The sequence below is a fragment of the Sardina pilchardus genome, chromosome 15 (genome assembly GCF_963854185.1).
Source record: "Sardina pilchardus chromosome 15, fSarPil1.1, whole genome shotgun sequence".
Classification (NCBI taxonomy): Eukaryota; Metazoa; Chordata; class Actinopteri; order Clupeiformes; family Clupeidae; genus Sardina; species Sardina pilchardus.
In genome coordinates, this window is record NC_085008.1 from 16604443 (window position 1) to 16676531 (window position 72089).

The window sequence follows — 72089 nt, forward strand, 5'->3', positions numbered from 1 at the left end:
CAGGAAAGGACACCCTCTGATTACAGTAATGTTACAACACAACAAGGATGTAATCACCCACCCCTTATGACTGGAAGGGCATTTTGTTTTTCTTCCAAGGTAGGAGAGCTTTCCACCTGAAACAACAAACAACATGAAGGACAAATGTTTTGTCACTAGGGACATACAAATTCTCAGGGGAAAATAACTAAGCTGTATCTTTGGGTCTCAGTAATCCCACCCCCACACCCTCTCTCTCTCTCTCTCTCTCTCTCACACACACACACACACACACACACACACACACACACACACACACACACACACACACACACACACACACACACACACACACACACACACACACACACACACACACACACACACACACACATTCGCATAAACACATTCTCTAACTCACACACACACACACACACACACACACACACTCACACACACACACACACAGAGCAGGCAGAGCTCACTAGCCATTGGCTGAAGGTTGGTGACGCTTGCTGCCTGCCTTATATAAGCTCGGAGAGCTCTGTTCAAAAGCACATCACTGCTCTGTTTGCCAGCCACACTAAACTGAAAGGACTATAACCACTGTCACAATGTGCAAAGGACTAGCTATGCTGCCGGCCACATACCTTGAAAGGTACATAATTCTTCATTGTACCATTTACCTGGATTAAGATGGACAGAGTAAAGTAGGTCTATCAAGTGTTAATAATGATTTGAATTGAAATGTACGGATAAATGAACACATTAACACTAGTAAATAGATTTTTAAGGGATTTTGGGTCTACTAACTATTCTTTACTAATTTGTTTACTAACTGTGTTTACTTTTGTTTATCACAGAATGAAAGAACTTAAGGCTCGCATTGGGAGCTTTCTCAAGAGCCACGACTGGAGTCTCCCCTGCTTGTCCTTTAAAGGAGGAAAACCCAGGTAAATATGGATGCTGTGAAGCTGTTGACTGTACCATTTTTATCGTGAACATTCTCTGGAGAAAAATAAAGTAGCAAGTGATAGTCATCATAACCAGTTCATTCTCTATCATCTACAGACCTACCTTGGAGGAATGTTTGCAGTGGAAAGAATCTTTTGAAAAGCTTCTGTCGAGCAAACGTAAGTAACCTCATTAAATTTGTAAGAAAGAAACATGTACAGATCTTCTCAAGAATACAGCCTCAGTAGCATGCATGTGCGGCATAGATAAAAACAAAATACATCACTTCAGTACAGATGTTCTTTAAAGTAAAGATGAGAGTCACTTTAATTTTCAGTCTGTGTGAACAGTGCACCTTACCATCAGAGGTGCATGCAATCTCTGAGCAGATCTGAAGAGGAAGTTCAAATATGTGCGACTGTCTGCCTTTAACCAAACCTCTTTTCCTATCTTGTCTCCAGATGGATTGTATGCCTTCAGGGCCTTCTTGACTTCAGAGTTCAGTGAGGAGAACATTGCCTTTTACCTCGCCTGTGAAGACTTCAAAAAGACCAAATTAGTAGCCAAGCTTCCATCCAAGGCAGAGAGAATATACAATGAGTTCATTGGGACTGAAGCACCCAGAGAGGTAAATTTGCTACTTTTGATCTATAAATTATACACTTCCGTTTCAGAAGTGTGGTAAATGTGTGTGTGTTTGTGTGTGTGTGTGTGTGTGTGTGTGTGTGTGTGTGTGTGTGTGTGTGTGTGTGTGTGTGTGTGTGTGTGTGTGTGTGTGTGTGTGTGTCATGACAAGTAAAAGATTGTATTAAAGACTTCCTCCTCTCTCTCTTCCTTTCTGGCTAGGTTAATATTGACCATGAGACCCAGGAGATAACCAAAGCCAACTTGCTTCACCCCAAAACATCCTGCTTTGACCTGGCGCAGTACCGGATCTATATCCTAATGGAGAAAGATTGCTATCCACGGTTCCTGCGGTCATCTGTATACCGAGACCTCATCAACCAGCTCACACTCAACAAGCAGTGTCCAATGTGCCAGAAAAAGGCTTGAACCACGCAGGTGACCACAACCACCATTTCTAATCATAAGAGAGAGAGAGAGAGAGAGGTCGGCAGAGTCCAACAGAGAAGAAGTGTGGAACACAAAGATGGTAGAGGACCACTGTAGGACGTAAGGATGGTGGTTCTACACGAACGGTTGGAGGTTCGAGGACAGTTCCCGACCAAAGACGGGACAGGTGGAGACAGACTGCCCCTGCATGCCTGGGGAAGAGGGGCCGAGACAGGAAGTAGCGGTTACGGAGGAGAGTCGAAGACCGCCGCCTCCTATATGTGCAGACAGAGTGAATGTTCAGAAACAGGAAAAGCACTTATGCAACCCGGAGAAGCTGCTGCTAAGGGGAGCTGACTAAAAATGGACTCAGAGAGATGGAGGCTTGATGCACTCCATGTACACCAGAGTTCAAATATACATAACTTTGAGGGGGTTTTTTTACTAGAATTGTATTTATTTATTTATTTATTTGTTGATGTGTTAAAAAGTCACCAAAAAAGCTCATTGAACGTGAATTTAAAATGTCTTTGAAGATAGGGAAAGATGTGCAATACTTTTTTCCATCTCTCTTTCCAATGGAAAACGGAATAAAATATTTAAATTGAAACTACTCTGTCTGTATTGTACTGCTTCCTTTTATCTTGACCAAACAAGCAAATCCAAATTGCATCACATTTCATAGCCTACAACTGACTTTGTAGCTAAACATATCAGTACAATACATAGTACACTGACACCATCTGCAAAAGAAAACTCACATTTTGTTCTTTTCCTGCATAAAAGACATGCATAGCTGAACACATTGAAACATTGTGTTTAAATAGAAAGACTCAAATATCTCGTGCCAAAATGTTATCATAGATATGTGTCCCCTGAGGTTTACTTAAGCATTATGTAAAAATATATAATACAACACTGCATGACTCAATGGATTGGCTACATGATAAGAATTCAAAGGCTTTTTTATGCATTTGCTACTTTAGACAAAAGCTCTGTCGAGCACCGAGCACAGGAAAAGCTTTGGCAGATGGGGTAGGTTTACAAAGTAACCACGGCAACTGTTTGGAGTTGTTCTCCAAAGCTCACAGCACACAGTGAGCATTTTCTCTTTTATAAATGTACCAGCCATGATAAATATGCCACAGCATTTGCTGATAAATTGAGTTGTACAACATCGATTACATATATCAAGGCACATCCAACATATATGTTGAGAATGACTATGAAACAGTGGTGAAATCTGATTCAATTTTCATAAGCATTGCATTAAAATAACAATACCAAAGTGTGTCTTGCCTATGCATGTGTCAATTGTACATGATCAATACTGGGGTTTACCTAAAAGGTGGTGGAAGACAGTAGAACTAGAACAGACCACATCTAAGACGTGTCCTATAGGATGCTCATATTGCATTCTACTGTATCTACAAGTTCAGAGTAAGACAGCCGCATTAGACAATAACTGATTGAAATATTAAGATTGCCTTTTGTACTGTACTTTCCGTTGCTCAGAATTTGCGTGACTTTGTTCATCCATCAGTCTGATCCGTCTTGTGATTATCTGGCAGGTTTTATAACCACCGTCTCGATCATCAGCACCTTTGTACGGCTTGTGTGGAGATCTGACACTAATAATGAAAGCATATGGCATGCAGGCAGTAAATGTAGGGCAGTAGTGTAAAGGCAAACATCCTACACTTTTCAGATGTTTCCTTTTCAAGATTAGGACGTCATTCTCACAAAGTCAACAAAGGAAGGGTATCTTGTCATGCCAGGTATGGGCGGCTGTAAATACTGTATTTCCCTGAGCAGTGTCTGTTGACAAAGATGTAAAGCTGTGTGCAATGTCTGCAAGTCCAGGAAGTGCCTCACATACTACATGTACAGCCCAATTCTGTTTTATACATCACAAATGCTGTTGAAAAATTATTTCAACAACAATGTATGGTAAAATATAATATTTCATGAGACGTACAATGTATCTGATCATTGATCACTGTGGTCTGATCATTCTTTTCACTTAGATATCTCTGTGCATAATGACATCATGTACATACAGTAACAATGAACTGTACATGTTCCTAAAAAAGCTTTCTCCTATTCACTCAACACATTTCAACAGCATTTTCCACCACTCTACATGCCTATTCTTAACTGAGAAAGGATACGTCTGCGTATCTATAATGTGTAAACTGGCCTTGCTATGACTTATGCTCATCATCAAAGAGGTTTAGGCAGTAGCATGACACAGCGAGCCATCATCACCAGAGAGGAGCTTCCGTAGACAACACACGGGTATACACTGCCACCTATTGGTGAATTATTTTTAACATCATCACGCAGGCCCTTTATGCATCACTTAAAGCTGTGAAACTGAAAAATCATGTCTGTTCAAAATCAGACTGATACACAATATTTAACTTGACAATTTCATCTGTGCTGGTGCAGATTGCAGATTGTCACCAGCATCACCCAGACCACTGTATAACACATCATGAAACTAACCAGGGGAAAGCCCCTAGGCCTACTTGCAGTTTCTTAGACAAAAATGAACAAGACTTCTTAACACTAGTAAAGATGAAAGAAACTAAACTACATTATTGACACTTTTTAACCAAATGACACCCAACGAGGGAAACCATCAAGGTAGAGTAAGATAAGGACAAGTTAGTGCAGTGAATGCTACTTCCATTCAGTATACTTTAGAATGTACAATATATCTAGTTGTTGTTAGTGCTATAAGAGGAGATACTCTCTGAAGAGCTGGGTCTTCAGGAGTCTAAGGTAGAGAGGTAGAGGGTTGTGAGAGATACAATATATGCTAACTTTACTGAATTGATATCATTGACTTAAGTGCATTAAGTCACCTTACACATAAATACTTTACTACACTACTCAAACACAATATGTCTTCACTGAATTTGTCTGCCTTTTCATGAGCATGATCAAAAGGCTGTGAGACTTTCTGTTTGTCAGTGCACTGGCCCACCGGCCCAAAGGTGTAAGGGTGGTTTTTCCACTCACAGACGCTAGGTGGAAGTGAAACGGCCACCATTTAACCCGAAAAAAAGACATAACCATTCTAATGACTCTGAAGCTGTTCAGTTAAGGTAAATTAAGCTTAAAAACAACAACTAGTTCTCCTTTAAAGGCACATTTAAGAGTTGTTTAACATTTCCGAAATCATTTCGATGGCGCAGAAGCTCATAACACGACAAACGGCACTTCTGCCATTGATTGAGTGGTCCTCTATAGGCGATTAGGACACTGCCCCCAGTCCCGTCCAAAATCTACTCGTCGGTGCATTCCCTAATTTATCTGAGTCATACTTTGTAGTGAAAGGAGCATATTTAGTTTGTTTATTGTTGCGTTTCTCAACCGTAGGAGCATCCCGAGAGCAAATCTTTTTTAGAGCTGCTTGTTGCTCAAGTTAATAGCCCCAAAACCACTGTTCTGGGCCAGACAGTACAGGGGTGACTGTGTTCTAATGCCTGTTCATTGTGCTTGGCTAATAAACATGAAAACTAATTTTAGTGAGACATTACAATATGAATCAGTGGGATACTGAGGTAGTCACAACAGGTTGTGCAGAATTAGGCTGCCTACAAGTGGTGTAAAACCATTGGACACCAACATTATCTCACAATGGGAAACAACACACCATCTATAGCAGTCCTGACCCTTCTCAAAGATCCTTAAGGCGGAGCAAGATACATCGTCATAGTTCATGTCTATGGGCGCAAAACAGGGGATCACTTCCTCTGCACAAAGGGGTGTGTCATGCGTGTTATGTCCATAGACTTCAATGGAACAGCTCTGCATAAAGGGGGATTTTACCCCCCCCCCCCTCCCTCTTGCGATTCGGGTTCCAGGAAGTGGCTTCTCATGAAGCATTTTGCTCCGCCCTTAATGATCTTTGCCCTAATCTGCTAGGTGACCTACTCGCCTTGACCTGCTACTTGTTACAATAGGCTCGTTCAAGATTGCTGCGCAGCACAAAAACTGCGCAGCACAAGATGCACGTGGTTAAAAATCTGTCCACGTTGGTCTAGATGGGTGTGTTTTCAACTCAGCAGTCGGTATCACATGGCCTCAACTTATCGCGGGAGCAAGGCGTGGCCAGGCGGCTGCTCAGCAGTGGCGCAGCGGCCCTCTAGCTACTGCGGAGCGCAGCGGAGCCTAGACCCTGCCTTCATGACGTCAGGACTTTGCCCCAATTGGCTTTTACATCCCTGACGTACGTGCAGGTGTTTAGATGCCTCTTCATATCCACATGGGTCCGTGCGGGTCCGTGCCTCGTGTTTCGTCACCTAATAGGCGCGTTCAAGTTCAACCCCAACTGACCTCTTGCAGCAGCGATATCTGCCGGTGACAGCAGGGGCGGGGATACAAACGCTGCTATGAAGTTGTATTGTACACTCTGCGGTCTGTATGAAGAGGCATCTAAACGCCAGCACATACGACGGATGTTAAAGCGAATTAGGGCAAAGTCCAGACGTCATGAAGGCACGGGCCGTGTCCAAAAGTCAAGGGCGCACGCTGCATAGTACCACTCTTTCCAGTAGCGTCTCAGTTAGCTTGCTCCTCAGTATGCGTCCCTACATTTGGACAGCACAAACTAGTTGGCGTCACCTGATTTGGGGAGAGGGGTGTGTTTTGATGTGGGCTTGACTTTCGGACAGTATTCTGACGTAACTTCCGGAAAATGCACGCTGCCCAGAGTGTGCACTTATGATTCAGACACAGCCAAAGTCTAGGCTCCGCAGTACCTGGAGAGATACTGGCTGTGTCTGAAATATAAGTACACACGCTGGGCAGCGTGCATTTTCCGGAAGTTACGTCAGAATAGACTGTCCGAAAGTCAGGCGCTCTCACTAGATGGGTAGTTTGGCGTGATATCCAAGCGTGCATCGATGCATCTTTTTTGGCCTCAGATATCCCATAATCCATTGCGCAGCGCAGGTCAAGCTCCACATGTCATGCAAATCGTCAAGCAACACACCCCCCTCCCCGAGTCAGGTGACGCCAACTGGTTTGTGCTGTCCAAATGTAGGGACGCATACTGAGGAGCAAGCTAACCGAGACGCTACTGGAAAGAACGATACTATCCAGCGTGCGCCCTTCACTTTTGGACATGGACACTGCGCTGCTGCGCAGCAGCCGCCTTGCTCCCGCGATAAGTTAAGGCCATGTGATAGCGACTGCAGAGTCGTAAACACACCCATCTAGACCATCGCGGACAGATTTTTAGCCACGTGTAGTACCTTGTGCTGTGCAGCGCTGCTCAATGCTGCGCCATCACGAACTCGCCTAATGCTCTGCCATCATGAACTCGCCTAATGATGACAACCCATGTCACGTTTTTTCAGGAAGGAGGACCCAGACGCACGTTAACCCTAGGCTTGAGTCAATTCAGACTTTACTCAAACAGGAAAGCATTCTTCATGTGGAAATACTCATCTTGGATTTCATCAGGTTCCTATCCACAGTTGTATTAATCAAGCACCATGCAGTCTGCATTAATAATCTAGGTGCTTGATTTTATACACCAGTGGCGAGGAACCTGATGAAACCCATGAATGCACTTACTATTGCAGAAACAGAAATCGCAATACAACAAAGACGCCAAGACAGAACCCAAATACACAGAACAATTAAGTTGAAAACAAGTGACAGAGCAGATAATCAGTGAAAACAGATGGGCAAACAATTAACAAACGGACAGAGACAAAAGGGATCAGGTGAGAACAGAAAGTGGATGGAATAGACCTCTGAAGTTCGCCTACAAAAAGGATCCAAAGCTGCCATCTTTGCCCATATAAGGAGATTCGGGAGTTAATTGAAGCTAACTGCCTATGGCAAGTTGCATTATAAGTTAGCTTTGGGGTAGCAAAAATCAAAGTGTGCCGTCTTCACCTGCCGAAGATCACGGTATCCACTAGACGGCAGTGGACAAAACTGTGTAGTGAAAAACGTCTGCATTTCAAATGTCATCATCCCCGCGAGAGTTTAACAGGTGCGATTATTGAAAATCCCCATGTTATTTTCCCATAGAACAAATCTCAAGATACCGGATCTCCTTATTTGGGCAAAGATGGTGGCTTTTTTGTAGGCGAACTTCAGAGGTCTATAAGCGGAGACAGGAAGCCAAGGCCAAATAAGGAGAAGGGTGGAGACATGACAGATAACAGAGCACATGGTCATCTAAACAAAACACAACAAAAACCAACAGCAATGCACAAAATGGCCAGCAGAGTGGGTACAAGTCCTGACTGAATTCATGACAACAGAATGTTCCACTGTTCGGATAAGCTATAAGGTGCTATTTGGAAAGCTGGTAAGTTCATATATTTGTAGCCTCATATTTCCCAATGCATAATTCTTCAGTAAAAATATTCTGCCGCATACGCACTGTCAGGATGAGCCCAATCGACAATGGTTGTAGCTCACTAATGAGTAGTGCATAGTAGTAGTAATACTGCATTAACTTTTTAACAGGGCTAGGCTATGTCCTTAGCACTTCTGATTACTTAATTAATTAAACTTCCCCATGCAACAACTTGCACAGATATCTTGCGAAACGATATGACAATTCCATTGTGGTGATGCGGATCACGAGAAAACTACTTTGAATTGACACAAAAATGTACTGTCTAGTTCACTCATGACAGGACAAATATCCAACACGTTTCCAAAACCAGCAGAATCTTATTGAATTTACAGAATCCAATGGCATATTGTGTTCATCTGTAGGCTACAGTTATGCATGCTCGATTAATCTCGTTTTGAAATCATCTCCAGTTTTGCAAGATAGTTCGTTTTCTCTCCATATCAATGATTCAAATGTGGCTAAATGTTGGCTAAAGCACAAACCAACTGTCTGTGCCAGCAGTGCCTCGATCCAAAACTGCGCGCAGGTACATTCTCAATCGAATCCCTTACAGGTCCTGCAGTGAATAAAACTTTTTGCAAATAATCAAATATGTTTCAGTGCAGGCCTATGTTTTCGTAAAAGGCTAAGCCATAGATGATCCCACCATGATTCTGATTTTACCTGATTATTAAACTTATGAATTAAATAGTAATTCATCTAACTAGGCCTAACAATGAAAGCAACAGTAGTAGATAGTAGATATTTTACAGAAATGCATGTAGTGCCTGACTAGAAAATATATTTACTTTTATTTATTTTTTCTCTGTGAGGGGTGGTGGGAGGATATATGTTCTCGCCACTTTTCCAAATCAAACCAACGCACTTGGGAGCTGATGACTCCTGTCTGAGATCCATTTATTTAGTATTTTATTCATTTCGTATTTCATTTTAGTTAAATTAACACAAGGCAGAATAGCATGGTATTTTGCCTCACTGCTCCGCCATATGCACACAACAGCTGCAAACTAGATGCGTGATGTTCCTTGCCTAACAGAAGATGTAAAATAGTGGTATTCTGGATTTTAATTAGAAATGTTTTATATAAAACTGTATCATTTACGTCATATACTTACATGGACAATTGCTTACCAATAAGAGCAGCAAGATGACTAGACCCTTGCTCTTATCTCAGAATGTTGAAATACGTTAGTACTTAAAATGGAGATCACAGAGGAGGGTCAAGATAGTCGCCCATACCTTGTTTGGAAGTTGTCAAGTAGTTTTGTTATGTGAGCAGGCAGACAGGCACACAGAGAGAGAGAGAGAGAGAGAGAGAGAGAGAGAGTTAGAGAGAGAGAGAGAGAGAGAGAGAGGTAGACCTTATCAGTTTGCTAAATTTGGTTGAATTCTAACAGCCAGATGTGATACCGAATCTGCCCTTCAAAGGCCAAAAGACCTTAACTCGCCAGAGTGTGGAACCGAGAAAAATTGGTTGTCTAGACAAATGTAGTTCAGGTAAGACTCTGGACATCTGGAAGTTAGATTTTTTAATGAATAAATGTTCATAAAGTTTTGAGCTCAAACTTTGACCTTTGACCCTCAGAGACTCATGCCAGGGCAAAGGCAGTAATCATAGTTGCTGTACACCATATAGTATGCAAGATCATTGTAGCAACTCAAAGGCAGAGTACCTTAACTCAACTCAAAGGACCATGACTGGTGTCCTTGGTTTCTGTTTTGGGTTGTTAAGACAAAACATTAATTAAAAAATGACTCAACATATTTGTCCACATGATCAAGAAGGTCTTGAATATTTCAAAGATGACAATAACTAATAAAGTTATTGCCTTTGGGAGTCGATCAAGCTCTTATTGGTGAGCGGAGCTAAAATATCTGCCTCAATAAAGAGAGCTGGAACTCCCCTCATTACCCAAATCAACAGCTAGGAAGTGTTGATTAAACCTAAACAGTGGCACAGTTAAATCAGAGCAGATGATGTCCACTAGATGATGCTATAGGTTTTCTAAGAAATTTCTGAACTCAAAAGTGTCTTCTGGTCAACATAGTCATATGTTTTGACATTAGGTGTCTCTAGTTAAAAAAATATCAAGTGACCCGAGCAGTAATATGAAAACATTAACCAAATATTCTTTGGGGGTTTTGTCTGACACCACAGTGCTTTAAGTGCAAAAATGAACCAGGTTGATTATGTTTAGGTATGAGTGAAATTCCTAAATAAATGGAATTTAAAGGAATTCAGTCATGAACATTATACACCAAACAGCATAAGGCTAAAAGCTTTGTAATTAAAGTTTTTGTCCATCTTGTTGAAGTTCAATGGGTGGTCATGTGGATTATCCCTCTGAGTACAAACAGCTTCAGATTCACAGATTGCGCTCTGAGCTGCCTCAGATGACCTCAGAGCTGGGGAGACGTGGAGGGCTCAGACGCAGTACAAACTGTTTGAGAAAAAATTAGACGTTCCCCCCGATGTCACCGAAAGGCTGAACATGAGGCAGAACATTTCAGGCTGACCCAAGAACCCGAGGAACAGCCGCTATCTCTAGTCCCTGTCACCTTGTATGTGATGCTGCCAAGAAGATACATCCCATTTTGCTCTTCTACTGCCAAAAGTTTGACTTAATATTTTGACCATATGCACCATGCTATGTTGTCATAACAAGTATGTGCAGGTCCCGCCAGGGTCCCATGTGTTCAAACAATTGACGCCGGCTGGGATGACACTGCGTCCATAGAAACCGGAATGATCTCCAATGGAGGCTTCTGCTTCTTACACTCGCAGCGTGGGAAAAGTTTGCCGGCCTGTCCCCTTGTGGAAAGGGAAAACTGTGCTATCCAGTGACCCTGGCCCATGGGGCTTTCAACTTCCTCCTGTGGATTGCAAGCTTTCACAGTGAAGCCTCCCCAAACGCCAGTCTCATTCTTCAAATGTCTTATGTCATCTTCAGCAAAGATTTAAGCTGTGAGCTATATAAATGATTTCGATATAGGTTGATGGAGCGAATTGAAAGAATTCCTGGCGTTTTTCAATATTGAACTTTTTTTCTTCATAAATGCTATACATCTGTCCATCATTTTCACTCTATACCATTCATGAAGTCACATCATCATTGTATGTTTAATTAGAATGCAAAAAGTGAGAATAATTTACCATGAAGAATAATTTACCATGAGAGAAATCAGGTTCCCCCAGTGTAATGAAAGAATTGATTTGAGTTTTGTTTGCATAATCCATCAAACTGAAATACACTTTCATGTGTAAAGTTTCATGAGCATACATGGCTCAGATAGCAATTTAAATATACGTAACTCATTAAGCAACCAGCTGCACTGATTATCAAAACATTCTTGTGTTAACACAAGTAATGTTCTGAGTTGGTTTTGTAGAGCACTCCCGTGTGGTTTAACACTGGTCTTTCAATCGATATCAATGAATCACAAAACAATCAAATAGATCAGAATGAAGAGTATTCATTTTGCTGTCAAAATGAGATTATCATTAACTTAGTCTTTCCTCAAAAGACTTTGAAGTTACCGGATATACCATCATGGGGTGCTTATAAGGCTTGATCCAGTAGAATTCTAATACAAAGGAATGTTTGACATCTTCTGTTATGTGACTTCTTAATAGAGGCCATATGCCTCTTTAAAACTCATAGACCTCACATCTTTCCTTTAAAAGGCTTCAGAATACCTGAAAAGCTATTTTCAGTTTCAGCGACACAAAGGGATGGATACAATCTTTCTCCTTTGTGCACATGTGCATGCCTGCGTGTGTGCGCGCACGCGCGCGTGTGTGTGTGTGTGTGTGTGTGTGTGTCCATAATATATGCATGAGAGAGAGACCTGTATTCAAGGGACCTGTTTTTAATTTATGTTCTCTGCTCCCCTGCTTCTGGAGGAGTTCCTTGGATTTCTCCATGAATCAAAGACTTTCATCAAGGTTATACCTTTCAGTTTGCCAGCTTTTTTCTCCAAAAAATAGTTTCCATCTCACACACAAGTCTATATTAATATATTTTTTTATGAACTTAACATCAGTATTTTGTGATCAGCTAATAAATTCTAAATCTACTATGACAGTATTGCCACTTTAAATGGCAATGCCTATTCAGATCCACGTCATGCTAATGTTGCATCATGCTGCCAAAACCACACTTTTGAGACGCCAAGCAGTGTAGTTTCAAAAAGAAAATCTCAGCGTGACAGATATTTTTGTTTCCCACCATGGGGACCACTGCACAGGCAACGTTTTTCAGCTAGCTCTGTGAGATCTGCCAAATGATCACCTCATTCATGCACAATTTTCCATAATGGCTCAATTTCAGATTTCAGTATCACATTTAGCTTGGCGCTCTGCTATCGTAACTCCTTAAAACCTGAAGTCATGAAGTTAAATCAGGCGCATTATCATATAATCCAAAACGGTTTTGATATAATAAAATGATATAAAAAATATAATTATAGTGTCTAAACAAACAAATACTTAATCAACAACATCTCTTTTTTACCGAGAGGCTTTTGTGGCACTGTCTCAATCTGATATAGTTCTTGTTTTCGCCAGATTTATTATTGCGTAAGTCCTCGGAGTCCATTAAAACCTTGACATGCGGTCTATGCTCCATAACTCACCACATGTTGGTCAGGTCTAAGTTTAGACAAAGTTGTCTCCCAGGGAGTAAAATACACTTTATAGGGTGGAGATACCGTGGAGGTTCATTTTTGAGTAAATGCTAAATGTGTTGGAAGATGGGAGTAATTGGAAAAGGGCATGGGACAAGTGAATAATCATAAACACTGGTGTCAGTCTATGAAATTAGAAGTCTGTTAGAGGTGTAGAATAGTCCCAAGGAGGTTGTAGGTTACAGTGGTTTAGTGGTGTTGTTGGACTTGATGTAAAGCAAAGTCTCTAACATTCCACTTAGTTGTTGTGGAGCATTTTAACCCTAGGGCCTTTAGCTTTTCTAAAACCATTATCATACTGTATTTTATTAAGTTAATACTTGGAAACATAAGCTTCTTTACTTTTTCTGTTCGGGGTGTTTTTGAATGAACACATCTTTTGTACAGAATACACTGGATGAGAGTAAAGGCATGCCATTGCTCATCACAATTGGTGATGAACTGTTTACATACTGTTACGGAAAACGCCTCTCAGCTCCAACCAACTTGAATAGCACCTTTGGAATGTGCCTGCTCTTACTGACCTCACTAACACTCATTACATCTGATTGTTGTGCTTATGCTGGCCAGTTTCTTCATCATCTCCATGATCCTTCACCTGAGCCAAAGAGGTGCTGGTTATCCTAACTGTCTCTCCCCGTGGCTAAGATAGCTTGGAGGAGGAAAACGTCTCCCATCTTCTTCACTCCACGGGGCAGCAAGCTAGGTTTCCATCCAATGTTTTAATGCACATTTTAGCTATTTGAAAAAGAAATTCTGACTGGAAACACTTAAAATGCACATTTTGCTAGAGGGGTGGATTATTTCTGGATTCACATGAGGTATAGGCTAATGCGCAAAAGCCCGTTTTCAGCCACTTGGGCCAAAAAAATCGGGAACAAACTAAGTCAGAATTTTGAGGTACTGGGCCCTGTCTTGCACCCTGCGCATCACGGTGCCAGGAGTCCAGGACTGTCTCTGATTTTGAGCTTGTCTTGCGTTGTGATTGTACAGAGCCTTGGATACTGCAGAATGGCGGAAATATCACCAAAGAAAGTCAAGACATCATCTCATCTGATCACCCCCTTGACCCTGGTTTCAAATCAGGCAAGATTGATAGTTGTGTGTGAGTGTGTGTGTGTGTGTGAGAGAGAGAGAGAGAGAGAGAGAGAGAGAGAGAGAGAGAGAGAGAGAGAGAGAGAGAGAGAGCGCATGTGAGTGGGTATGTGTGCTTGACTACTTGTAAGCTATTTCTATATCTGGTGGTGTTACAGGATCCTGCAGGCCTGACAATTCCATCCAAATTGGCTTGCATGCTACTATCTAAGCTGAACGAAAACAGTATTGCTGGGCAGTATAGCCAGCCCAAACAGCCAACTCCTCTTGCTCATATCGTATGTTTCAGTGTTGTGACATCGATATTGGAAAAATACGTTCAGTTTGTTTAATTGCGCAAGCTAAAATCAGTAAACCGGTAAAGCAAATTCTTTATTGCAGTGGAAAAGGTTAAGATGACCCCTTTAACTGCTGATGTAGCCCATCAGTTATGGCTTATGTGGACCCGGAATCAACTGTTGATATTATGAAAGGAATGGTGACTGTGATGTCTGCTTTGTGTCACATATTTAAGCTACCTTGAAGATGAATGTTATAGTACAAATAGGAAAGCAATGAGGACAGTACAAAAACACTAGATACGCTGAGCTATTGTGAACGACGACAACGGCGATACATTTTGGAATTGTCTAAATAGACTTAATTTGGAATAGACTAGACATTTTGGAATAGGAATGTTTACACATCTGTTATAAACCAATTTACAAAACGGATCACTGAGCTTGTATTAGCCCGTGAATAAGGGAAGAACTCCTCCAAGATGAATCATGCACACCTCTTGTCCGCTCGTCCATTTTATCGACACTTCCTTACAAGATCCCACTTATTTTCTAATGGGGAAAACTCCAAATAGCAATGTTATGTAAGGTGAATCTGAACGCTAGATCTACCCTCCCCCTTTCCTCTCTTTTTGTTATGTAGCAAACACAAATCATGTATACCATAACACAACACATGCAACATAGTGGAGATCATTGCACCTTCATGTCTTTACCAAAAATAGTGTTGCCAGCTAGCCAAAACAAATGGGCAATATTACACTTAGTAAATGGATCTCAGCATGGAAAGTGTTTCAAGTGACGTCCAGTTCATTTGCCTCTTTAAGGATGAAACAATCAGGAGGAAGCTCTTTATTTATATTGCTGAGCTCTTTTCTGAGCTTCATCGGAGGTTATATAATGAGACTGTCTTCTAATTCAAAGCAAATAATTATACCACACATTCTTTCCTTATTAAAAAAGAGAGGCACTCCGGAAAAGCCTCTGCAAATAAACGGCTTTATATAAGCAATTAGTAGAGTTGTGGGAAAATATCTGTTTAATTTCCTCTTGACTCTTGTGAAATCTTACAGCGCAAGAATAGATACTGGCTGGGACATTTTGCACTGTGATTATATATCAAGAGCACTTGAACTTTTGGACTCCATTCAGGTTTCTTTTTGGGTTAAGATGGATTTTCCAGTGGCTTTAATGAAGCCTGCACGACATGACATTGTCTTAAGAGGAATCCACAGCTCCTTTTAAAGTGACCTGAATAAACATGTTTCCCCCCCAGTACATTTTAAACTCGGTCTGCAGTGTCCTGCTGGTGGGCCAGTTCCCCCCCTCCTCCACAATTCCTCAACATTCTAAATCATTCTTATGCATTAGTTGTTATGTAGCAAAATCCTGTTATACATCAATTGAACATGGACAAAATCAAAAATGCCCTCCTCCCCCTCCTCCGCCTTTGATGCTAGCTACAGCATTAAGTAGATATAACGTATTGGGTCTTGCAATATTCACAGGAATCCATAAAAATGTAATAATCGTGTTATTTTATTCAATATTGGTTGTGCAGATGTATAGTCCATATTATACACACCAATTGAATTGAAATAGAAATGGTAAAGATTTACATTTTTGAGTAATTATTACATTTTTAGTGTAGTCATTCCATATCAGAACCCCTGAAGTACAATTGAAATACAAGCATGACACTTCAGAGTGTAACCTTTCATTTGAGATTATGCTTCTACACAAAGGGGTTCATAATATGTAGTATAAGCATTTGGTTGTCAGTCAGTATGCATTTTGGATCACCAAAAGTCCTGTGAAGAGTTTCCATTGGGCATTTTACAAAACGCATGACAAAACGCATGACTCGGCAAAGTACTACTGTAGTACTCTACTCATATTTTCATATAGATCGACTTTCGCACACAGCTTCACAAGACCTAGTGCTAGGACGAAGTTGTGTTTCTAATTTCTATCAAGTGACTTAGAGGGCTGAAATTTGATCAGTTCAGAGATGCTAGTTATCCGGCAGAAAGAAAAAAAAAACGATATCCTATAGCCTCTGTAACTCTGTGTCAGTACATCACACAGTTCTTTGAATTGTTTTCCAAGAAACTATAGTGTCTCAGCTTTCCCAAAGAGGTCAAGCATTTGATTATAGGCCAAACTAGTAGGGAACAGTGGTCTCTGAAGCAGGTATAATTGAGATCCAGTGGGTTAACATGTAGATTGATGGGGGCTGGATCCTGAAGCATGTCATTTGGGGCCATTTTTCAGTCAGCATTCTTTCTCCAGAACTGCGAAAGTGCAAGCAGACATGTGTCATGGCAGAGATTATCACTTGCCACAATGGAGCAGGTTTATCGTAGCTCCACCAATGTTGACATTTACCATGGAAGGAAGTAGGGTCTCAAAAGGTTGACTCCAAAACTAAACAAAGAGTTGGAGTCACAACAAAAACCTGCGTATAGGACAACATTGGTGTTCCTTGGTGTGTTAGGAGGACCATAAAAAAAATGCCAGCATGAGATTAAATTGACTTTCCTGTTTAATATCTGGATCTGGCAAGGGCCACATGGCCTTAGGATAAAACCTGATTGTGGGAAAAGCCATTACTCACTGAACATTTATGTTACCATGATAACATCATTACAATGATTACACTGCACAAACCTTTACACTGGGGAACATGGGCATCACATAAGGAGACGTGCATGCTAACCTTCACTACATATGTTTAGCATACTGTAGGTCTCATGTTTAAATCTGTGTATTTAAGAAGTTAAGCATAATGCTTCAGACATGATAGACATCTATCAAAGTTGTGATACGATGGGATGCTTCCTACTTCCTGAAGAAGATGAGTGGCCATTTATGCAAAATTGCGAATAACATGCATTTTTACAAAACACTGCATGAAAAATAGTATTTATACAGGGCAAAGCTCAGGCGTCATTCACCTAGATTGGTGGTTCAATCCCAGCTCCTCCTGACCCTGTCGAAGTGTCCTTGAGCAAGACACTTAACCCCAGTGCTCCCAATAAGCAGAGCCTCTGCCATTGATGTGTTTGAATATGAGGTATGGCATTGGAAAAGTACATTGAGAGCTGAGAGGACTGGAGAAGTGCTCTTTAAATGCAGCCGCTTTACCATTTCAAAATAGTGTGTATTGCAGTGTGGCAGCCAATTTGATGTTTATGTTTTCCATTATCATATCATCTATACCACCATGTTACCATCCGGCTATACAAAACAGTCACTCGATTATTATATCCTTTATCACTCAAATTTGATCGATGCACAGAAAGTATCATACAATTTCAATTTCACTCAAATTGTGTTCAAGTCATTGTTCAAAAACTGGGCTCAGTGCATTTCTAAAAGAAATAAAAACCAGACACAACACAATGCCACCCAAGAACACTGCCACGACAGCCCCTGTCTCTGTCTGCTCCTGCCTTTGCTGTACTGTTGAGTCAACTTGCTGAATACAGAATAAACTTGGAGCTTATTGTTGAGAGAACGCCTATCAGCATAAGCACACATCCTCTGGCGATACAGCCATTATATTGCAGTACAAATGACAGATTTTGAAGGGAAAACTATTTGTGGTGTAGATAATGCATTTAGGTAGAAGACATGATTATTGTAGAGGTTTGCTATTGCTTGTGGCCATACTGTTAACCCCTCTCTGATGGGCCAGATGGCCAATGTCAGTTAATGTATAATTTCCCTTGAGGGTGATTCATTTTGTTAGCTGTATCAGTAGCGTATCCCAAAACAGATAGGGCAGTGTTCCTCATTCAGATCCTATTGTGCTTCTGCAGCAAAGAGTTATTTGCACTGAAATGACTGAGGCCAGTCAAAATGAAAATGCAGCCGTCTTTGCCACATCTCTGGGGATAAAATAATGTTATCATGAGTTAATGTCATGAACAATAAATGAATACCAGTCTGGCACTGATACTGCGGTCCAGTTTGCTGTAAACAGTGATTCATTGTACATTGTATGGGCCATGCTGGTCAGGGAGCAGTTTAATATCTAGATTTGACTTCATTTTAAAGGACCATTATAAACAATGAACAAACAATCTCTGTCACTGTCACTGACAATAAGGACCAAGGGATAGAAGTGGATTTGGGGTTGACATTGGGTGCAGGCTCTTGTGTGGCTGACAGATGAAGTTAGTTTTAGTTGAGAAACATTTTAAAGTAAATATTTTTAAAGTGACTAAACACTTTTATCCAAAGCGACACAGATTCCCAACAGCGAGTTTGAGACTTGGATCCGGGCTGACTGATTGTCCTTCAGTGACCCTACCACTGGTTCTTTTTACAAAGTGCGTTGAAATAACTGTCGTTTCTCACACAATAGATTATTCAAATACATGGTGGCCCATGTATGGTGCTTTGGTGGAAAGTGGATTGTTCAGTACAAGAAATACAGAATTGTGGGTGAGGAGTTGGAGCAACATCAAATGCTCCTAAATTAGCAATTCACATTTGAGTATAAGCTCTTGTGGTTTGAAGGATGTATTTTGCTGCCAAAGCCATAATTGCACAATTGTTTACATGTTCTTTCGCAGGGCTGATGTTTTAATTTCAATTTTCCAGGGCTTTTATAGTTTTTGAGTTGTCTTTTCACTCTTCTTTGTTTGTTTACAACCATGAATGAGAACTGCACAAGGTTAGGATAAGGACATCTAAAAAGTAACAATGTGCTCATCTGATGTTGGGTTATTTCGGATGGTGACACCTGCACGTTGTCACCCATGTGTTGGTCTTCTTGTTGTTGTACTTGTGACCAGTTTCAGTCCCTTTCCCCTCGTTAACCCTTTAGTTACTCCTCCCCTCTCATTGACCCTGCTAACCGCCCTCCTCCTCTCCTGACCTTCTCAAAGTATCCTTAAGCAGAACAATAAACCGGAAACAGCTCCAGGTGTGTACTGTAGGTTGGCGCCTCGCTTGGCAGCCATCGCCATTGATGTATGAGAGTGTGTGTGTGAATGGGTGAATGTGAGGCATGACTGTAAAGCACTTTTTGAGAGGTTGGAGAGGCGGAGAAGGACAATTCAATTTACCATTTGTACAATTCAGTGATGCAAATGCTTGGTAGTAATGCTTTTACTGTGTAAAACCAGTTCATTTATATATTGTCCAGTAATAATATGATCCATAGGAATTCACTTGTTGGTACTGTATTTTTGGATACCCACTTGAATTTGAATGGTTTGCAGTTTCACTATGTTGCTGATCAGATCATAAACAGCCACAGCAACAAAGAGGAATGATCAAAGAATTTGCTGGGACTTGGTACTTTTTGGTACCCTAATCAAGGGTTTGCATTTTGTTTGGAAATGTTGCTGATCAGATCATAAAAAGCTAAAGCAACAAAGAGGATTGACTGAATGATTTGGCTGTATTTGTCAATGCCCACATCAAGGGCTTGCAAGTTGTCTCATTATGTTTGCTGATCAAATTCTAATTAGAATTGAGTCTGGCTACATCAGGCTAAACGTCCACAGCAGTGAAGAGAAATGACGAAAAATGAAAATGAGTCGTCAGTTGTTGTTAGAGAACCCATCATGAGAGTGGAGAAGGGGTGGATCTAGGACCCCAAATTCCACTGTTGGGCCCTTTGGAGGTTTCGTGGGCATAATTCAATGAAACACTGATGAAGGATAACAGAGGTTGTCTCTCCCCTCCCTCGATCACTCTGCGTTGTGTTTTGGAATGACGGACGCCACAACCGACGGCAATTTATGTTGCTTTATTGCTGAGATATTGGGTAAACAAGAAAATAATCAGGCATGGAGCGAGCCAGGCGCATTACAGCTCCTCTGCCTCAGGACAGTTGCAATAGAGCGCACGACCAACAATTAAAGTTGCACGGTTTACAATGTACAGTTTCCATACAAATATTCAAACAATTATACAATAGGCTATATGGCATACCTGAGATGCTCGATGACTCCAGTGAAATGCCCTCGAAGGCTGTTCTGATGTTTACGTTCACACAGTTTGCTTCAACGTTGATTTTTGTATTTGATGGTAAAAAACACATTTGGTTGTCGATTGGCCACCATGGCAAATCCCCTACCTATAGCATTAGGAAGTTAACAATTATATATAGGCATATAAGTACCTTCTGAAAGCATACAGTATATGTCTAGCAGCACCCCGGCCTGGTTAGGAAAAGCCCACAATGACCTCACACTTTGACCAGCTCTACGGGAAGTGGCCAGCCAGTAGATAACACATGGCTTTAGACAAAGGTTTGGTGGGCAGATTGTACCATCAGCGTACTTTGTCCTAACATCAGTGTACATCTAGTACTCGCGCTCCTCTAAGCGAGAAAGCAAGAGCTTTCATCATCATCATGAGTTGATTGTCATCACCTTGTGTTTTTAAAAGCGGCCTCTCTCCCCTCTCTCTGCCTCGTGAAATGGTTATCACCCTGACGATCACACCTCTGATTGCACGGTGCGGTAACACAAAGACTCTCAGATGAAAACAGCCTGTTATCACCCTGTATTTTTGGACATAGAAGCACAGCCCCTCGTATTGCACCTTCCACCTCCATACAGGAGGGCCTGTCGGTCCACATGGATGGATTTGATCAGCTGCAGCCTCCCTTTGCAAGCTAAAAGTTTGATCATTTAAGAATCAGACTTAATCTCTTAATATTAAGAAACGTTTTTATTTTCTCTTGTAGTCAACATTTGTGAAATTATATCTTCCTATGGATTTTGGTGGCATGCACAGATACGTGTGTGTGTGTGTGTGTGTGTGTGTATGTGCGTGCGTGCGTGCGTGCGTGCGTGTGTGTGTGCAGTTCTCACACAGTTTGTTGACGTGTGTGTACTGTATGTGTGTGTGCACAGAAAACATGGTGATAGAGAAGCAAGAAAGTGTGTGTGCGCTATATATTACTGTAAAATATCACGGCACTAGTGATGAAATGTTTTTTTCTAAATTAAATGCTTAAACAGATCAACACTGACACAATGAGAATTTCAGCAAAAAAATGAAAGCATTTTATTGAGGCCCGAAATGATTAAGTGATTAGTTCCCAATGATATTTTAATGACAATTGGATGGTGATTTAGTGGTTCCAATCATTTTACTGATTGGCCACTTTTCTTATTGATCTTCCCAGACTAGTAATTTACAAGGCATTGGATTTTGTTGTGATTATCTCTAAAATGAATCTCCAATATTTCTGTCATAAGTTTAAAGAGTTGGATGTTTTAAAGAGTTGTTTATCGTAGTGAATTTCAGATGAAGTCCAAACATAGCTCTCAAGTTCTTTTCCCTTCACGTCACAAGACATAATTTAAATGTTTTCCAACCTGCTTTTATATACATAGTAATGGATGACTGTGCAGATGGCAACTTAACTCTTAACTCTTAAACTTTAAATTCCCTGTGCTTTATCACCACTGTTCAGTCTGCTATATTCAGTGCACTCTGTTGTGTGGCAGAACAGCCTTTGATTGGTCCAGAGTTTCTGGACCATGGCCAAAGGACAGTCTCTATATAAACATGGAGAACCAGAGCTGCGCAAGGAATTCAAAAAGACCGGGGGGAACGGAACTTATCTTGGAAAATGTGTAAAGGATTAGCTGCCCTGCCCCAGACATGTCTGGTGAGGTGAGATCTCCGTCCGAAATTTTTTAAACCTCCTCTGTTTTTCCTGCTTGCTTGACGTCTTTTGTATTTACCTTCAACATCAGACATCCCTGATCCAAAATGTTGAGAATCGAGTTTGCGGTAGAAAACAGAGAGAGGAGATTATGAAATAGGTAGTGGGACAAACATTTTTGGATTATGATAGCTGAACAGAACAGAAGATCAGAGTGACTAGTTGGTTGTTACTAAAGCTGTTATCTCCTCTTTTAAGTTACAGTACAGTACACAAAACTTTGCAGAGAACCTTGTTGGGTGGAATATCAACATGATCAATTCTAGTGAAACTGTAAAACACAGAAAGTGCTGTAAGGATGGCTCCTTATTTTTGATCTTACTGAACATACACACTGATTTGACTCATAACTTGTCTTTTTCACCCCATATTTTTTCTATCAGCTTGCATTGATTTTCATTACCCTCTAAAAGTATGTTATGCAGATCCAGTGGTAACCATAGCCAACTTCACCTCAATATCTCCTATTTATAATGTCATGGCACTTCAAATCATTTCCATCCATACAATTTCACAGAAAAATTGTTTGAGTGCATTCTATTTGGTCCTGATAAAAAAAAATATATATTCTAGAAAGAGGCATCATTCCTCAATAGTAATTTGAACCAGCACAAAGTGGCGTGGTATTCTGTTGCATGCATGATTTTGTGCCGATACATCTGGAGAATGACGCACTTCAAAGTTGATCATGCTTTGACATTCGCTAATGTGAATCAGCTGTACTCTCGAAACAGTCACAAAATACGCTGGCCTCACCAAAACAAATAAGTACTGAGCTTTAACACATGAGGGCTTATGTGCCACCCATGTGACACTGCAAAGTAAATATGGGCCAGAACAATACAGTAATGCCTCATTAAACTCTAGAAGTACAAATGTGTGATCTGTTGTCTGATGAAAACACTTGATCATAAAAAGATCATAAGGATCTGAGAACTGCTTTACGTACATCTGAACATAGCCTACGGGAAGATAGTGTGTGGAGGCAAAAGGTGAATTACAATCAATCGTTTCATATGAATGTGCCTATTTGGATTGTATTGAATTTATATTGATCCCATTGGACATGAACATGATGCTTCTTTTTCAGCTGTATTTCCCATCCCATTTTGGGCAAAAATCAACATTTGTCATATTTCATAGAATTAAACTGTTATACAGTTTTGTTATGCATATCTTGTCAACTGCTAAGCAGGTCTTTTGTATTCGGTATTGATAAAGCACATAGCTCTAAGGTTTGTTTTGTTATCTCATTAGTAAGAACCTTTAGATGTTCAATGATGATTTTGACACAACATGTTGAACATTTGATTTCTCCTTCACAATTTAGGGCTAAGGAGATCAAGAGTAAATTAGGAATCCTCCTCCAAAAGCCAGAAAATGCCATTGACCTGATTATCCCCTATCCTGAGAAACCAGAAAAGAAGCCAGAGAAGCTTCAGAGGTAAGTTCAAGTGCTCAAGTATTTTGAACCATATAAGAGGTTTTGAATTTAAAGTTCTACTGTTGCTTATCCGTTAGTCAGTCTGCTATTAATTTGACTAATAGCGGTCACCCACTTTGTGTATCAATAAAATCCCATGTATCATCTGGCTTACATCCCATGATAATATATGTTCAGAAATTGTTATTATCAAAGATAGGGACACAAGCTAATCTAATGCAGTATAACCTAATCATACGTTATAGTTATTTGATTTATGAAGCTATTTGATTGGTATGCTGGTTCATGCGCTAACTTGATCCATCCCCTACTCTGAAAATCTATGTAACTTTGAAGACATGCAATAACAAAGACCATATGGTAGCAATCGTGGCATGGTAACAGAGCAGAGTGTTATGGCTTCAGACAGAGGCGCTGTAAGGCAGTGGAGTGGTCAGGGCTAGGATGATTCCAAGGGCCCTTCATTGACAGAGTCCCCCTCAGAACTTGAAAAGCATTATTAATTTAATTATTATTATTATTATTATTATTATTATTATTGTCATCATCATCATTATTAGGAGCATTAGGAACATTTCTTGCTGCGCCCTTGGCAACAGACAATGGCCGGGTTTCCCAGATTCGTTAAGAAGCTCTTAAGTGCTAAGAACTTCTCAGGAGCGTTCTTAGAATGTTCTTAGAACGCTCCTAAGAAGTTCTTAGCACTTAAGAGCTTCTTAACAAATCTGGGAAACCCAGCCAATGTGAGATCAGGCTTTAAAGACTTCCCATCTATTTAAATGTTTGAAAAGCATGTGTCCAACAACATGTGTGTGAGAGAGAGACAGACAGACAGACAGACAGAAAGAGAGAGGGTGAGAGAGCAAGAGAGAGAGAGAGAGAGAGAGAGAGAGAGAGAGAGAGAGAGAGAGAGAGAGAGAGAGAGATCTTTGTGTGGAGGGAGGCATGTAATGGAAAAGTGTGAGGGGAGTGTTTATACTGTAAATTGCATCCCAATTGACCGAAAAAGCCTCGCTTACTGGCTGGTCTTCAGCTGGCTTGTGCAAGGGCTTACATAAGTATTGCTCAGAGACATGGTTCTGAAGTGTTCCAACTGTAAACATCTGTTCAATCTAAAGAATTTCTTCGGAAAGGCACTTGAACATGGAACATTGCCATTATAAATGAGATTACGGTGACAGTCAGCACAAAGAGGTGATTGATTGAATGGGTTTTTGTAACAAAAGATTACAAAAGCGGATTTTCCTTGCTATAATAAAATCTCTAGTTGTGTTCTGTGTGTGGTTAAACGTGACTTTTTGATATAGTAGATTGATTGGTCAATTATGTCATTTTCACCTCAAGACCCACCCCCGAAGAAGCTGCCCACTGGCGTGAATCTCTGGATCAAGTTCTGGCCAATGACTGTGAGTTTCACTGAATGTATGGTTTTCTAAAATCTGAAGGGGCTAAAACATGTGAGGCCAAATTGAATCACAAATGATGTTTATTCATTATTTATGCCAGTATTAAGAGCTGCATCGCTTTGAATGTCCTGACATTTTACATATACTGTACTGTATTTCAGAGCAATAATATTCCTCCTTTTTCGTACGTGCTTCATGTTAGCTGGGCAGAAAACTAAGCCCACCAGGCATAATGTGTATATCCGTGTCGGAAACCTTACAACACAGATCCAGGTAGACTGATGAGCATGCACTGGTATGTGTAAACTGTTTTGCTCATCTTGGATAAAGTGTGTGCAGATGTAGACAGGAACTTAAACTCTACTGCCCTACTTAGCTACACTGGCACAGCATAATATATTGGTGACTGTTTACATCAGACTATAAATTAACATGCTATAGTTGATGAACAATCCATCACCTTCAGTTATATAAAGCCATAAGTACAGTATGGCATACTCACTGCAGAAATCCACGATGCGCTAACTAATAGTAGAAGTTAGCCCTCTACTGAATGGTGTTGGCATAGGGCAACAGTTAATCTATTTAATCTATGTTAGTGTTTAATCTCATGTAAGTGCTTAATCTATTTTAGTGTTGGCAATAAAAACAAAAACCCTATATTTTATTTTATAAAAGAGAGGAAGGGGACTTTAATGTTTTGTAAGTAAAGTAATTGTTAGATCACATGACTAGGATACAGTATGTTCTTAGTACTTCACATTTCTAGAGAGATACCTCTGTGACCATGTAAACAAGAACAATTTATAACTTTTTTTTATAAATGGGCAAAATATAATTGTTGTCATATGGCAACAGCATGCAAATATGGAACCTGTTTATGCCCATCCAATGGAATGATATCATATGATTGGAGTATTATAGGATGTGCATGTTTACCGATCTGTAAATTATGTGTCGAATAAGGTCCAGATATTGCAGTTACTGGAGCAGTCAGATGTATTTTGTGTCATTGTTCACTATGCAGTCAACTAGACAAGATTTCTAATTTGAGATTTTGAGAAAGATAAAAGCACATTGTTGGCTCTTCCACCAATGAAGTGTTAGGATTGGATATAATGAAACAGGGAGGAGAACAACATTGACATGTGTAGCGGATAGAGACTGCAGTCACCTATTCTGACCAATTCAGAGGCCCAAATTCAAGGGCAAATGCGGTGACCCTTCTCTTTTCCCATTATAAATGGTGTAAAAAGTGGGCTGGCTTATTGTACTATGGAGCCATCCAAGGCATGCCCAGTATGTGCCTGTAGTAATGTATATGGTTAGGTTGATCTTTGTGCATGGGACCCCAGATATGGATGAGGCATGACTTTACAGGGTAGAAGTGTGTCAGGGGGATCTCTCTGTGTGTAAGGCATGGATTTGCACGCTTTCTGAACAGGAGGGCTCGGTGACTGTGCAGTCTCAGTGCAAATGAATATTTCCTCTGACTGCGATAGAACCCCTATATATGGTATATGGGAAATGAAAGTCATCATAATGAAACATATTCATCTAAATGATTACTTTATTAAATTAAACATAAACTTTGGTGTTGATCAAAGCAATTACTTTATGTCCCTACACAAAGGTTATTTCTCTTCCAAAGTGGACTACACTATGACAATATTACCATGGTATCATCACTTTATAGCCCAAAATACAGTTAGGTATAAAACTAGATGTATCAGAGCATAACTCAAGTCATGCCTAATTTAGTTAATATTTTAAAAGACTTGTAATGAATCACTAATAGTTATCATTCATACTTGCAAACCAAATGTGTTCTTGTAATAATGTGTTGAATTTGGTAACAGCAAGCTTAATGCCAACAGTGTTGAGAGCAGCTGAACTCCACTAAGAGAGAACCATGGCTCCAGATTCTTAGTAAGCTTAACCACAATAGAAGGTGATGATAAACACAAGATAAAGGGTTGCCTCAGAATGAGAGAGCTGCTATTTCAGCCCTCATTTACCATAAAGATGTGCTGCTGCAACATTTCTGACAAGCACAAACCACATAACATGAGAAAAAAACACAACAAGGGTCAACTCATTATTTTTTCTAAGGGCAGCCTTCACTGATAGGTAATCACAGTTCACAAGGCTTTTGCTTTCAAAACAAACAGCTTTTGCTAAAACAGCCGCGCCTGGTAAATTGATTGTTTGGCAGATGTTTTGCTCATTATTCGGAAATGTGCAGCCCCTCGCTCTGTCAAATTGTGAGAGAGTTAAAAGCAGGTCGCAAAATAATGTAACAGGCTCACGGATGCAATACTGCGAGTGTGGAGGTTCGTAGTTTGTACATATACTGTATTGTGGACTTTCCTCCACAGATGGTGTGGCCACTTTCAGGAGCTTCCTGAGGTCTGAGTTCAGTGAGGAGAACATTGAGTTCTGGGCTGCTTGCGAGGACTTCAAGAAGACCAAGAGCCCCATGAAGATGGCAACCAAGGCCCAAAAGATCTATGAGGACTTCATTCAGACTGGTGGACCCAAGGAGGTGGGTGGAAATTAGATATTTTTGATGCTGCATCACACGTTTCATTTAGATCCGTTGGGAATCAAGCAAATTTCTTCATGGGATGGGTTCAGGGATGAGTGGTTGCATATCACTGCTGCTTCTCTCAAAGAAGACGTGCTTTCACTGCACAGGAAGAAAAATGAGCTCAGCACCGCTGAAAAACAGCCAACAGACCTCATTGTTCATATCAATGACTGGGTGATTATCAGGAGCTATCATATTGCTTGCATTCTCTCAAACCTTTTCTGGAGTCCTGAGAAATACTAACCATATTTCTTAGCGAGTCATCTCCCCCAGAACTTATGTAAACATCAGTTCGGAGAAAACAAGTAAATCACCAGCCAAACAGTGCGTATTTCAGCTCTACACAGTCTATTTATGCTCAACCCAGAATTATATGTTCTTTCACCAAAATGCTTACAATAAGTCATGGCATTTTGATAAAAGTATGGGTGTTTGTATAATGTTTTGTCAAGTCATTGACAGGTTTTATAACCAGTGAAATAACAGTTGTTTCCAGATTAGCAGTTAGATTTTCCTCATTTATTCATTACAATGCTCTCTGTTTGTCCTCTAAGGTGAACATTGATCATGTCACCAAAGACGTGACCCTGAGGAACCTCGTTGACCTGTCCCCTGCCACCTTTGATCTTGCCCAGAGCCGCATCTTCACTCTGATGGAGAAGGACTCCTTTGGCCGCTTTCTGAGATCTGAGATGTACCAGGAGCTTCTGATCTAAAGCTCTGTCAGGGTTGCAGGGAGACCAAGTCAGGTTGCCAAACCCAACAGATCTTACCTGACAACCAAAAAAGGCCCTTTACCAGAATTTGGTTTTGAAAAAAGAAATCTGATCTATTCCTGTGAAGAAAGGAAGACAAAACGACAATGAAATGTTCTGATGCCACTTTGACTTTCACAATTGGTAAATCACACTGGTGGGGAACATTTCCTGATCATTAAATTATTCCTCTTGCATATTCAGCAAAACTGAATTCAGTTCTGAAATTGACCTTTTGTCTCCCTGCAGCTTTCTAAAATCAGCTTGAAAAATCACACAGAGAAGAACAGAAATAACACAATATTGGATAAAATGGGTGTATTTGTGTTTGGATGATTTGACCCCAATTTTATTATGTTTTCCCAATTAAACGGAGCATTCAATACATATCCAGTATATTCACGTTCACTGCATCACTTCTGACAGCAGCATTTGACATTAACCCGCCATTAACCAGCTTTACACCCACTAATGGAAATAAGATATTTCATATTCACCCTTTTAGTCCAGAAACAGGAGAAGGGACTCACTTAAAAGAGAAGAAGCCCCCAGAGATTACTATACTTTCATCAAGAAGCTTTATATTTAGAGTGGGAAGCAGGAAATGCCTTTTTTCAAAGGCAAGTTTAATATTCACAGAGCCATACAGTAGATACACACACACACACAAACACACACACACACACACACACACACACAACAATAACAACATGAGTAATAAGTAACCTTGAAGAAAGCCTCTGGCCTTTGAATAGCCACTCTGGGACCAGAGAAGAGAGATTTGTGTTGAGCGCCTATAGCGCTGCACTGCAAGTTGCTGAGATGGGAATATCAAGTAGGAACCGATCTTGACAGAGAACTGGGTAGATTTCAAACATGCTGACATGTTGGTCCTCAGGAAACATTTGGCCATATATTCCAACATAGTCCTATTTATTTTCTACTGATACTATAGGCCTACTAACTCAACTGTATGGTGTTGTTTCCCCGCCTCCCCTTTATCTCCTCAGTACCGTAGTGTAACTGATTGTTCTTTTGGGACATACTAAAGCCTTAGCCTGATCTCTAAAATCCTTTGTTAGCGTGATCCAGTATAATTCTCCTAATTAAGAGGATTTAAGGCATGTGTCAGGGCATAATCAATCATTATAAAACTATTATATGCCCAATGTTTACGATTATATATGTGTGTGGTCTCTTTATACCATATCTGAAGTATTTCACAATATATTATATATCCTTAGCACTTAACACTATCTTAAGTCCTTACTATTTGCCTACTCACTTCAAAATAATTGAACTCTGCGGGCCACGAGTTCACAATTTGGACTATTCTGCTGTTTCCTTTTAACTCCTGTTACCTTTCAAAAAGGAAGTACCAAGCCCGTAGGAATGCCTCCCCACTGATATTTTCACTTTAAAGTTAAGATAATTATTTGATGTAATTGGCCAGTGTTACTTTCCCCCAACATAAACGTTTTAATATTTACAGTCAATGCAAAAAATTGCATCGACTGCATTCTCAACTTTCTGATTATTTACTTCGATAACGATGCCAAAAAAACAAATAATGAGGACTTAATTTGTGCTGATCACTTTATATTTGACGTAGAATGTGCATGTATTTTGTGTAGCCAACTATATATAAAATGCATCAATACATTAAATATCTGAGGATGTATTTATTTTTCTATGTAAATATCTATGGTATGGAGGAATTAAATTCTAAGTTATTCAATAATGCGGCGCTTTATTCACTACTGTCTGAGGATGAATCCATCCCAGAACAGCATGGCAAGATCATGTCATTCTTTCACTGTCATAAATGCAAAAATAATATACGTCTTGATTTGTCACTTATTTTGTGTCAAGAATTTGGATATCTGCCAGTAAATTGTACAATCTGGGGTTTTCATTACAGGTGAACACAATATTAGATTGGAACATCTGATGGTGACCATGACATTATATTTACTTTCTTTGTTTTCTTGGGTGGCTTACAGCTCCTAAAGTGGCGATGGAGACCTAGTGTTCGGCACTGTTCCCTATCTATTTTTCTCGTTCCTTTCCGTAGACGACTGATTCAGGTGTCTTCATGCGATGAGCAAGAGGGAAGAGAGAAGAGAGAGGGAAGAGAGAAAAGACAGAATGAATGCATGATGAGGATGTGTGCGGAGGAGTGAGCAGAAACAGATGGACGATGGAGATGTTGCCAACACAAACACTGTTTGAGGTTAACATGCACACATACTCTGCTGCTTGCTAGGAATAGCCAATAAAACGCTGGGCGACTCAAGGGGATGAGGGAAGCTGACTGACACGCTGTGGCTTCTCAGCCAGGTGTTTATGCCTGTGAATATGCCTGCATTTCACCTGTGTGTCTGTGTGATGCGACGAGTGAGGTTTTCTCATTGGCTGCATCCAATGACCCCATAAGAATTCACCCGAATCTACAGTGTGTATTAGCCTATTTGTTATTTTTTTCCTTTTTTGGTCAAATCTACTCGGAGAAATGGTGTCCACATGTTTTTCCTTTGACAGCCACTGCCTGCATGGAGGCAATTCAGCCATGTACTTTGAAGTGTGTTTTTCTTAGACCTGTGTTTAATAACCCAGATAATGAGTTCTGTCTTGCTTGACTTTGCCATGGATCATGTCTTACAGTACCTTTACCAAACATTTGTCACAGCGCAAGCTACACTGGTTGAGTAATGCCCTCACTAAGCTCCAGAGGGAAACATTTGCATGATAGCACTTAGCCAGCTCATCAAGTTTCCCTGTGACTAAAGGACAAAAATCTTTCCCAATAATTCCTGAGAAACCATAAACACATGCAGACAGCTGATTGCGAACGCGCACAGCACGCAGAGGGATGATAAGCACTCGTACGTACGTACATGCCTAGTACATTCGGTCATTTGTGTTGAGCGAGCAGTTAGCGTGGTCTTATGGGACATACGCTCCAGACTACTTTGCCTCATTTACATTTTTTTTTAAAAACACTACCACCAGGGCATTACATTCCTCACATTCTAAATAAAGATCTCCAGGATTGATAGGTATAATAAAAAAGGGTTTTAGCCTTTATTTATTTTTTGCCAGGTCCTGAAAGCCAGAGGAGCTGGACAGTAAATTTCTTTGCAAGGGCCAGGAGGGTTAATGCACTGAGACTCTTAGTACTCATTTGGCTCCGTTTGAAAGATTACATGACGCAGTGCGTTCTCTCTCTCATTGACAATGGTTCTAAGGTCAGGCTTGATTATGCTGGTTTGGAATGTTCTCATGACCACATAAAGCAGTTCTGGGAGATGAAAACACTACAAAGCATGGAAGATAATATTACAGTAGAGCTTTACATTTTAAAAAATCAAAAATCAAAACAGATCATACAGTAGACTGAAATGATTAGAATTCATAATATTATTTAAGCTAGTATTTGATTGATTGATCAAATTCAAAACCATGTGTAATTCTTGAGCATGTGCGTGTGTGTGTGTGTGTGTGTGTGTGTGTGTGTGTGTGTGTCTGCACATGTGTACATCAAAAAGGCTCCCTCCCTCAAACAATAATAACTAGCCCACAGCCAAGCCACAGGATTGAATTTAATACCATCAGGCCTTCTGTTGAGGTCTAATGACCAGGCCCAAGTCCCCCAGCAAAGCACTGATGAAACGAGATGGCGAGAACAGAGGCACAGATTAGCCAATTGGAGAGAAGAACAGGGTGTTCTGGCAAAGCCTCATTTTAACCGCAAATTTGAAGGGGCTGTTTTTATCTGTTCTGTTGAGTCAGTCATGGACCCACATACATTACAGTTTTTGCCTTCTCTCTGTACAACTACACACTGGTGAGTACACTGGTGAGTAAATTGCTAAATGCCATCATTTTGATTCAGTGCCTACACCTTGTGACATGAAATATTTACAATGACCTTACAGCGATGTTACCCTGTGTGGATAATGTTTCAATGTTTCCACATGTGATAAAGAAATAAAAAATATAACAAGATATTAAGTTAATACACTTTTATTGCATTCACATGAACATGTAAGTGTATGAGTAAATGTGTCATGGTTTCTATTCATATATTGTGAACAACAGAATAGATTATAATCTCTTTTCTATGAACACTTCACATCTGCAACTCGGGCCACCTCAGAATTGACCCTGTAGCCCTCAAACAACACAATGGAAACTGGATAGTAAGATTTCAAGATATCAAAGAGAATGAATGTTTGTTTCTTATGCCTCAGTGAATGTACTGAGTGATGTTTGAGGGGTGCTATGACATATTGTCTATTCAAAAGCATTCAGCAACACGCCACACATAGCCAGCATGTTCCTCTTTGTGCTTTTGAAATGCCCCCCCACCCCTCAGTCAACACTAAAGTTTGACAAGCAGCTAAGACCCATTGTCTTTTCTGGAGGGCTTGAGGCATAAAAGTGTTTGGTTTTTGGTGTGTATTAAAATAATATGAACCTTGTGCATGACGTGTAGGAAATCCTTCTCATAGCTTGTCATATTCATTTACATCAGTGATTTAGTAATAACTGGTTAATTAATTACTTACTACTGTTAAGAGACTGAGAAAAAGAAAATGTACAGTAGGATACAGTACATGTGCTGTGGACACTGTAAACACGTTGCAAAGGTTTGGGGCTTAATCTTGATACTTCTAAGTTTACATTAAGGTAAGTTGAGAGAAGTCAACTGTTAAAATGTTAAAAGAAAAAAAAGAAATCCTTTAACAGCCAGGGCCCCTCAGAATATTTCAAGAGCTTCAACCATCTTACACCACATTTTCTAAAACAATTAGTTATGGTCTTTGATTGTGATTAGCTAAATTGTGTTCAACGTCATTGTAAAACACTCTGCAGCTGAACTATTGACATTCATATAACTGCAGTAATTATTATCAAAATAATCACTTTAGTGCATGCGAGACATGTCATTTGTAATGACAAGCCACGTTAGCAATCACTCTGCGCTTTATAAAGGTTTTTGGACACAGTGTGCTAGGGAAAAAATTGTAAAAAGACTGATTTTTTCCCCCCTTTTTTTAAATGATGTTACTACAGTACTCTTACATTTAACCATGTGTGTATTCTATTAATATGCAGTATAAGGTAATGGGGGTAGTGACATTTAATGTCTTTTGTCACTGACCTGGAAAATATCCCTCTGTTTCACAGCCTACAGTTAGCAGTTACATATCAGGCAAATTGTGGCTTATTGCTTAAGTTTATGGTTTGAGGAACAGAATCAACCAAATCAAAGAGCCAGTTTGACTAATCCCATGGAAATGTGCCATTGATTCTCCTGAAATTGAATTCAGTGTGATTTAGAAAAAAGGTTCAGAGGATTTTCTTGTATAAAATTACAAACTATACAACATGGAATTTTATTTTTGTAAAAAATACAGCAAGAAATATAAGTGAACATATTTTGGGCAAACACATAATATATAACACAATAAATATAATTTAACTATTAATTTATTAACTTAAGAAGAGGCAGAGAGATTTTTATAAGATGTAACATTCATTAGTCAAAAGCGTTTGAGATCTCAGACCCTCAACAAATTTCAATAACATCAATGAATTTATATAGCCTATAGGTGACACAACTGCAATCACTACAATTTAGCATCATTACTTCATTACATAATTGGCATGGGCAGAAAAATGCACACATTTTTCGCACATATGTCAGCACTCAAATATCAGCATGTTTTTGTTTTCTCAATAACTTCATAGCTAAGTCGTGGCATCGTAGATACTGTAGCTAACATCAATACACCAATAGATATCAGAATGCGAAGACATCTTAAAATCAAGATTCACAGTAATTTACCATATTATTTTCTATCTAATGAAATGTCTGGTTTGAATAAATTCACTAACAAGTTCAGTATAGATATTTTTTTAATGTGAGTGAAAATATGTAACCGCAATTCTCTTGTAAACCACAACTTTGTCCTCAACATTCAGTCAAGTTATTTAGTTGCTATCTCTGTACACGCAGGGAAATTAGAAACTAAAGGTTTTGACTGACTCTTCCCATTCTTTGTTTAGAAAATGGAAATTAGTGAGGTAGTTAAGAGTCAATGGCTTTAAGACTTTACAATATATTTTAACCATTTGTGGAAGGTTGGCCAGCTATTTGCACAACCCTCATGACCATGTTAACAGATCCTGTCAGGGGACAAAGACCACAATTCATTAGCTTGTAAAGAAGTCAAATTTAGCATATAAGACTTCAGATATAAATTAGACCAAGGACAGGTGAAATTTTGCTACTAATTCACTTGTTTGAATCCTCCCTTCACCAATGATTCAATCCCTATTCTACAACACAAAGTTCCTTTGACTTCACTTTTAGTTCACTTTCAGTTTAGATGGAAGAAATGTGACCTCCACTATCAGTAACATACTGTGCACACAATATCAATACTCTATGTTCTGGGCGCGTAGCAGTCTAAGACGGAAAATAATCGAGCTAATCAGTCGAGCTATTAGTTCTGAGAACTAAGCACAGAAAGGCAGGAGATGGCTACTGTTAGACAGGTTTCTCTTCACACCTCTGTCCAGACCACAGCGTGTGCTGCCAACAGGGCCCTGGGTCAGTTCCAGGAACAGTTTTGACTTCAGAAAACGCCGGTATGAGTCTTTCTCCATCAGGTGCATAATTTTACTCTGGGCCTCATCGAAACAGGTGGCGTCAGCACTCAACAAGTTTCTTCTGGTCTCCTCTCGAGTTGCTGAATCCAAATTGACCTGAGAAACAGTCAAGAGATTTCTTTCACTCAAAAAGGCATTTCATTCATGTCCAAATATGTACAACTTGGAAATAAGTAGTAACTAAGTATTACATTATCAATATTTGGTCATTAATGGCAAAGACATATCCAGAACTGCTTTAAAGAAAGCATTTCAGTATGGTCTTTACCTCATTTGGGGAGTCCATCTCCACATATTGATTAAATATCTTTGAAGCTTTTACAGGTCTTTTGTCTGCAGAGGTTTTCTTGTAGTCTTCACAGACACTCCAGAACTGAATGTTCTCCTCACTGAATTCAGACTTCAGAAAGGCTGTGAAAGCCGCCTGGCCCACTAAAAAAAATGGAAAATGTATTACACAGAAAGAAATTTGAGGATGAAACAACACACACTGGAAGTTTACACATTTTGCAAGTAATGCCCTAGTATGTGAAATGACAGAGCAGGACGCAACACGGGATAATTCAAACGCGTATTCTTTTTGCTTCTGAATTCATTTCCATTTTATACAATCACATGACATGTTGGCTCTCTCTACAGTGAAATTCCTGAGACATCACATGATGAGCTAGCTTCAACCGTCCCAAGTCAACCCTCCCCCCAAACTGTTCCCTTTCCTGGGCTGCTCTAGTGTCTTGACACCAGGGACATGGGGGTTTGGGGTGTGCAGGGCCGGGCTGCGTTTAGAGGACGGCCTAAACAGTGGTCAGAGCCACATCTCTGGGGGATTTCTCTGAAGGCCATTGCTCCACAGCTCCATACCCTTTGCGGCTGACGCTCAAGGGGCCACCAAAGCGGAGCAGCAGGCCCTGTTAAGGCCACCCAGAGCAGCCAGACGACACGTAGCGCACGTCCTGGGGCATGAGAACGCAGGCCAGAGTTAGGGGTAGGAAGAAGGTGGGGTGGGGTGGGGGTGGGGGGACTAGCCCCTAGACTATACAAATGAATTGCTTTTAAACAACATGCATGAGTCAGTGGGAACCGCAGAGCAGACCACAGCTATCACATTGTCTGACAAATAAAAAAGTCTCAGTGCTATCTGGGGAACACTTAACAGTAAATAATCTCTCCTTTCCCCAAACAAATGTTTTTGCTAGAAACAAAAACAAAATCAGCACAACTGAAGCCATTTAAATAAATAAATAAATAAATAAATACATAAATAAACAAACAAACAAACAAATAAATAAATAAATAAATAAACTCCTTTGCCTATCTGTTTTTTGGTTGTACCCTAAGACACACGATACAACTAAAACAAAATACTCCATTGGCATCTGGTTTTTTTGGACCTGAAAGGCCCTGATTGATTGTTCTTCTTGGATCAATTAAAATACCATCTTTGAAGCCGCTCGTCTCTCATCATGATAGATTTTTCTTTCACCAAAAAGCACTTCACATAATGGATGCATTGAATTTGTCCTCACACTCAAACAATCCTTACCTTCATTATTGATCACATTGTTGAAGGATGACTTCCATTTCTCAACATCCGCAGGTTCGACACTGAAGAGACAAAAGCAATTAAAGTTTACTCAACAGCTCTAATCTGACCTAATAGACAGCATGCCAATATAAGAAACTCCCCAGCTCATTCTGAGCCTAACTAGGGTAGTTGGTAGTGTAGGCTAGTTGTTAAGCATGCAGTAGCCTGAAAGTTGGTTCAATTCTTGGCTTCCACCATTGTGCCTTCGAGGAAGGCACTTAACCCCTAGTTGCTCCGGGGACAATGTAATCCCTTGTAATATAGTTCACCTACGTAAGTCACATTGCTAAATGTAATCATAAAAAATACATAATTTTGACTTTTCAAATGAATTACAACAATGCATAAGACCGACGCTATTGCGACAAAGCATATTCCTCATTATCATGCTCTCCAAGGAAGTGTGCTGTTGTGGCAAGTCGCCTGCCTCACTCTCCTCTCTTACCGTTTCACCTCTGGTGCCTTCTCCTTCAGTGGTTTCTGGTCAGGTGGAGGGTCCGGTTTTTGAAGAAGAAACCCAATGCGGTGTTTTATGTCCTTGGCGCTGCAGGGAGGGAGAGAGGGAACTTTGTCTTTACACTTTACTCGGTCAGCAAGAATTTAAAACAGATGAATACGCAAATTGGCAAAACTGATTATTAATATGATCACATCTCCATGATGTTATGAAAGGGGAAATGTCAATATCACATAAAGTAAACTGTATTCCTGTCACCGAGTATCTTTAATGTAGGCCTATGTATACACATACACATGAGCATACACATTCAATGACACGACTTGTGATCTATTTCCTTTGTGTCATGTTTCACATGTATGTTTACTTATTTAAATTATGTTGCTTAACATAAATAAATGTCAATAATTCAAATCATTATACTCCTTGCAGGAATTAGTATCAGTATAATCTGAAACATCAATAACAACAAACAATCTTTTCATTTGATCATAGGTCTGAATCAAAACAGACAAAATCGTGCCCCTACCTTTTCAAGCAGGTTGCGGGCAAAGCCGCGAGACCTTTACACATACTGTAGTTGCGGTGGTGAGTACACAGATGTGACAGAGGGAGAGTGTGTCTTCAGCACAGAGCGCAATCCTCATACAGTGGCAGTGCAGCCTTCCGCTCTGCCTGTGCTTTTATATGACCACAGTCCTGCCAGCAGAGGAACCGGCCAATCACAGTGGAGCTCTGCTGTCAACAGGCTGACAGCATACAAAAGAGAACGTGTGGAGAGAGTGGAAGCCATAATAATGGCGAGCAACCCCTATAAAGCTAAAAGTACACCTGGGGGTGACAAGGTATTGTGAGTGTTCTTAGGACACCACCAATGCCATCTGTATGACGTCTCCTTGAAATGTCCTCAATACTGAATAAAAGAGAAGCTTGTGTGCTTTTTCAGTCTTTTCTATGCAGACTGTGACCAGAACGCTGAGCATATGGAAACAATACTGTGAGATTACTCTGAAGAGTCTCTTAGGGGTTAGCAGTGGTAATGGAAAAAGGCATATAGATCAACTGGACTCAATTGCAAATATGCAACTTGCATCTTCTCACTGATGTGACATGATTGACGATTAATCTCATGCACATGCATAGTTGCTATAGTGAGCAGAATTGATGTCATATATAGCCACATTTACAGGCCGTGTAAAAATGTGCAGTATGTGGGCATATTCAATCTGTCTCAAAGGTGTGCATGCAGTGTACAGTACAGTATTGTTGCCCTTTGTTATGATTGTGTATGATTTGATGTACTGTAATGGCAAAAGCTGTTTCTTGATGTTTCCTATATGGTATGGGAAAATTCATATATCCTATTCAGTGTCAATTTGGCAGGGAAATGTGTTGTTGTTTTTAATCAAATACACCAGGGGAAGTATTTCACCCAGCAGTATTTCTTGTGGGCTTCTTGAAAGACCAGTTTTATACTAACTGACAGTCATAGTCTTATGCTCCGTATTCTACATTGCCTCATCCCCCCGTAAATTATTAAAGCCATTAATCACACCAACAAATCATGAGTTAGCTATCATCAGGTTTAATCTGATATCTATGTTGTATTAGAGGCAGAGGATGATCACACAGAAATGAAATGACTTCTTCACAGCCTGGTCACCCAGCAACTGAGCCTATCATCTCAATGATTCTTTACAAGCTGCGTCATGATTGTTTGTTCTCATTAGACAATGTTTAATTTGACTATTATTTTGTTTGTCATCACCTGCATGAGGCACTATATGAAAATAAGGAATATATTTGCTGTTTCTATGTGTTTTTTTTTTCAAATCCAAAGGTTGCTCCTCTATATTTGCCTTCGAGTTATAACGACAACCTGTCAAGCAATTCACCTGCACTTAGAAGCTAAGAGCTCGGAGAGAACACTTTCGGAGGAAGGTGCTCATTTATTATGTGTTTTTACATGGCCCTTCATACTGCTGCAGAGTGCTCTATTCATTTGAATGGGCCATCCCAACATTCAGAGGTCTGATATTTCTCAATAACAGACTGTTGCTATGTACAACAGGATGCCGTCAAGTAAAATGGGTTTTGCACTTCTTATTTAAGTCTTTCATATCACTCTGCAAGTAGTCCAGTCACTTCTTGCAATGGAACATCATTCAAAAGCCAAAGCAGACAGTTGATCAGCTGTGTATTAAAGAATGTTTGATTCAAATTCATTGTGTGTTGCAAACTATTGGATGTTAATAAGAAGCGCAAAACCATATTTTCCTTCAAAGCAGTCTGTTATACTCTGTTATTGAGAAATATCAGACCTCCGAATGTTGGGAAGGCTCATTCAAGTGAATGGACCATTCTGCAGCAATATGAAGAGCTGTGTAATAAATCTTACTATGTCATTTGCTGATCATTTGAGGCATTGTCTGCCTTCGGCTTGAAAATGTTAGTCTGCCATAGCTAACACAGCTCTGAAAGCCTCTCTCCATTATTTCAAGATACAAATATGGCACTCTTAATCTTACAAAGGCATAAACTGATTTGAACTGAACTTAAAATAAGTGCTTATTGATTGAGAGTTCACTTATTTGTGTCTTCCATTCATCAAATAGCTGTTGAATGCAAATTGTTCATTATTATTATGTGATTGTAGATAAATGGAAATATTACGGATATGTTTTGTCAATAGCCCTGTTTACATGAACCCTGGAATTTCACATTAATTCAGTTTGATTGTCTCATCAAAAAGGCCTCATGGACTATCTCAACTGAGTTGATTCGGCCTGATCTAACTAAATGTTCAATCCGATGGAGAGAGGTGGTGGAGCTTACTCCTTTTGCTCGATCTGAAAAAAAAGGGGGGGTGGGGGCTTTGAGCAAACCACATGGGAGCAATGCCCAGTGAAGCAGAGGGCTCAGGAGTAAAACACCAAGAAGGCATACGTGGAACTGCCATGGTGTACAGTAGAAACCACTTTGCATGTCAAAAAAGTTACAATCGCATGAAATGTCTTGGGATAAACATACATTAAACATAGGTCATTTCATTTAGTGTTCATGTAAACACTCAGAATGGTGCAATGTTATCACTAGTCCAGAGAGGTCAGAGTGGACATTCCAACAGGTTCCAACAGCACTGATATCGTCACAACAAACACAAAACTAGGCTACCTGGTTTTCTCTCTTAAGGTCATCATTAATATATTTTATACTACTAAGATGCATATTGGTTTCGTTTTATACTTCACTCCGTTGCTATGTGGCTCACCATGGTAAATATTGATATTATATTGACAGTGGACATAGTGGAGGCACTTAAACAAAGCAAGCACACCTTTCGGAGGCTCCTGATGTTTGGTGAAGAAAGATTAGATTTTTTCAGGCACTCAATTATTAGCATATTGGAATTGGAAGTAGCCTACAATGCAAAGATGAAAAGTGTATATTGAACACAATCATTGAACAGTAAATCATGCATGATGTTGGTTATTACATAGTATGTTAATGTATTTTACTTTAATGTTAGTGTATCACAATTTAATGCACTCAGTAAAAATACACATTTGTATTGCGCTGCGCTGGACTGTTTCAGCAAAGCTTATAATTTGCACACTCCTATGGCATGCTTATTTCAATGACTCACTGACCTCTGAGCAATATATTATGATCTTAGATGCTCTCAGAAGCTTTCCTGGGCCATTGTAACAAGCATTCTGCACACTAAAATGTGATTTGGTCCCCCTTTAACTCTGAACCCCGTGCCCCCATGGACACATCAAAAAATGGCAAGTCTCATTTGGCAGTCCTTTCTTTCCCTCATGCCACAGACGTCACTCCTATCCAGGGCTCTAATTACAGAGCCCTCCAGGGAGAAGTCAGAGCAGCTCAAATGAGTCCACAGCCTACCAGCCTGACTCTGTGTAAGACCCAGAACATGGCCAGTGGTGAGTGAGGGACCAGGAGGGTGCAGTTCCTGCCTTTAGCGTGTCATAATTGGGTGGAATTTCAGAAGAAAAAAAAAAACGTGTTGTGATCTGTGTGACTTTGCTGGTTCTGTTCTTTTTGTTCATACTTGCTGTTCTCGCTGGAAATAAGAAATGATACTTCCGATATAATGAGTTGGGGTCAAAAATATCTCGACATTTGCACCTATCCTGGTAAAGGGCTCCTCATATAATTAACAGTAATGCCATGACTCATAAGCCTTATTTTAAAAACCACAGTGTCATAAGCCAAAAACATTAATTTAGTCATTTTGCATCTATTATTGCACAGTAATTTATGAATCCAGTGATGTCCATTTGTATAACACTGTTAGCCATCTGATAATGTCATCAAGCAGAGTTGTCAAGCCGACAGAGTTGAATACAGTGTTGGGGGAAGGGAAAATTAGCTTCCCACTTCGGAGATGAGGCAGAGGGAGGAGAGATGCATACAAGCCACTCCAAGGCCATGAAAGGATTTTCCATGGAAATGATCTTTCAGGATCTAAGGAGAGTTACTATGGTTTTTTCTTAATGGTTGGAGTGCATCTTTTAAATAACAATATGATTATCATTAAGTAGTAGGACCTATACCAGTTAGAAACTCAAAAACAACCCATTTATTTATTGTCTTTTTGCATAAGAGGACTTCAAGGGGAAACCGTATTATACCTGTTTGCTATAGGTCCCTGCACATCGCTACAGAACAACATGCTTCCTTTGCTCTCCTTCTCTTCCTAGATGACACTTGAAGTCACCAGCAACCTTGAGAACATGAATGAGATTGATTGTGGAAATCTTTACAGATGGATGAAGGCCACCTCGCCATCCAGGTGTTCATATCTGATATATTTTCAGACATCTTGATGGATCAAATAAAATAAATCAGCTTGACATTGCCATAGTACCCATAGGAGCATGGGTTTAGCTGAGTGAAGTAATGCTATTATTATGTGAATTTACTACGGTATGTTGGAAAGAAAGAAGTAGAGCCAATATTGGTCACTGCTGTCATGAAGAGGAATTACATCATATGGTACTGTAGGATACTGTTTGCAACATGAAGTGGACTTTAACTAACATGACATTTTATTATTTTACCTATACCTAACCATATGGAGTGCGGGCAATCATGTTTACAGTCCTCAGATACTAAAGAATGTCTAAGTTTGGGAGTTTGGGAACTATAATGAAAACCATATGATGCTATAAAATGTTCCAAACAAAAATGTCCACATATAAATATAAACAATTCCATCACGCAGAAAGTAACAAATCAATCTACTGAAGCACACACAGTATAAGCAATTAAGGGAACGTTTATATCTTGACGAGGTGGATTGCATAATCAATACATGTGTATGTTTTATTTTTACATCTACATCACCTCATTGCAATTGCTGGAACATTCTTCAAACATTGGCAACGGAAGGGAAAGTCTGGACAGACTCCAGTGTCTTTGATCTGTGTGAAGGGTAATCAAACTAGCTCACATACCTCTCTATGCATTTCTAGCTCACATGTGCAGACACTTAAGGCTGGACCTACACTAAGTGCATCCAGTCGAGGCGGCTGTTCAGAACTGTGGGCAATTTCAAAAATTGCCTACCGATACCATCATTCACGTCTCAGTGGTAGAAACGCACACTCTCTCGGAAGTGAAGTTGGACAGGGGAGGCTTTTCCACGATACCTATGTGGCAAGCTGCAGCTGAACCACTGTCACAACTCTTAGTCCCTAAGAGTGCGCTCATCTCTCCAGACATTCACGTGTAAACAAGAAGCAAAGAGGGAAAGAGAGAAAAAAAAGAGAGAGAGAGGGAAATGGCCAGTAAAAAGCAAATAAATGATCAGGGCCAGAGTCATCTCTCATTAAGTCCAAAGGTAAAGCTGAGGCCAGGGAGGCAGATGTGGGATGCTTTTATGTGGGAGGAGAAGAGTTATTCTGGACATGCAGCACATAACCCACCAGACCCTCCCAGGGATTACAGCATAATTGATCCAAGCCAGGTGAGCCGATCAAAGCCGAGGGCAGGCCAGATGGGGATGAGGTCAGTCTCTGGCAAGCGTTACACATTCAACGTCAGTCCATCCCTTTTATCGAAACGTTGTCCAACAGCCTGCATGCAGCAGTGCCATGTACCGCTTCAGGAAGAAGCTCTACTAATACGTCAGTGCTGTGGTAGATTTTGCATTAGCAGTAGAATTTGCAAGTTTGAGCTGCATGATGGTGGTCAATATGACCCAATATCAAATATCAAATATCAAATATTCAAAAGCTTGGGTGTGCAACATTTACATGTCTGATCTGCTTTCTGAGTATGCTTACATTTCCATGGCTCCAACAATATTCAAGCCAAAACTGCAGACTGGAGGCTATGCCACTTTTTTTAACTAGAAGCAGTTTTTGGTTGTTCCCATTTCTGAGTAGCAAATCAAGACATATTGTCTAATCTGTTGTTGGCCCTGCATACAGTTCATTGTGACTATAGTGACAAGACAACTTTACTCACCATAAATATGCCATAAACCATAAATGTTTGCATTGGTATATATCATGAGTCAAGACACTGCTGCAAAAGTTCACCAAATATTCAAAAACCTGGGTGTGCAACATTTACATATCTGGTCGAGCATGCTTTCATGTGGCTATATTTGCTTGGCTCCATGCGATCATGTAAACAAGATTCAAAACAACTGCACCCAAGAAGCTATGACACTTTTGAAATAAGATGTTAGTTTTGCTCCTTTCCTCACTCCATGCAAACTTCCATCCCTGCCCAAGTGACATCACAATGCTCCCACCCCCCTTATCTCTCTCTATCTCTCTCTCTCTTTCTCTCTCTCTCTCTCTCTTTAGGTCACTCTGAATGCATCAGCATGAAAGAATTACAAACAAGTCTTATGCATGAAGGAATGGGCAACTAACCATTTCTAGCATCATTCCAGCACACAGATCAACCCACTGTCTTCATGCAATTACTGACACATCTAGCAAAATGCTGTTTGTCTCCACAATTAGAGTTCTAGAGTAAAATCACTATATACGTTTACATCACCATTTCAGATAGGTTCCTGCAAGGGAGGTGTTAAGTATGGGTCCACCTTGTTTGTAAACTCAGGGCATTGCTGTAAAAAAAACTTAATGCTTAGTCAATTTAAACAACGGTTGATCATGCTCTCATGGTTTTCTATGACTTTCACAAACAGTATGGTAAGAGCTTTTCCAGCAAATCGCTGCAAACAATTTTCTTCATTTAACTGAGATCACCCTGCACACCCTTTCTCTGTCAGTCATTTAACCATAGTATTTTTTTTTATTTTGATGAATTTACTACAAGGGCCTAAACATATTGTACAATGATTTGAATTAACCAATGCAATGATCTGATCCTCACCTTTTTAACTAACACACACTCCACTGTCAGAGGAAGTCTTTTGTTTTGCCTGTGAAAGGTAGGTATATTACAAAGAACTCTGAAGTCATTAGAACTTGGGAACTGTCTCTCAGTGAGGCTTCCATTCTTTTGTTCCTCTGAGCCTCATCTGTCAGTCGTCCCTTTCAGTATAAGTAATTCAGTGCTTTACAAGCAGCTGCAGGCTGATTGGGAAACAGGTGCAATCTAGTGTCTGAGTCTTATCGGCTAGATAAGAGAGTCTCACCCCTCTGACAGAAAGAAACATCACATTCAGCGGTGGATCAGTCGAGAACTAAAGGTAGGAAGGAAGAGGTGGCATTTCTCCGACAATTCTCCGACAAGAGGCTTGTTCTTGTTCAGGTTTGGAGTGTCGTCAGTTCCTCAAATACCACTCCTCTGCAGGCATGGTGAAGGCAACTGTTATCTTCAAAGCAAACAACTGACATGCTATCAACCACCATATTTTTCATCAGAGTAGCAGGCATGTGTTATTCATTAAATGGGATGAATCATGTAGGTGTGTAGTCTTGTATTTATGTAATTGTTTAGTTGTTAGTTTATTTGTTTGTTTGTTTAATTGATGCTCCTATCCAGAACGACTCACAGTCTCACATTTTCCCCTCTGAAATGTGTTGATGATCTGTAACACATTAGCAGACACAAGAACAGCTACATCGTCACTGTAGCATTTGCTCTTTCTATTTTAAGCCAGCCTCCCTGATCTGATGTCATCAGAGTAAAAACATCAGCATCACCCCCTTGTTTTCCTAATATGAGACATTACTAACACTGGCACAGTGACTTCTACATGAGGTCATTGACGTTCCTCCTCACAGACTAATAAAGAAAATATTGTTTTGAGAGAGTTGAAGACTGACACAATGGGAGTGTGAGATCTAAACAGCTAAGGAAAGTTTGAGAAATCTGGCATTCGCAAGTTCAAAGTTCAATAGCACAGGATGTCACCAGAGGGGTTATTGTGGTTTAGCCCATACAACCATTTAGATAAGTAAGCAATATAAAACATCATGTGACACAGGAGAGCGAGGGGAACTGCCTCTCCCACTCTGATACATCATCCATTGATCAAACACTACTGACATTTATTACACTCTGCCTCCCAGCAAATTCAAGTGCCATATAACACAGCATCATAAGAGAAAGTTTCTCCTTCATCTCTGTTGGTTTCACTTTACTGGAAAGTAGAAGCAGTGTAAAAACGACACTAGCCTACAACATTCAGAGATGAATTTACAACTATTTTATCACAAGCTATATTGTTCAATAGTGGATACAAGAGGAAGTGGTACAGTTATGAATGCCCTTCAGGTGCTACTGCTATCATGGCAAGTACTATATTTCCCATAGCCTCAAATATCATATCTAGCCTGATCTAGCTGCTACACAATGTTCAAGTGGTAGCCTACATGTAACATAGGCTTTATGCAAATTGGTTGACACCAAATGTGATTTTCCCAAGTCACAATCAAATACCATCTGATTATGCTGAAATATTATATATACTAGCCTACTATTTCTTCAATCACAGGCCTGTGTTGAATCAACACATCAACACCTCTGCCAAAGCAATGTACTTGTCTGTTTGCCTCTAAGCAGGATTACAGAAAAGCTACTGGCTTGATTTTAATGAATGCTAGTCAAAATGTGCTCCAAGTAGAAACCCGTCATGGACCAGATCCCACTGGTTCTGTGATATTGCTAATGTCACAAGATATGGACTTCGCAGTGATCTGCCCTGTCCAAGCGTACTTCCTGATTTAAGTGATTTATAGTGATCTGGAAGAATTTAAAACATCAGATGCTATTATAATTGTATCAGCCAGAATTGTATTGTCACTACTTGTTTCAATTCATATTCAAGGGTATATACCTGTATGGTGAAGCAGATAGGACAGGGCTTTGAACAGGTTTCAAGGAGCATTGATCAGTCTCTCAGGCCAGATGATTGTAGAAGGGGAGCTACGTGCAGGTCAGCACAGTGTGCGAGATAGACATCAGACCAGATGGTGGTAAGTGGCCAGCCTTCACTCTGCAGGCTATCATGTGAGGGGCTGACAGGAGGATATGGACACGGATGCGAGACAGAGAGCAAACTACCCATAACGAGGTCATACATCCAACACCGTGCTCAGTTTGAGACTGGTAATTGACCGTGTGTGTGTGTGTGTGTGTGTGTGTGTGTGTGTGTGTGTGTTAGAGGTGCGCGCGCATAGCGGTTACAGCCGCGGACTCCGCGGATTGGGCGGATGACCTTAGCTTATGAAAAATTATATTTTAATTAGATTTGGCCGGGTGGCGGTTGAACCGATCAAATTAAAATATATATAGGCCTATACAAGCTACATAGTTAAATATTGTTACTTACATGCGATAAAAACGGGTGCGGTTCTAAAAAAAAGTAGGTGCGGATGGATGGCGGACGGATGATGAGTTGTATGCGGTTGCGGATAGAATAATAGTCCATCCGCGCATCTCTAGTGTGTGTGTGTGTGTGTGTGTGTGTGTTGCAAGGCCAGAGAGGTTAATCGGGAGTTTCGGGAGGATTCACAATCAGCTCTTAACGTTTTTGTAACCTTTAAGTAGTCTACAGTATATAGTGAATTTAAATATAGTTTTTGAAGCTAATTTGCTTCGCCCTTACGGCAGTTAAGCAGCCTGAGCTATGCGGCCGCAACTCCTCACTTGATGTTTCCCAGATGCTAGGCCTAGCTGTTAACGAAGTAGCCTAGGCCTAGCACTCACACAATTATCTGTGCAGGCAAATCCTATATCTCTGTCCTATAGGTGCTTGTCAGGCCTAAGATGATTAGCCAAAGATGATTTTGCAAATCCATTTGCTCATGTCCAGCTATAGGAGCAAGCACCTGAAGTTCGCCTACAAAAAGCTACCATCTTTGCCCATGTAAGTAGATCCGGTATCTTGAGATTCTTTTAATAACATGGACGATTTTGAATTATCGCAACTGTTAAAGTGTAACTTCACCCCATAACTCCATCCACTTCACATTTCTGAAAAAGGCTTTCAAAATGGGCGAGACGTTCTGAAATTTGGAAGAGCGCGCAGCACTGCTGCAGCCAATCAACCATGGTGATTTCGTGTCAATCTGGGAATGAGTGCTGCAGACATTAGGCTTATCAGAGATAGGCTAATCAGGGCAGCAGGTGTTGGGGCGTTTCATTCCTAATTTGTAACGACCCGGTGACCTACAAGTTGGACGAAAAGTGCAGGACTACGTCAGCATTCCAATAGCATTTTGGACCAAAATGCCATGGCATGTTTCAACCTGTAGAGGGCGCGGAGAGCTATATCTCCAATACAAAAACAAAATGGAAAACACGATTTTTGTCAATATTAACCCTGGTAATAGTGTAGTTCACCATTTATTTAGTATTTTCAATCAATCAACAGCTCAAAAAACATATTTTAGGGTGCACTTTAAACTCTGACGGGAATGAAGAAATCGGTAATGCATTATGTTTTGCTCTACACAGTTTTGTGCTCTGCCTTTGAGTGGATGCTGTGATCTTTGAGACGTTAAGATGGCACACCTTATGTTTACTACCCCAGAGCTAACTTAATGCAACGTGCAATAGGTAGTCAGCTTCAATTAACAGAATTGGTTCATTTTTGTAGGCGAAGGAACTTCAGAGGTCTATGTTTTTTCTGATGTGGTGACACTTGACAGGAACTCCCCTTCCGCAACGATTACGTATTTCCAGTCATATGTCAATGTCAAGGGTGCTGAGTCTTGGAGCTGAGGATGCATCAATGGATCCTCGACCTACAGAAAACACCCACAAGAAAGATTCTTGAAAGATTGTAGTCTTTCAACTTATGCCTAGCCTGGTCATACCAGACCCTTGTAGTAATATAGTACAAAGGGTCTGGACCTACTCCATTCAGAATCGATTTCAGGCTGGAGGCGTGAACTCTGTTGAAGTTTGAAACGATTGGGCCTGATTTTACCCAATCGCTAACGTTCCTGTTCCCTATACTCGACGTCATCGTTAACACCCACCTCCAATACCATTAACCTACTTTACGTGACCTAAAAATGCTCCTGGACGCGGACGTCATTCCTAATGATTCCTTACGTCACATTAGCCATCCCCGTAAGACGATCGCTTCAAGGTCAAGTTAATGAGTGGGTTGGTGTTGTTCTTACGGGGATGATGGATCTTATGTCCACAGTTTGCGCACGCTGGTCTATAGGCATAACCTCCGATGTGAGGAATCATAGCCAGAGTGTGTCTGTATTCTGTAACAAAGTTCACATGCAAGAACAAACAAAAGTGTCAAACTAGCAACTGGTTATTACATGCTTCCACTGACAGCAAAAAGGTTCATATTATATAACTAATTAAATATTTAAACTAATATTTTTATTAGTACAGAGGAGGCTATTCCTGTCTTGTGGGGAAATATATTATTAATTCTAAAATGAGAGTTAACACTCCAGCTCCAGTGTATGTGTGTGTGTGTGTGTGTGTGTGTGTGTGTGTGTGAGAGAGAGAGAGAAAGATAGATAGAGAGAGAGAGAGAAAAAGAATGAGAGAAAGAGAGAGAGAGACAGAGAGTATACACTAATTGTAGTTTGCCAGTAATTGATTGACGCACATGTTATCTCTAGTAGCCCACAGGTTGCATCACTGACCAATCCCTTTCCTGTAGGTAGTGAGCCAAAACCTTAAGCAACTTAACCTATTACAGATCACTCTGATGATATGTCAGCCCATCACTAGACTGTGCTCAGAAGAGCCAATAAAAAAAGACAGGAACAGATTAGAATGCCCATTGTGTCATCAGGTGAGGGAAGTCAGGAGGTATGAGGTATACTGGAGATAAGGTCTAATCAGACTCTTGTGCTAAACCATGAAGGGACTTTTTTGTCATCCCGACTACCTTATCTTTGAATCCATCCTGATTTTTATAGCTAATTTCTGTTATATTCATGTTTGTCCAGGTAAAGTGTTTTACCAATGTAAAACAACATTACTGCAATCACATTTATTTCTATCCAACTGTTAGATAAATCATTTTGCTAACAAAAACATTACACTTTCATACAAGGCTAAATTCCAGAGTGGAAAATTTGGTGCACTCGGCATTCTTATGTCTAGAAACATGAAGCACATTTATTTCATCCGAATAAAACGCAAATGAATTAGGGAATTGTGTGCATACAATGTCAGTGAAGGATACCACAATGAATGCCTTCCAAAAAGTCAATTTGTATGTAGTTCCACTGACAGAGCATTTTATCCTCGAAAAGCCATTTTGTGGAGAGTATAATTATGTCTGTCTGTATAACAGCTTTTACTGTCTAAAAGTATTGCCATTTCAGGCAATTCAGGTGCAATTATCCACAACAGTAATGAGTGGATTAGACACAATTTGAAAGAAAATAATTTTATTTATCATAAAAATCAATCTATTTTTCTCAAAAAGGAACTTCCCCCTCTATCACTGTCTGTTATTCTGTTAATATTATGAAAATAATTTTAACTTCAGATTAGATATTAGATATCCATCTTTGGTGAAACACTAAAGCATTTTCTGACGTCATTTCTGGTTGTCTGAGGATATGTTAGATATTGCCAAAGACCTATAATACTGAAAATGGTCCGCATGGGTGAAAGGCGCAGATGTTTGACGTGTTGTTCCCCACATTTCTTTTAAACAGCTTCTGTACAGTTCATATAGATAGAGGGTATGGAGCATAGACTGTATACAGTCTATGGTATGGAGTAACCACCACATAACAGCCTGATTGTTTTGTCTTTTGCGTTTTGTATAGTTTTGTCTATTCATTGGTTTGTTTTTCAATATCATACTTTCACATGTTTCCGCTATGCAAATAGCCCCAGCACCACAGACACACAGCAGCTATGTCTTAGCTGTGAAACTGCTCCACAAATCATCTGCACATAATTATACAGGTGTTCCAAAGCAACTGCCCCCCCCCCCCCCCCCCCTCCATCTTTGGTGAAACGCTAAAGCAATTCCTGATGTTGTTTCTGTTTGCTGAGGATGTGTTAGACATTCCCAAAAGATCTATAACACAGAAAATGGTCCGCATTGGGTGAATGGCACAGAAGTTTTTTTTTTAAAAAATAGCTTCTGTGCAGTTCATATAGAGGGTATGGAGTAAGCACCACTCGTAGTTACAGTTTTTCTCAATTGTTTACACACAATTTCTGGTACTTGAGACACAATTCCAATAATATGTAGCTCATGCACCAACCTCCTGAACCGATTCTGCTGAACTATAAGCACAATTTCTGCTTTACACTCAAATTGCCGTTCTAAAACACACTGTTTTCAAAACACTACACACAATTCTGTGCATTCTGTGCAATTTTCATGAAGAAAATGTCTTGTTTTCACAAAGAACACACTGCCATTCAAATTCTAAAGCTAACTGCCCTACCATGCACACTGACTCTTCAGATGGGCAAACTCCTGTCACACAGTCTTACAATTAGCAATCAGAGCTTTAGTATTACATATAGTAGTACAGGCAGAGGCAGAGCCAGAGGAGTGAGAGTAAGAGGAGGAGGATGGGGAGGCCAAGGACCGTAATCTCTGATGAGATCCGAGCCACTAGAACATTGCAGTGCTGCGTATCAATACAGTACAGTACCGGACAGTACAATACAGCTCAATGAGCACAGTAGTACAGTATTGCCTGTGGGCTGTTCTGTAGGACTGTAAAAATAAAGTATGTTTCAAGTATTTGGGGAAAGTAATCCTACTTTGTATTCCTACACAGTTTACAGTATTTTACTATTTGTTTGGTAGCCGAAAGATTACCAACACAAGGGCTTCTGTCTCCTGAACAGGAAACTGAAATCATGAGCATTGTCCTAGAAAAAACGGCATAACATTACGGCAAATACAAAGAAAAATAATAGAAAACAATGAGATAAAACAATTTTATTTTATCAACTTACTGTATCAGCTTATCTACTGTTTGTAGTACTGTTTGTAGTGTAACACTGAACAAAAAAAGGCCCAAGTCATTATAATGAATGGAGAAGAAGTGTTTTCAATTCATCGCAGTGTTTTACACTGAGCACATCAGTGTTCAACTGGTGCTTATAGATGTCTTGATATATGATGGTTTGTGTGTGTCTCTTGAGAACAAAAGAGCATTTTGAGGAGAAATTACATTGTTTTGAAGGTAAAGTGTCATTTTGCAGGAGAATTGTGGAGTTTTGCCCATTGTGTGTGTTGTTTTGGATTTGTGTGTAGAGTTCTGAGAATATGAGGCATGTTTTCAGAAAATGTGTGTTAACAATCGAGAAAAACTGTAATACAAATAATCTGCGCATAATTATACAGGTGCTCCAAAGCAACAATGTCTTAGCTGTGAAACTGCTCCGCAAATAATCTACACATAATTATACAGGTGCCTCCAAGCAACTGTGTGCTTAACACCCACTTCACTTCACACTTCACAGGGTTTGGTGCAACACTATACTGCATCTCCTATGTAAAACTAGATGTACCACAAAGTGATACAAAATATGACCGCTGCTCAGACCTACAGACTACAGTACACATTCTCGGCACAACAATAAATAATGCGGTAACACTTTATAATAGCCACACACAATTCATCATTTATTAAGCATTTGTTGCCTATTCATTTAATTGTGTGTAGTTATTATAAAGTGTTACCAATAATGCATGTCAATTTGTCTCCATCTCCTACTCTATACCTTACTCCTCCACGTTTGTGTATGTGTGAGTGTGTGCATAGTGTGTGTTCTGTGTATACTGAGTGTGTGCATAGTTTGTTTCTGTGTATACTGTATGTGTGCTTTTCTGTGTGTGTTCACTTGTGAGTGTTTGTGTGGGGTTAATGGTGTGTGTGTGTGTGTGTGTGTGTGTGTGTGTGTGTGTGTGTGTGTGTGTGTGTGTGTGTGTGTGTGTGTGTGTGTGTGTGTGTGTGTGTGTGTGTCTTTATGTGTGTACCGTATATGTGTTGTGTGTGTGCCGGTGTGTGTGTGTGTGTGTGTGTGTGTGTGTGTGTGTGTGTGTGTGTGTGTGCGTGCGTGGTTCATCTATGTGCTTTCATGCCTGTGTGGGTGTGTGCAGTTTGTGCAGTTTTCATGCTGTTTTGAACCTGTCAGCCAAAGATACCTGTGATTACAATGCCTCGTTTTTGCCTTTTCACTTTTCACTTTTAACTAGTGGCCATCCTAAGCCCTATGGTTCTCAAGATGTTCAGAAAACTGTCTGGGCCAGCCTCATTTCGGGTGGCTTGGTGCGGTGGTTGGGCGACAGATCAAAACGAAAAACGGTGGTTCTGTGTCATCCTTGCGAGGCTATATGCCCACCAAGTTTTGCACAACCCGGTCTTTCAGTGTCAAGCGAATCGTCAACACAAAAACGCTAGCGCGGCTATCATAATAAAGAGCATCCTTTACGTAACATTCATCTTGTTTACAGTACATGTGTCACACATCATATCAAGAACAGAAATAGCTGACAGTGAAAGGGAGCGCATCAGATCCCGTGGGGGCCTTAGCCCACCCATAGCATGGCCCTTGGGAGACATGTAGAGAACACAGAGAGAGGACATACTGTAGAGAGAGGCTTTGGATGGAAAAAGCTTTGTGGGGCTATGAATTAAATCATGGAACACAAACAGCACATCCACACCCCACATACCATTTGGCTTCATGATATCAAGAACTAGGCCTATATGCGACCTGATGATGCTGCTGTTGAGACACCAAACGGCACCTAAAAAGGTTCATGGAAGAGTCACGCTTCCACTTAATGAATTGCCATCTTGTCCTTGGCAACCCCTCCACAGACGCCTGCTATTAGAATCTGTGTGTAAATCAATAGGAGTGTGATGTCGTTGGTTTGAGAGAGAGTCTGATATCTACATCTCCCATATAAAACTAAATCTTGTGTGTGTGGATAATGTGAGTCCCCATGTGGTGGCTCAGTGGGAGAGAGAGAACAGTGGTGTAGTCTTGTTAGCTGTAGTGGGTATACTATGATCAACCCCAAATGTTAATTTTGTGCCCTTGCCTATATTAAGTGGGTATACTGAGATGGTGATGCTTTTTAAGTGAGTGTACTGCGTAGTCCTGCGTATCAGACTACACTACTGAGAGAGAGAGAGAGAGAGAAAGAGAAAGAGAGAGAGTGAGTACAGAGAGCTTTAGTGACACCATGTGTTTCAGTAACAGCACAACATGCAGGGGTCACGAAAGAATGAACGTCAGTAAGCGTGTGTGCATATGTGTGTGTGTGTGTGTGTGTGTGAGAGAGAGAGAGAGAGAGATAGAGAGAGAGAAAGAATGTGTTTGTTTGTCAAGGGACTGTTGTTTGTGGGTGGGTGAGTGTCAGTAAATAATATGTTTTCTTCATTCATTGTAGATTCCAGTGTGTTTTCCTGCAAAATAAGCCATGGAAGACTAGGGATGCTTGGCTTAAGGACAAGCATGGAGTAATATTTGCTCCCAACATTACTTTCTGTTTGTGTCCATTCCTTTGTGTTTGTGTTTGTGTATGCATTTGTGTATGTGTGTTTAAGGACAAGTTTATCATCCAAACATAATTATTTATAATGACAAGTGTTTGATGCTGTGCATGCCGATGTAACATTTGCAATCACTGAGTCTTAACTGCGGTTGCAGTAGACATGTTAGATTTGCATGTATCTGTTACTTAATTTCATAACATTAATTAATTGAGGAAGCAGCTCACAAATCTTAACAGCCCCCCCCCCCCCCCCCCCTCATTACAGCACTGCTCAGACCCAAAGCTGTCTCCCGATAAAGATGTTAAATTGGAGAATTTATGACTAACCTGTACAAATCTGGAGAACAAAGAGGCAGTATTTTCATTGGTCTTGAGTGAGGTGGCAAGTCATTCAGCACTATTTGTCCAGAAGAACAAAAGAAGGCACCACAATTAGCTCCTCAGAGATTTAGGTCAAGGTGTGCTGTGCAGTAACCTGGAAAATGCTCAATTTGTCACTTATCAAGCCATCACCCCCTCCTCTCTCTTTCTCTCTATCTATCTATCTATCTACCGTATCTCTCTGTGTGTACTTCTCTCGTCATCCCTACCAATCTGTCCCCCTTCTGTTGATCTTTCTTATATCTCTACAAACACATACAAACACACCCAAAATGGACACACACATCCATCAGTACCAGCTGTACCACACACCAGAGCCAGTAAGTGGTCTGAGATGAAGGTAGCCAACACCACGGGGCAAATGTCTGTTTTCCAACTAGGTCAGGGCCTGCAGTCCACATTCCTTTTGCTGCTTGGCAAAATCTCCACACCAAATCCCTCTGAGAAATATTTAAGCAAATGCTTTTACATTTGTTGTTGTTTTTACACTCATCTGTTTATGCCTTATAGTGTATAAACAAAAAAAAATACTTTGGCCATGTTTATTAAAAATTAATAGAAGGTCGTTGGAGAGTAAACAACAAAGCTATAGCATCCCACTGTGGTATTGAGAGCTATCACACTCTAGACCAGATCGATAACTGGTGGGTCAAAGGCACATCAAAGGTTCATGAACCGACATGATGAATTTCTTTTATTTACATGTATTCTATTTTTCAGTTTGCATGGAAGTTTAGCTCATTCCTAGAATGAAATGGTCAAGTTCAGAGCATAATATCCTACAGAAGATTCTCTACCTTCAGCATAGAACGCTCTTGATATCATGGATCAAAAGTACGCCGCCTGAATATAATATTTGTCGTATAGTGTAAAAGAATCACTTGCTTGGCCAGGTCATAGACTGTATATAGAACATACAGTCTATTGGCCAGGTCAATAACCATGATTAACAATCAAGCTCCACAAGGCAAATGTACTGTAACACCATCAGCCTGTGCAAATGTTCAAATTCAGCAGGGGAAACCTGGTCATCCTCGTTAAATACAGAATCTGCATGTGTAGCAGACTAAGTGAAGTGGTAGTAGAGATAAGGAAAGTCTCCCCCATCATCAGATGAAGTGGTTGTATTATTCAGAGACTTCTGATGATAGACCACTTGGACTGTGGACACACTCCCATCATCTAATCAAGCGTGTGAAGACAGAGAGAATCTGACATTCTAAAAGTGGAGTGGGGGCTGCTGCTTGCCCGTCATTGCACCATCCTGCACATTACGAATCACAGCTTCTGCACTGATGACACTCCATGGCAAGTCTTTTGCATGAAGGCATTATGAGCACTGGGATTTCTGAGAGCCCTGCTGTGTTGATGGCTGAAGACCAGAGAAGATGGACTTGTGTCGTTGTGTGAGCTTTTCATCATTCAGGTCAAAAAGGAAGATGTTGCTGGTCTGGCTAAAACTCAGACTTAGTCTGAATTATATGGCCCTCTTTACTTTGCCATCACCTTGGTGGCAGCTCAAAATCAAGGCTTGTTGCATCTGAAATCGGAAATCCGAAGAGAAAAAAGTACAGTTGTGAGTTGTGATAAATTATTACTACACAACCTTCACCCTCAACACTTGCAGAACTCTCTGCTCTTATACTAATTGCTATATGATATAAGTAAGTTTGACATGAAAGATGGCCTTTGTGCCAGCATGGATATGAGAATATTAGCTCCTAAGAGAGATACTGATGCCTGACAATGAGGATAGGACACCATCCGATGTGCATTCCCACCACCTACTGGCCAAAGGCTGGAGGTACAGGGCTTTCAACATTCATCCTTTACTTCGGCTCCCTTCTTTCTTTCTTTTTTTACTATTTTTGCAGTTATGCTGTGTGTGTATACATGTACATCAATAAATACACACACACATATATTTTTTGTTTCATTATTTGCCTACAGAGGGAAAGCATTTGCCCAGAAATGCCATACTGAGTTTTATTAGCAGGTGTTTTTAATCAAACATTGTGAGTGCATTTTCTAAATATACAACATTTAGGGTTCATGAGGATTATGGAATTATCTGCCTCTGCTGTGTAAAGTCCTAGGCCTTTAGAAGCATCTGCACTGAGTCAACAAGTCTCATATTCCTGAAATGCTTTTGATTTTACTTTAATCTATTTGTACATAGGTTTAGAAATGCATTCTGTGGAACTTGAGGAAATCACTTACTGCTATCTATTCACAGCAGACACTCACAAAAGAGCTTCTTTATCATCCGTTGTTGCATGAAACAATATAATGGAAATGCTACGCTCATTAAAGTTGCCTCCGCGATGACTCAAAGCACAGTTGAACACAGCAGCACCCTCCCTATGTGTGTTTTTCCCTCTCCCTAGGGGTGGAAGCGTCTTGCCTCGGCTGCATGTGTGCCCCACATTCATGGAGCAACTTCATGACTTATTGAGATTAAGCCAGCTGTCTGCTCGAAGACAGCTTATTATGAGGCTTTTAAGGGCAGCCCCAGAGTGCCGAGCACTGACCCACTGCCCTCCATTTAAACTCCTCTGCTTTACTGGACTGATGTGGGTATGGGGTGGTTAAGTGTATTTTGATATAAGTTGGAGTGACAAGCAAAAATGTGAATAAACTGTGAGTGCTTTTCTAATTAATTAGCAGACATGATAGAAATAGAGCTACATGATGTGGCTCGAAATTGAGAATTTGTAGAGTGCAATTGATGTCATTACACCAATCCAATGTCAGTAGAACCATGTGGAATCTATGAGTGAAAACAGTAAACACTCTGAGCTCCAGAGTGTCCAAGTTGGATGATTATAAATGTCTTTAAATCATTTAGGTGAGTGTACACAGCTGTATGTCAAAAAAAGGATGGTTCCCAGTCTCTGTGAACAGTTACAATAATATTAATAATTTGCATGAGGCATGCAGACAAATTTCAGAAGGATAAAGGAATGGCAATAGTTGCACAGGATTAGCTGTATCATGGATGTAGCAAAGGGAGATAGCAAGTCAGCCCACCCGGCCTCTAACATGCTGTTTGGCCACAACATCAAAGAGCCAGGCTCGTTGGTATGGCAGTCAGAGTGCATACTCAAGTGACAGTGCTCCATCACACTGCCCTCCCCCTTAGGGAAGTGTGCAAGGGCTGCACGCACACTGGCATCTCTCATGCATCCAACAGTCATATTTCTTCCACCTCAGGATGCCCCACACTAGTGTTTCACCAGTTCCACCCATCACTGGGATCCCTAACGCGGGGGTCAACCTATCCTAACGGGTCCATAATATGGCTTACACATCGGCATGTCTGACACCATATGAAGCGAAGGGAGAGAGCAGTCACCCAATGTGTTCTCGAACCTGCATGGCTCTCAGAAGGTCCCAAACCAGGCTTGTTGGCAGAGGACATACTCAACTGTAGTGACAACACTAAAGCTGATCTACAGAGCCTTTATCTAAAAACCAGTCACACTTTCACAGCAGACTAACAAAATAGTTTTTTTTTAAAAAAATAGATACAAAATTGTTCCTAAAAAAAAAAAAACAGTACACATCTTGCCCTTTTGACCCTCTGCAATTATTCTCAAACACACAAAAGCAGGCCAGGTTTAATGTCTTACATTAATAAGTAAGTGTTGAAAGTACTGATGTGGTTGCACTTTCTTTTCAAAAGAGTTGTAAAGAAATGCAAATGCAGTAAAAACACAGTTGGTACTGTAGTTAAGTGGAAGCTAAATGATGTCTGAGTGCAGTATAATTTATTCAAGTTTCGTTGAAAAATCGTTTGCATTGCCGTGGGCTGTCCTGGGATATAGACCACAGGACTAGAGCAGAGCCTGGGCAACTAGCAGTAATAACAAGTGCGTTTATCTGTCCTCCCCATGACTATAGGTAGCTTCAGAATTAATTTCAATATGGTACACACTAATCACCTTTACAAACAATATCTCAGAAACGTTCATTTCCTGCAGAGAATTGCTTTTGTGAAAGTGAAGATAGTTTGACCGCATCATATGTCTCCACCTGAACATTCACTTGGGCAAAGGTGCTTGCCAAAGTACATAACACAACAGAGATCATAATCAGCATTAAATCAAATGTAAACAAACACACTAGCCAACAGCAGAGAAACTAGCCAAATGAAATTAATAATCTTCAGTTACATCCATATCAGATATGCGGAGGGAAGGTGTTAAGTTCCTTGTGCTATTGGTAGGAGATTTCTTCTCCAAATTACTCCGCGTGACATAAGATGCAGGCTTCTGACAGTCACAAACACGCCACATGTTTTACTGGGATTTTTGAAGGCCCTATTTCAAGGTGCCACGTGAGTGGCAAACAAAGGCCAGTCAACAACAAAGCCTATCCAAAATTACACTACAGGACACAAGATACAATATCAACACACAATTGGTTGGCAGCAGTCACCACCATCAGCTCTTCTTCACTGCACAACATGTGCTACCAGTAGCCTTAATGTCACACCAGAGAACAAAGACAGGAAAAAAACATAACCGATAGAGCAACCTTTGCGAGCATTTAACTGGGGTCAACATGCAGGCACCTTCTTTCATCAGTGTTTTGTGGAATTATGCCCATGAAGGCTTACACAACGTGGCACCCAAATTCATTTTCTTCTGAATTATTACAGTCCTCTCATGTCTACCCACCTCTGAAACAGCAATTTCATACACAGTCAAAGCCAATCTAAACATTTACCTCATATGAAATATTTAGAACATGAACAGTTGGTGAATATTTTTTCTTTGCTTTGTTTCAGTCTATGAAATATACAGTAGAGTAATAACCTGCTTTAAAATGCAAATTAATCCAGTGAAGTGCAGATGGCCAACATGAATATTTAAGTACAGTGACTAAATATTGCCTCTCCATCGATTAAAACCACAAAATGATCTTACAGCATAGAATAACACAGCCAAGCTAAGACATCAAGAAGAATTTGTTGGAGGAAGCTTCTTTTACATTGACCAAAACATTGGATAAAGATGAGCATACAATAACTCAGCGGAATTGTATCAAAGAGAGAGCGTGCATCGCAACACCTTTGCAAATGAAGCACAGCTTGTTGAGAATTCCATTAACTCTAGTTAATCCGGATGATTTTGGAGTCTGTCTCACATGGCACCTATACCCTTTTGGTACCTGTTGCCCTTCCTTTGCCAGCATGAGATATTGCTCTAGTGGTGCATACTTTACTGTAGATGGAGTGCAGGCCAAAGATTTGCAGAGGGTAATTCAATTCAAAACAGGTTAAAACATAATTAATATCTATCAGAAATCCTAGATCTGTGGCATTGGGCACGGCACACTATCTGTGACTAGCAATGCTTGAGTTCCAAACAAGTTCACGGACATCTCCAAAAACAGAAGGCTACAAAGTCTGTGTGTGTGCCACAGCTCAGGGCTCTTGCTTCCCAAAAGTTTAGAAGACAAGGCCAGCAGATGCACTGACAATGATTAAAGTTTCTACAACTGTTTCTAAAAAGTCACTGACGCTTGAGAAATGGAAGAGACATGAGGTTCATTTGAAATACAAAAATATGTGTTAATATGACCTCACATTAAAAATAGTGTGCATACTAGTTAATAGTGTGCATAGTAAGTGTGCATGTGATAGCATGCCACTGCAACTCCAGTGGCATACTTATGATTTCATAACTTTGGACATTTGTCTGCAATGAAATCGCTTCAAAATCGTTTGGTGAAAGGTATTAGCCTACTGTGAGTGTCTACCTAAGCTGACAGCCAACAAACTAAGCATTGTTTACACAAAACAAATAGAGTTTGTGGTGATGCTGCAGAGCAGGGAGAGCCCAGTATGGGTTGGTAATTCACGTTAAAACATGCCTGTAATCATGCAATCGACCTGTTGTGCCATGCTGAGGCAGCGTTTGCATTTCATGAGGAGGTGTTTGAGGAGACATTTGCGAGGAAGTGTGTTAAGTTTTCACTTATGAAAAAGGGTGCGATTTCAGGAATATTCACATAAAGGCCACTAGTTGGTGATATTGGTCATAGATTTTCAACATAGCCCATTGCTTATCAGACTGATTGAGGAGTAGCATATTTAGCTTAGGCTGTCCGCTTCGATGACCCCATTGGACGTAATTGTTTAGAATGATCAAATGACACACTTGAGAGTAGCCTACAAAGGCTGATATTGAGGTATAACTTAACCTGAAGTTGGTTAGATTGTCTTCTAGATTGTTAATTTGAGCAAGTAGGCTACTGAAAATCTACCAGCTTGTGATTCAACAGGGAAACCATTAAATTAGGGAACAGGCACGCTAAACATCATGAAATAATGGCTATTCCACACCTAAGCTACCACTAGGTGATGTGTTAGATCAGAGTTTCAAATGCAGAATTGTTTCTTCCCTTCTACAAACCAGTGATGTCGCTGTGTTCCAATGAAAACAGGTGGAATTCCCAGATTCGACCAATGACGCTCCCTTCCTACCAGTCCGTGCTCAGGAGTAGGCTATGCTTGCTCAGTCATGGCGCTACTGTGAAGTTCGACACGGCTGAGTGTTAAAAAAAACTGAATTTTTCTTTCTGTTAGTGATTTCGTAAGAAATCGCTTGAAGTCACAGTGGTACAGACGAGCTCTGTCCCAACAGATAGTTCAACGACTACGGACCATTTTTGCTCTGGCTTTTATAACAGGAATTAACACAACGATCGTGACTACTTGCGAGAGGAAACGCTACAAAGTTGCTTTCCCTAGCTCCATGCAGGATGTTACAATTGTGACCTTACGAGGAAGCAGCGGGATGGACAACGGGAGTTAGAAAGAGCACTTGGCGGATTGTTTTGGCGTTTTGTTGTCCTGTGTAACTGTATTGGTGTCTGCGTTTAGCTTGTTCATGCGCTTTCGATACGACCATCATGCCAGCGAAAACAAAGTATAATTTGGTTGATGATGGCCATGATTTGCGGATTCCTTTACACAACGAAGAAGCCTTTCAACATGGGATCAATTTTGAGGCAAAGGTAAGTAGAATGGGGTAGCCCATGTAACCGTGGATTTCGAGGTGAAGAAGTGTTATCTTAATCTCGTGAACGTGAAGTGTAACTTTCATTGTGTGTTGTATGTAGCCTAGTCCGTCTTTAAACAGTTTTCATTTTGATTTAACATTAAATTGAAAGTTGGGGTATGGCTAGGCTGGTTTCCTTGCTTTTGTGCAGACTTTGGCGACAACAAGGCTATGTTAAAATGTGTATGTCGATCAGAAAGTCGTGGCCTAACTATCCCTTTGCTTTCTTTTATTATTAGTATATCGGTAGTCTGGATGTGTCCCGACCAAACAGCAGAGTGGAGATCGTTGCTGCAATGAGGAGAATACGGGTGAGTCGTGTGTGATATTTCCTCTTACCGAAGCGTAGTGCTCGCTGTAGCCTAGTTGTTTTGTGTCAACACAGACCCCGTTCCTTACACAGAAAGTCAGAAGTGGTGTGAACATCTCCATGTGGGTGGTCCTACCTCGAGGCTAGGATTGATCTGTGAAACGCTTTGGAGGATTGGTTTTGTAGCTGTAACACTTCGAGAAAAAGAAAGTGGCAACTTCACTCGAGTTGGATATTTGTTTTAAAGTAAGTCTGGACGGTAACGGTCTCAGCCATAGAAATAATAATAAAAAAAATAGCCAATACTACTACTTTGCCTGTTGGTATTTTCTGATTTGGTTATTCTTTAAGGCATCAGAATATGCAGCTTTGAAGATGTGTAATCTGACAGAACAATATATGCCCGGAGAGGCCCAGATCAGCAGAGCTTTGCATTTTTATCACACCATCACACAAGGTGCAAATTATCCTATTAACCTTTTCAATGTGCTAGACCCCCTGTCAACATTTGGCTGCTGTTATTTGTGGCAAGGAGGAAACCATTTTGCATGTTTCTTGTTTTTTAGCACTTGGTGATAGTCAGATGTCAGTTTTTGATCCATGAAAACAAGCAGAGACTGATATTGTCACTCTTCCCATTTAAATGACTTGTCCAGTTGGCTAGAGATTAAACATTGTGACAGATGCATGTTTTCAATATACACTTACTTACAAAGAATATAATGTGCATTACCTGATGAAGGTATTTATTAACATGTGATACGTTTTTCAACATCCTTTTTTTGACACAAACACTTGGATTTTTAAATGCTTTTCTATACTTGGCTACCTCTGGTCTCAGATCATTAGGCACTTTCCACCCGCCCATGCTTGAACCAGAGGAGCTTGCTCAGACCTCTGCTTGTGTCTTTGTAATGCAGGCCCAGCTCCTGTGGATCCTCTTTGTCCACAGACAGCTACTGAGGGCCAGTCTCTCCCTCTCTCCTCTGTTCCAATGTGGTGGGGTTGGGCTTTCCTTTTATTTTTTCCTTTACAATGCTCTGTGGGCTGTGAAGAGATTGGCCAGCACACACACACACCCACCCAGATGACTCCGACTTACAAATATGTCCTCCAGAGTCGAGGTCCATAATACAGAGCGAGGTTACTGTCTTATCTGAGTAACTTCAGAAGCACCAAAGTTACTGGTCTCAAAAGAGCACATCACTTTCGAAACAATACTGATGGTGCTTCTCTTAGAGATCAGTGGTTACTCCTGCAGTGACCAGGACAAGCCAGTCATTTGTTGTGCACCCCACTACTGCTCAGTCTCATCGAAGATGTTCTTTGAAGTATACTTTGAAGGAGCTATCCCTCAAAGATACAATAAGCTTTGCTGGGAGCCGCAGCTGTTGTCAGTGCTGATGTTTTTGAAAACAACACTGGTATCTCATCTCAGGCACTTCAGTAGGAGTTTCCAGAACTGAACTGAAGCAAGTGTGACATTGGATGACCTTACATCCAAGCTTAGCTCACTGCTCTGGGTTAGTGTGTGCTTCACCTCACTATGTATTCACTGCGTGCGGTGTGTGTTCACTAATTCACAAATTGGGATAAATGCACCGAATTTTCGCTCATGTGATAAATAGTATATACTGTATACTTACTTACTATACTTACACTTATACAGTACATGGAGCTGGACCTGTTTTCTCACTCTGCTACAAGTTACAGACTTGAATCAGGGCTGTGGCTCCTCATAGTCTTCTTTTCCTCCCTGATTGCCTTCAGCGACTGATCATGCCAACAGCGGCAGGGCATATTATACCGAGAAGCCTCAGGCAGTGCCTCGGCTCAAAGGTTCTCTCTCCCACGATCGTTGGCATTTTTTCACACTCTGCATTCGTGCCAGATAGATTTCACAGGCCAGAGGAGGATTTCAGCGATATCGGTGTAGGAGTCATAATGACACCGAGTCTGCTGGGATTGGAACATGTTGTTTAGTTTGGGAGCTTTCTATATCTGCTTGTGGGAAGTGGGAACTATAGCTATACACCTTTGTCAGCCTAAACCACAAGATTGTCTGATCTGCCTTGTTTGAGAGATAAAGAGCAGTTTTAATCCAAATCTACCCTGGCATGCATTGTCATTGATGTAGGTTTCAGGTCACTCGTCCCTGTGCTCTGTCTGGCTGGCTGCATAATGTGGTGCGATGCAGGCCTGCTTATAAGCTCTATATTGTGGTGAAATTTCGTGATGCTAATTTGATTCACAATGGTCTGAGAAAGGAACGATTTTAGTCCTGCTATAAAAAAAAAAAAAGATGAATAGAGAGCGCATGAAGAAGGGATGCTCTGAATAGGGGAATTAGACATTGTATAATGCCATTCTAAGTGCACACGGTTATACTCCACTCATGGTATCAGAAGAAATATACCTCTTACACCTGCCTTTAGCTTCCTGAACTGCTCTGCTTATAGGTGATTATTGAAAAATGAAGAGTTACAAAAACCTCCTTTTGCCTGCTTTCATGGGTCAGTGAAATAATGGATATCCTTGGGACAGCCTGTATTTGCTGGGGTGATAGTGTGTTAAGATGACCTTTTATTTGTAAATGTTCATGCTTACAATATAACTTAAATATCACTTTCACAGTCTAACCATACAATACTACTAGTCATGTCCCCTGAGCAACCTCACAGCCCTCTCCCCACCCTCCCCATGGTGTCTTGAATGTGCTGGCTCCAGCTCCCGCTTTCCTTCCAGGATTTTCCAGTTTGCCTTTTGTAATCCTTTTGTAGCAAATTAACCGTGGTGCATTAATTCAGGCAACATTTGGCCTTTGTTAAGAGCCCGTGTTGGTCCGTCTGTTTGGCGTGGCTGTGATGCACAGCTCCAATTTATTTGATCACAAAGTCCAATTAAATCTGGCTTGTTTATACTGACCTGTGTGATTGACATGTACAAGGTACAGTACAGCTCTGGATGTGGGCCAGGGGAGGTAGTGCATGCATCATGCAAGTCTCCAAGAAGGATGGTGTGCCCACTGCCTAGGCTTCATTTGTTTTGCTCGAGACAGCACTACACAGCAGCGAGTGGAGAATTTACAGCGCCAGCTGTGGACTGAGACACCTTCAGTGGGTCCATTTAAGGCTTTTAGACAAGTTTATGCAGCCCAGCAAACTCTCATCTCCATGATGCTTCTAAAAGGGAGCTATTAGCTAACTGGTATAACCGGGAGCGTACCTATGTTCCCCAGGTCCTATGTTCCCTACTTTGTATGGGACCGGGGAACATAGGACCCTTTTTTTCTTACATTTTAAAAAGGGTCCTATGTTCCCCGCTTTTCCCAAAAAGGGTCTTATGTTCCCCGGTATGTATTGCGACCGGGGAACATAGGTCCCATTTTGGGAAAACCGGGGAACATAGGATCTGGGGAACGGTGTAACCCACTCCCAGTGAATTATACTAAGCTAGGCTAACAGTGTCATACTGGGTTATAGCACACACAGAAAAGAGAAGGGTATTGTTTCCTCCTATCTAACTCTGAGTTAGATGGCAAATAAGCCAATTTCCCAAAAAGTTGGCGTGCTCCATTAAATGTCAAAGTAGCTTGGCATCTTGGCTATGTGCATAGGACCTTACTGCCCATGGTGAAAATAAACTTACCGCAATTAGTCTGATTAAGTATGAGTGTTTTAATTAAGTTTTGACATTAATCCTTAGGGTTCATTCATGTAATTACTTTTTACTTTTCCCCCAAAATTCAAACACGAGTCATTGCCTGGACTTTAGAGGTTAACGTTTTTACTTGTAACCTCTGTAGGGATTCTCCACATAATCGAGCCCTAAATTCATTAGCATTATATTGGGGTCTGTGAAACTAGCCTGTCAATGGCCAGAGGTTAATATTTAACATGCTCTGTTTATCCAAACACAGCCTGTGGTTACCACTTGAATTGCACAGGCTGTATAAAGAATTTCTGAACCTGCATCTCTGTTAAGTAGACAGCCTAGCCTTTAGCTTCATTTGTTCCATTTGACATTTACTCATGTGTGTGTGTGTTTTTCACTCAATATTTCTCACCAGGAAGCAAAACAATGCTTCCAAAACAATGCCATGAGTGGGTGAAGATTTCTTTTAGACTGGCACTAGCCTTTTACTGCTGTCAGTAACCCGCATGCTTGTGCTCCTCTAGTTTCTTTCTTGAGTGCTCCTAGGAGACTCAAGTAAGTGAAGCTAGCCTCCAACCATGCCTTGTCTACTGTGCCAGAGTGCATGGCAAATAGAACCAAAACACAGTCCAGCATCTTCCCCCGTTTGCAATATTAACTGGAATCTTCCCATCACCCCAGGGCCATGCCCCTTCTCCCTGGGGTCTCTTTGGTGTCTCGCCTGGTGAAGCCAGTCATTTTCCACTCGATGGGCTGATCCGGCTGTGGTTGATTTATGGATTTTATTTCTCAGAAAACATCCCTTTTGACAGGCCAAGCTGTAACTAATGGAGATGCTGCCCTAATTTGATCCGGCTTTTTAATTAACGTCTGCTCCAGCGTGGAAGTATAACTCATTCTCTGCTCTCCTCCTCCACACTGGAGTGTGTGAAATAACCCCGAGATAAATATCCACAAGTCAGGCCTCCGGCGTATTCAGTTTTATGTAAGGAGAGAGAGGGTAATAATGCCCTTCCAGCCAAGATATCACTTAATAAATGAAAGGGTACAAATGCTCTCTTAAACCTTTGTGAGATCTATGGCTGCATATAGTTGGAATGCATTCAGCTACTCGGAACGCTCAAAAGAGCAGAAATGTTGCATATCTCGGTTCTCGCATGTAAGGCAGTTTTTCATTCTATTTGTTTGAAAAAGAAAAATGATTTATTTTTCTTTACCTATTTATTTTGTGTTCTCATTTGTCAGTTTGTTTGAAGTTACAGTCTATACATGTAGACGTGCTGTTCTATACAAGCTGCGTTACACTTTGTGTGTCTCGTGTCTCTGACAGAATGTACAGTCAAAACTACTGTGCTAGCTGACGCAGTAATCAGCATATTTATCATCTTCTAAGACATGACAGTAACATGAAAATGACTGACAGCAAAAGTCCTATCTTGAGGAGAAGCTGACAAACCAGGCCGCCAGAAGAGCCCGGCGTTTGTTTTCGTGCTAGGAAACCGTACCCTTGGTGAAAATCGGAATCTTATCAAGACAGCAGGTTGGAGAGACTGACAGCTGGCGTTACCCAAATTGGTGCCGGCACACACTTCGTTGGGTGGCATAGCGACAGTGAATGGTGAAATCCCATGGGCATGCATAACTGGCAGGTCTCTAGTGGGTGGAAAGGGAAGTATTAAAATGGCATGAAGAAAGTGAGCCAGGTCCTGTGACATTTATCATCTTGTTGGGGTGTTATGTGGAGTCTGCAGAGTTTTCATTTTTCATCCACATTTGTTTGTCATTTGTTGATGTGATAATGATCTTTAGTGTGCTGGCCTTTTAATAAGAGCTTTATCTTCATACACCCACCATGCTTGTTAAGACTTCTTAATCAGAGCAAATATCAAGGCAGGTTTAGTTCAGGGTTTGGGGGTAGTCCTCATGACTTTGAAATAATGAAGGCAATTAAAAAGCCCCCCTAGAATGCATCACAATCTCTCAGCATGGGTGCCTACCATCATAAAGCTATCTATGCCCACAGTCACCAGAAATAAATATCTGTGGTTCAGTGACTCAAAGTCACTGTGCCAGAGCCTCACCCCGAATGTGTGAACTGAATTTACCTACCGTAATACATTCAACTTTGTGTGAAATTGCAAGACATGGATTGCAACTGGCTGTGTCATACTTGCACTGAATGATGAATAAGTTGCTTTTTTTCCTCGGCGGAGTTCATTCTCTCTCTCCTCTCTGTTATGGTATTGGGTTATTGATCTCCATAACACATAGAAGATGTGTTATTTATAACTATTGCCTTGGGCATGGCAGCCGTTATGGTAGAACTCTTCTATGCTTCTCACCATAGGTCAGCGGACGTGAGAGAATGGCTTCTAAAACGTCTCTGATGTTCCTGTAGCATAGTGGCAGTGTTGTACTTGATAGTGAACAGCGCAGGCAAATTTCAACAAAATAAATGGCGTGAAAAGGCAAGCCAAACTGCTGGCATGAGTGGCACTCCGTGAATGTGGAGGTGGATGCCTTGGATTAGCACGGTCTGCAGGGTGTTGTGTTACATTATTAGTAGGCTATGGATGCTGCTGAAGGGTCTGTGTGGAGGAGCTGTTCTCCTCAGCCTCCTCTTGATCTGATCTGTCCGTCATACACGTGTGCTCATGCCATTTATTTCTTTTTTTCTTTCATGCCTTTTTTTCCAGTTTCCTTCTTTTTTCTTCATTAAAATATGTCTTCATCGGTCCATAGTCTTCATATCCACTATTTCTCGGAAATCCATCCGCCACGACTGTAGCGAACGCAGTGAAGTGTATGCCATGAAAACTGAGCACAGTTGAGTGTGTAGATATCTTTCCCCCTTGCCCATGAGATTATATTTTAGGATGTAAGACTTGAGATTTATGTCTCTATCAATATTTCCAGACATGTCTGACCATTCCTTCCAAAGGTATTCTGAATTGTAGGGTTGACTCTCGGTATAATGTAATGTGGTGTAATGAAGGGGGCCTGGGAATGGGTGAGCACCTCTCATTTCTTTTGAAAAGCCTTCATTCTAGAGAGCCTTTTCCCTGACAATGACTGACCAAATGACCTTAAATGTTCTCCTACCTACATAAGCAGTGACCGCTATTAGCGAGCAGCACCAGAGACCATTTTGTTATGATTTTTAGATGTATTGGATGTGTTCTGGGCCTTAAAGGTGCTCTAAGCGATGGCTGAAGCATTTTTTTTTGTCACTTACAGCAAACATTACCCCACCATCCGCTAGTTGTCTGTACCCTGAATGCACCGCAAGCAGGCTCTAAGAACAGCAACAAAAACAACCTGGGCCAACATGGACCATAAAAACATAACAAACTGTTCTAGCAATTCACAGACGAGATACATGTTTAGAAGTTTCGGTTGCACAGGAGGGAGGGAGAAGGAGTAGCAAGCTAACTCTGTTTTGTTTGAACATCAACAGAACTGATCTCACCCAGCATTTCTTAGAACGCCTTTAAACAGAGCTTTCATATACGCCACAGGTTCCATGTTGCAGTGAATGGACACTGTGTAGCCTACATGGAATATATATTTTACAGAAGAAGGCTACTTTGAAACTCGCCACAGTTTTCTCTGAAGGACGCTGACTGCCAATGACTCACTCACTCACCCCTCTGCTTGATCAACAGCCCTCAATGAGCATGCACTGCATACTGTTCTTCAGGAGCACGAACGAGCATAACAGAGGAACAAAGTCCCTGTTCAGCGAGCACCTTGTCACCACGGATCAGCCCAGGCACCGACACGGTCAACATCAAAGCCGTGCAGCAGGTGTTAAAAGCCAGTTACCTCTCCTAACCGCACCTGCCCACCACTGAAGACACATCCATTACGCACTCTAACCTCATCTCATGTCCGCTGCCCACCTAGTGGGAGACTAGTCCGAGTCCTCCAGAAGTAATCAACAGAAAAATAGAAGTTAAAAAGATGTATGTTCATAACCTTGCGCACCTCTTGTCTGAGCTCTGCTGACAGAGCACATGGGTCACAATGTCCCTCCAGGAGCAAGAAAAGCAAGCTTAAAGGGACACTTCACCGATTAGCATTAAGCTTTGTATCTTCAGAAAACCAGTCATGCTTTTGAATGGTCGTGCATCATTCCCTCAGTTTGCCTTGAGATGGGAGAAATACGGAGTTCAATGTTGGACTTCCTGCTTTCAATGATGTAAAAATCATCATTTTACATAATTGAAAGCAGGAAGTCCTATTCATGGTCTTCATTGAAATCCGTATTTCTCCCATCTCAAGGCAAATTGAGGGAATTATGCACGACCATTCAAAAACATGACTGGTTTTCTGAAGATTCAAAGCTTAATGCTAATCGGTGAAGTGTCCCTTTAATTGTGTTGACCACCCACTGCACCTTACCGTTGTCCACCATGATAAGCAAATGCATCTGTAGCATCTTATCTGCGATGCACCTCGGTCATTGCAGAACCTCTCTCTCTCTCCCTCCTCCTCCCTCTTTCTCTCTCTGTCTCTGTCTCTTCCTCCTCCTCTGTCTCTCTCTCTCGTATTCTCTCGCTCTCTCGTATGCTCTTCAGTCGTGAGTGAGTGTCCCTTTTAAGTGAATCCAGAGTTGGAGCTGCGGGCCCGGTGCTGGCAGGCTGGCCGGCTGGCCTGGTGCTGTGGAGTATACAGTAGGCGCTGAGGTTCTCTCACGCTCTGCTCCCATCTCTCTCTCTCTCAGGCTGGCAGGACGTCACAGTGTCAGAGGGAGCGCGGCTCCAGTGATTGATCGCCTCCCATGCTGTCTCAGTTTCATGATGGGAGAGAGGGGCCTTTAATTTGTAATGGTTCTGGCCAGCCATATTAGCATGGTGGCCATCCATCATCACAGTAATGTGTCTTCTCCCTCTGCCTGGCAGGGAGTACCTATGCATGTAGCCTAGGTGTTTTTGGAATGATGGGCACATTAAATGCGGACAAGTTGACTATAAATATATATGTATATTTGTTCTTTTCTTAAATACAATTTTCAATATACCTTCAGCCTTGGCACATTTGAGCTTGCATTCAGTCTCTGTTGATTTACTTGAAAGTCAGCTGCGAAAGAAGTTTGCCTTCAAACTTGGCACGGCACTTTCTATTATGATTACGATTATGTTGCATTGCACCCAACATCATTTATGCACTTATATCATTTTGTAGTTGCCGTTAGTGTACCTGCCCATGTGCAGTCCTTAGAGAAATTATCCCTCATAAGCATAGCTCTCACAGGGCACACAAATTGCTGAGAATCATTTCATTTAATCTAATGCTTTGACACATCCAATTACACTACACAGTTCTGTTCTACACCCATGGTCGCAACAGAGGCTTGTCAATGTTTATTGCGCCACACATTAATGGGTTTTAGCCTTCTGGCCTTTTTGGAAAAATATGTTATTTTCCCACGTGAATGGGAAAAATGAATTAGCCAGCCATGGTATACTGAGTGTATGCACTTAAAATCAAATTATATGGCCATACATTCTGAAGCAGAATCAGAGCTGCCTGTGCCTGTGTGAAGAATGCTGCCAAATGTACTGTACATCAGATAGGCAGACCAAGGCTACTTTGTATTTGCTGTCCAGGCACTTTTGAAGTTGTGCAGATCATTTGGAGTCAGGCATAGAATTCCACTTGTATAATTAGAAGTTTCTGAACAGCTTTATACTGGTATGATAAATGGGTAGCCCTGAATAATATCACCTATTTTATTTAATGTTTACATGGACGACTTATCAAACCAGTTAAACAGACTTAACACAGGCTGTCTTGTGGGTAACATTATTGTTAACCATCTGATGTATGCTGATGACCTGGTCTTGCTCTGTCCATATAGTGCTGGGCTGCAGCAGATGCTGAAGGTGTGCTCCCAGTATGGTCTTGATCATGACATCAAGTATAATGCTAAGAAAAGCCATATAATGATAGTCAGAAGTGCTGAAGACAGGAAAACAACTTTCCCGACCTTTCACTTGTCAGACAGCCCTCTTGTTGTGTGCGAGGAGGTCAAATACCTAGGTCATGTCATATCTGATGACTGGGCAGATGACAAAGACCTCTACAGGCAGCGCTGTAAAATCTATTCTCAGGCTAACATGCTTATAAGGAAGTTCTCTATGTGCTCTCTGTGAAGTGCTCCCTATTCAGAACCTACATAACACCATTGTATACTGCTCAATTGTGGAGTAGCTATAAGAAAAGAAGTATGCAGAGCTTAAGGTAGCATACAATGATGCAATGAGGTTGCTACTCTGTGTTCCTAGGTGGCATAGTGCCAGCCAATTATTTGTGTCCACCAGAGTGCCTACCTGTGAGGCACTCTTAAGGCAGTTGATGTTTGGCTTTATGTGCCGCCTGGACAAGTCAGAGAACCAAGTTATAGAAGCCTTAGTCAACCCTCTGAAAAGCTGCTATAGATTCACTTCTAGGCTAAGAAGGCATTGGTGCAATTGTTTGTATGTCCTATAGGATAATATGTGATTTCTTATGCATTTTGTATCCCCTTTTATACTATTTATTATGTATGTGTACTGTGATATGGACCTGTGTCTGCAACAAAGCTTTATTATAATAATGTATCGAGACACCCTGACTCTTGCCTTTTAATCTTCAGTGATTTTTGTTCTCTGTGTCATTGTGACTGTATTTGGTGAGA

The 72089-nt window shown here is 40.7% G+C and overlaps 4 protein-coding genes across 6 annotated transcripts in view; 3 read left to right on the top strand and 1 right to left on the bottom strand.

Annotated features, from left to right (window-relative positions):
• The first annotated feature begins 548 nt into the window (after positions 1-548).
• On the top strand, positions 549-2596 carry rgs16 (regulator of G protein signaling 16). 2 transcript variants are annotated; one of them, XM_062555985.1, is made up of 5 exons: positions 549-637; positions 843-932; positions 1051-1112; positions 1395-1561; positions 1780-2596. In XM_062555985.1, the coding sequence occupies exons 1-5, from the start codon at positions 594-596 to the stop codon at positions 1984-1986; spliced, it is 570 nt and encodes a 189-aa protein (XP_062411969.1). In that variant the 5' UTR covers positions 549-593; the 3' UTR covers positions 1987-2596. The 2 variants fall into 2 exon arrangements, with proteins under 2 accessions (XP_062411969.1, XP_062411970.1); XM_062555986.1 differs by having other exon boundaries at positions 555-689.
• Positions 2597-21961: 19365 nt separating this feature from the next.
• rgs5a (regulator of G protein signaling 5a) lies at positions 21962-30177 on the top strand. Its single transcript, XM_062555759.1, has 5 exons — positions 21962-22089; positions 23472-23585; positions 24930-24991; positions 27370-27536; positions 28136-30177. Exons 1-5 carry the CDS (start codon positions 22046-22048, stop codon positions 28295-28297), a joined length of 549 nt encoding a protein of 182 aa, XP_062411743.1. The 5' UTR covers positions 21962-22045; the 3' UTR covers positions 28298-30177.
• A 4071-nt stretch (positions 30178-34248) lies between these two features.
• Positions 34249-38195, bottom strand: rgs4 (regulator of G protein signaling 4). The gene is made up of 5 exons (XM_062555277.1): positions 37589-38195; positions 37048-37146; positions 36561-36622; positions 35286-35449; positions 34249-35113 (listed from the first exon to the last, which is right to left on the bottom strand). The coding sequence occupies exons 1-5, from the start codon at positions 37630-37632 to the stop codon at positions 34865-34867; spliced, it is 618 nt and encodes a 205-aa protein (XP_062411261.1). The 5' UTR covers positions 37633-38195; the 3' UTR covers positions 34249-34864.
• A 22681-nt stretch (positions 38196-60876) lies between these two features.
• Positions 60877-72089, top strand: part of nos1apa (nitric oxide synthase 1 (neuronal) adaptor protein a) — a 104619-nt gene continuing 93406 nt past the window's right edge. For both annotated transcript variants that reach the window (XM_062555278.1, XM_062555279.1), the window contains exons 1-2: positions 60877-61399; positions 61683-61754. In XM_062555278.1, the coding sequence (XP_062411262.1) occupies positions 61295-61399; positions 61683-61754 (177 nt within the window). In that variant the 5' untranslated portion in view covers positions 60877-61294. The remainder of the gene's footprint in view (positions 61400-61682; positions 61755-72089) is intronic.

Excerpts from the sequence above, each read along its gene's own strand:
- rgs16 (XM_062555985.1), top strand. The coding sequence starts at position 594 with ATGTGCAAAGGACTAGCTATGCTGCCGGCCACATACCTTGAAAG. Across the intron at positions 933-1,050 it reads TTTAAAGGAGGAAAACCCAG|ACCTACCTTGGAGGAATGTT; the intron begins GTAAATATGGAT and ends TATCATCTACAG. Across the intron at positions 1,113-1,394 it reads AAAGCTTCTGTCGAGCAAAC|ATGGATTGTATGCCTTCAGG; the intron begins GTAAGTAACCTC and ends TCTTGTCTCCAG.
- rgs5a (XM_062555759.1), top strand. The coding sequence starts at position 22,046 with ATGTGTAAAGGATTAGCTGCCCTGCCCCAGACATGTCTGGTGAG. Across the intron at positions 24,992-27,369 it reads TCAAGTTCTGGCCAATGACT|ATGGTGTGGCCACTTTCAGG; the intron begins GTGAGTTTCACT and ends TTTCCTCCACAG. Across the intron at positions 27,537-28,135 it reads AGACTGGTGGACCCAAGGAG|GTGAACATTGATCATGTCAC; the intron begins GTGGGTGGAAAT and ends TTGTCCTCTAAG.
- rgs4 (XM_062555277.1), bottom strand. The coding sequence starts at position 37,632 with ATGTGTAAAGGTCTCGCGGCTTTGCCCGCAACCTGCTTGAAAAG. Across the intron at positions 37,147-37,588 it reads CCCGCAACCTGCTTGAAAAG|CGCCAAGGACATAAAACACC; the intron begins GTAGGGGCACGA and ends CCCTCCCTGCAG. Across the intron at positions 35,450-36,560 it reads CAATGTGATCAATAATGAAG|TGGGCCAGGCGGCTTTCACA; the intron begins GTAAGGATTGTT and ends CATTTTTTTTAG.